Here is a 71,215-nt window from a genome sequence, read left to right on the forward strand (position 1 = left end):
AGCGCTTAAGCTCTGCGCGTGTAAGCGTACATACAGGAACAGCGCCTCCCCCACACTGCGCATGCGCCAGCCGGCTGCTGCCGACATAACCTCCGCCCCTCCCGCAGCCTGTTCACGCGCCGCCTAGTCACGTGCCTCCGCGCCGGCGTCAGGCGGCAGCGCGCGGCTGCGGCAGGTCTCGGGCTCCCTCCGCTGGCTGACTGGCGGGCGGGCGGGGAGGGGGTGTGGCCGACCCCTCGGGCGCTCTTCCTGCCGTTAGGAGACGTCCTTGAGCGAAGGGTAAAGGCAGCCGCCCCTCCTCTTCCTTCACCTCCTCTATTGCTGGCGCTCGCCGCGCCCCCCCTCGGGCTGTGCGTTGCTGTGCAGGAGGGGGAAGGGCGGGCGGCGGCGGGGACCAGGTGAGGCGGGGAATGACGGGCAGCGGGGGCGCTGCGGGTAGCCTCCCCCGCCCCACATAGCAGCCTGGGGAAGGGAGGGGTGCCCAGTGCCCAGGTCTTCGCCTGCCCGTCGCTGCTTTCTTCAGCCCCCGTGTGCCGCGTGTCCTTAGGGCGCTGGCCCCTTTCCGGAGCCCGAGGGCGTCCTTGTTCCCACAGCTCACGCGAGGCGGCGGTTGGGGGGCGGCCGTTCTGGTGCGGCGGTTGGGGAGCCGGTTGTGGGGAAGGCTGTCTGGTGCGCCAGGCTCGGTGGCGGAGGGGGGCGGGACTCTGCCGCCGGCAGCGGCCTTACGCGGGGGGCTCGGTCCTGTCCCCCTTTCCCTCGCCCCAGAGGGGAGAGTCGAATTCGGACGGCGGGGGAATAAAAATCCCCCCAGCCGGCACCCTGGGTGAATGCTATCTGTGCTGTTTTGTATAGTTTTTGAGCACAAATACATCGCAATCAAGGCCACAGAGTTAGGAGGAAGCCTGGTTCTGATCAGCATGTTGAATTTCAAGATTGCATTAATTGATATTTCCATTAAAGTAGTAATTATGCGTATTTTTATGGCCATATGGAACTAAATTGTTATCTTTGCCAACCACCTAGGGGAAATAAATCACTAATCTATATCATAAATGAAAACAAACAAAACCCCCAACATATTAATGAGGTCCATTATAGTAACCGCAAGCTGATGACTTAATACATTACCTGCATCAAAATCAACTGAAAACATTCAGGATTGATCCAGTCTCAAGTGCATCACCTTTCCCATCTCTTTTCAGGTAGATTAGTGCAGGAGGGCAGTTTGCTATATGCAGAACATATAAACAATGTTTATTCCTTAAACTTGATTTAACCTAGTTTGGAGAGGAAGTCAGCAAAAGATATGTTGGATCATATGTTGGATTACTGATGGATCTGTGAAAGGAGACTCTTCAGCACCATGTGTGCAGCAGGCGTCCTGGGATTTTCATTAATAAATAGAAGTTAGCCAGTGTGCAAATTATGTGTGCAGTTTATATGATAATTTTCTGCTTTTGATTTTATGTGAAGACTTATTGATATTGTCATTTGCTAAACATGTTCCTTTTGCTCTTTCCCAAAATAATTCAGAAGCACTGTTTTTCCTGACAGAGTGAGATTTTGTCTGCTATTGATCCATTCTGAGTTCCAGATTTATAACATTACCTGGCACAAATGAAGGAGATTGGCCACTAGGATGTGAGAGCCCCGCTGGGTTACAAGAGTTAATCTAAATGAATCTATAGTCTGAATGCTGTTTCAGTTGTTGCTCTGAAATACCAAAAGGGTACTATAATCCTTCAAGAATGTATCAGGCAGTAGATCTTGAGGCATTGGTGTATGTAAATAGAAAATTCAGTTGATGGCTGAATGTAGGTGTATAGAGGAAAAGGGAAAGATTGTTTCAGCAGGGTTGCCGTTCAACGTAAAGCGTATTTCCAGTTTATGTTGTGCTGAGTTTGCAGAAAGGTGATAAAGCTGCGGCCTTTTGGGAATTCAACAGTGCTGAGCAAACCTGTGCTACTGTTGGTATACCAGGACAAAACTAGCCTGTAAATTAACTTTCATTTCCATTGTAATACTACTACCTCAATAGTAATTTATAAGAAATACAGATTTCAATATTAGTCTGTAAAAGGGAAGAACATTGTATACTGTTCTGAATCATTCTGTGATTGTGTGAAATTTTGTAGGGATTTCTTTAAATAATATAACAAGTTAAAGACTTAAATCATACAAGTTGTTTTAAAAATCATATTTAATACAATTTTTGTAAAAATGTGTTTATAGGTCATTATTTATAATGTAGCTGCATCTGAAGAAATACAAAGTGGCTTTGTGTCATGCTGACTAACAACACAGCACATCATTTAATGGTACGTCAAGCAATGATTCCAAGAAAGCTTAAGGTGTTTCCCTATGTTTGTGGCAACAGAATGTTGTCGGGTTACAAACCTAAAAGCAACATCAAGGACTCTTACAAAATTCTTGAGCTTGAGGAAGGGTGTTCTCTTGATGATATCAGAAACTCCTATCGAAGTCTTGCCAAAAAATACCATCCAGACAGCAGCTCTGCCACAGCTGATTCAGAAGCATTTATGAAAGTAGAAGAAGCATACAGAGTTGTGCTCAGTGATGTGGCAACCAAAAAGAAATCAAAAGAGAATAATGAAGAGGAGGAAGACCAGTTCAAACCAAAAGCACCACAGCATAGACACTACTTGAGCTTTGAAGGTGTTGGTTTTGGAACACCAAGCCAAAGAGAAAAGCAATACATGCAGTTTCGAGTAGACCGTGCTACTGAACAAGTGTTGGAATACCGGAAGCAGAGACTTGAAAGCCAGTATGCTGCCACTGACCTAATGAAAGCCAAAGATGTGAAGCAGAGCAAAAAGGTGAAAATAACTCAGGCAGTTGAACGGTTGGTTGAGGACCTCATCCAGGAATCGATGGCAAAAGGAGACTTTGACAACCTCAGTGGCAAAGGGAAACCTTTGCAGAAGTTTTCCGACTGTCCACATATTGACCCCATGACTCACAACTTGAACAGGATTCTGATAGACAACGGATACCAGCCAGAGTGGATCCTGATGCAGAAAGAAATACGGGAAACTATTGAGCGGTTAAGGAAGAGTATTGTGGCATCTAGAAGTAAGCTTGGAGGGCCAATGACACCATATACGCAAAAGCAATGGAATGGTATTTGTGAGCAATTTATAGAAGATATCAGGAAATTAAACAAAAGAATTGACAACTTCAATTTAGTTGTCCCTATTCTGAGCAGACAAATGGTGCACTTCAGTGCAGACAAAGAAATTGTTCGAGCACAAGAGACTTATGAAGCGTTGATGGAAAACAGAGAGGCTTCTAATTCAGACACAAAGGAAAATGAAGAGGAAAATGTTAAAAGGTTTGGATGGAAGTCTTCTCTATTTAAGTGGTTAAACCTTCCCTTGAAATAAGATAATACTAATTCATCTGTCTTGTCAAGTTTTGAATGCACTTTATTGATGAAACTTGTAGCACTGGAGAAATTTCAGGTACACTGAAAATCTAAAATCCTGCTGTCCACTGTTACACCAGTTAAAAGGAATTGGTTTGTCTTTTGCCTTTGCAAGTTCTCGATTTGTGAATATTGTTAAGGAACAAATAAATTCAGTTATACTCTTGCAGCTCATTTTACTTCTGTTTAAATTAACATTAATGCTTCACTTTAGCATAGAGTATAATCATTCACCTTCTGAAGAGATAAGACTAAAACTGAGGCCTTATGAAACACCTTAAGGAAGAAGTGGAGTTAGAGATCTTGCTGTGCCTTGTTAATTTGACCTTTATCCTTTCGTATTTAAATGCTTACAGCTCATAAACTGTTGACAGGTTTCATGCATTTTTCAAGAGTATATTCATCTCTTCAAATTTAATTTAAATGGGAATGAAGAGAGAGTTCTGGATGTCTGGACTCAGACTGTACATTCTGCAAAAGTCTGGTTTTGTATCTGCCTTTTAACACAGAGGAGGGCTCGGGAAGCATCCAAGCAAATAAGGAAGACTGGCCAAAACCGTACCCTAGTCACACCTTTTTTGGGGGGCAAGAGTAGAAGGGAATCTTAATTTTCAAAAGTTATTGCACTGTTTGAATATTTTTGAATATTGGCATCAAAGAACTTCCTGTGAAATATTGCAGTACTATTAATGTTTCTGGGCAATGGCTTGAAGGGTGGGAAAATCTCCATTATGCCAAAGATTTATTTGCCTTTGGTAACTTGTTGGCTCCCCAGACAATCTGTTTTTCCTGGAGATCTTAGCCTTTGAAAAGATGTTGCTGGGTATATTAGTATCTGTGTAGGCCCCTTACCTCACTCATGCCCCTTTGACTCTGACATTGTCTCCACCTGTGCAGGAGTTGTGCTGTCCCCTGCCAGTGTGTGGAAAGGTGTCCCTTAGGCTGTGGCATGCCAGGGAGTGGGAATTTCCACTCCCAGAGTTTCAGAAATGAAAGCAGGAGGATGATCACAACCATCCTTTTGTAGATGTCCCAGCACAAGCAGAGTCTGGGTTAATGTGTTTACTTTTGGGCAGATACCACTGCACACATTCCTTTTGGTCTTTCTCCTCTTGCTTGTAAAGATGATGTCTTAACATGCAGGTTGAACATCAATTAATCCATTCTACCGACAAATATAAATAAAGTATTGTTTGTCAGAGGTTATTATATAATCCAGTAATCTAATTGAATATAATGTATTTAATGGTAAATATCATAGGTCTTTCAAGCCTTTGTGTTAAAACACTGAAGTAATAATGACAATATGTTTGTCGTGTCTTAGAAAACAGGGCTAATCTCAGCTTCATTTGACATTAAGGTAGGAATTAAGGTTGCAGAAGTAAAAAGAATGGCATTGTGTGCAGACTCATCTGTTGCCCCTAGGCCATGCTCTTCACTCATTTTAGCAACTGTATGAATGCTTATTCAATAACTTATCTGTGCATTCTTGATTTAATGAGAACTGTAAATTAGAACATACTTTTATGGAAGTCCTTTGACATAGTACTCTTAAAAAGATCAGTTTTTGATTCTTATGGTCTACAGGAATTGGATATGAATTGCTGTTCAAACAGATCCAGTGACAGATTTAAAAAGAGCTAATTGCAAATTGAATTCATTGCACAAGAGTAAATAGAAACCAGATTGCAATAAATCCAGCTTTGATGGAATCCACTTTGGCTCACAACAAAGATAAATATCAGCAGTTTAAATATTTAAGCTGCCATAATAGATGAGTCAGCATACCGAGTGATTTTTATGTTCCTTTTAAAATGACTTGGTTTTAAATGGAGTAGATGTGACCTGACTCTCAGCACTTTAAATCAGCCTTACATTGTTGTAATGAAAAATTGCCAGGCACAAAAATCCACTTCTTCAACATTTACAGCAATGATGATGAAAAAAGTAATTTAAATGTTTGTTTTCCCCAGGTGTGTGGAGGAGGATATTTTTGCAGGACTGGTCTATTTTTTGTTGCTCTGAGCTCACAAAATCTTAAAAGCAGTATTTAGTCAGTACTTCTGGAACAAGTAGTACCAAAAACCCAGGAAAGAATGGCCTTCAGAAGTAGTTTTTCTATCTGAGAGCAGATTGTTAATTTGAATTTGATAACTCTTGTCTTATTACTGACCTCAAAAGAATGAAATAATTGCTGGTTCCAGGTACAAATACATGTTGGTTATTCCCAGAACTCCATATGTGCTGGTCTAATTACCATAACAGTGTGTGGCTTCAAAGGCTTATCTAGCTGACATCTTAATACAAAGACAATGTATTATTTATATTTATTATTAGGATATATTAATTGAGGTATCAGTTTTTCTCAGGGTGAGGAATCTGTTTCTTTCCTGACAATCTGATGGCTCTTTCAAGCACCATTAGGAAGCTGTGCACTTATACCTGTTGGTTCTTTCCAGTAAAAGAAGAAGACACACAGCTGTAGATTCTCTGAAATAAGGTTCTCAGGCTGTCCTATAAACAGAAGAGTTTCTATATACACTGTAAATGTTGAGGCATGCTGAATATCTTTCTGTTCCAGAGAAATAATGGCTCTTAGGGTGCACATGGAGTTACGGAGAAGGCTTTGAAGAAAAGGAGTAAAAGTCATGAGAAGCAAAAGCAGGGCAAGCTGTAAGGGACAGATGAGTGGCAAATCTTTATTGTGAGAGGGAGAAACCTGCCACTATGGGGGAGAAGGGGATGTGTGTTGTCTTCCTTGATGTTGTTTCCATACCAGCTGTGTTTCCCTGAATGTGGCAACCACACAGTTTACCTGCCCACAGCTGAGATTGGCTGTTAAGAAAACAGAAATTGTGTGTGTGTGTGTGCATGCGTGAGGGTGGCAGGGGTCATAGGAAGGGTCTGGAAAGGAGAGAGAAGATTAGGGGCAAAGGAAACAGCATGTGATGCTTCTGGATGAGGGTGAGGAGGTGGTGGCACATCTATTCACTGGAATAAAGGTTGGAGAGTAGGCATGTGTGAATTTAAAAAAAAAAAAAAAGGCTATGATCTAAGGAAGAGCAAGGCAAGAGTTTTGTTAAGAAGTTTTTATTCATGGGACCGTGCTGAGCATCACGAGTAGGAGACAACTGTTGATACTAATAATCTCTGCAGTGGGTAGCGTCTTCTCTGGGCCAGGAAAAGAGAGAACTTCTTCAAAACAAGACTGTGGCTTTGCTCCAGACCTGTGGAACACAGCAAGCGCATGCAACTGAAGGAAAAAAGGAAGGGAGATGAGCAGTAGAGGGGTCCGAGTACAACTTTTAACTTCGAGTGGGATTTCATGGGTCCACAGCTTAGCTGTCTTTTGAGGAGTAACTGAATATTCTGTTGCCATTTGTTTGTGTATTTATAGGCCTTTCTCACACGCTCCTCTCCCTACTTAGTGCCCTGTACTGCTCTTGATTGTTCTTGAGCAATATCCTTGAAATGCCTTCCTCTTTTTTTTTGGTCTAAATTTCTACTTCTCACTTTTTTGGGTTGATTCTGCACTTTTTTATCTTAACAGAGCATGGCTTTTCAAGACCAATCCCTCTCCTAACTTAAATACTTAATTCAATTGAACATTTTTCTTTTAGTATCTCTCAAATTTTTACATCAATTCTTTTGTAGTAGGCAACAGTCTGCATTTTATAAGAAGATTATTCTTTCTTAAGGTGCTGGTATGGCTTCCTTTCCAATACTTTGGCAAGGAATAGGCCAGAAAATGAGAACTGAATCCTGTGCGTGGGAAGCATGAAGGAAGTTCACTGAGCGTCAAAAATTTGGGGTCAGTTGGTATGATTTGGGCACATTCAAAGCCAAGTTGCAAGCAGATGTCTATTCATGTCTATTGTGCAACCCAAATGTGTAGGAACACTCTCAGCTCTCCCTGGCCAAGGCAGGTATGGAGGGATCCTGGGGTGAGTAGTCATAGAATGTCCTGAGTTGGAAAGGATCCACAAGGGTCATCGAGTCCAACTTCTGTCCCTGCATATGACAACCCCACAGTTCACACCATGTGTCTGAGGGCATTGTCCAGGCTCTGCTTGAACACTGTCAGGTTTGGGGCTGTGACACCTCCCTGGGGAGCCTGTTCCAGTGCTCCACCACCCTCTGGGGGAAGAACCTTTTCCTAATATCCAACCTGAACCCTTAATGCTGGGCAGGGCTCCCTGCTGGCCCAGCCCCAGCCCCTGTTCGCTTTGGGCTTTCAGGAAATGGGATTGTGACATCACCTGGCTGCTAATGAGGGTGGTGTACAGGTGGGTCAATTACCACTTAAGACTGTTGAAGCCAGCTGGGAAATGTGGTGAAGCCAGAAATAAATAATTCAGATGCTTCTTCCTGGACAGTGAAGAACACAGAATTAGTTGTTAATTCTGTTTATTAAATCAGGCACAGGGCTAAGGTGTAGCTGCATTTTGTCATGGAGTGTGCGTATTCTGATAGGGGAGCTACTTGGAAAGCGTTAAGGTTGATGCATTGCACTACACTCGTGGGACAGTGTACGGCGACCTGGGTCATACGCGGTTTGCGAGGTGACTGGCGGGCCTGATGCGGCACCCAGGTCCGCAGGCTTTGGTAGGGGCAAGGGGGGCGGGGCGAGCAGGCCCCGCCCCGCCCGACAGCCCCCTCCCCCACACAGCAAGAAAAGGGGCGGGGATTGCGCCGGCCTCTCCTGCCGTCTGTAGTTCCATTCGCTAGCGTGGGCTGCCGCGTCGCCCAATCGTGGCTCCCTGTCCTCACCCAGCCTCCGGTGACGCGCAGCGCTAGCTTGCCATTGGCGGGCGGCCGCGTCGCTCGCGGGTCTCTGCCCCCTCACCCCTGCAGGCGGAAGAGTCTCGCCCAGGACTGGGGGGTACGTGCGGGCGTTGTTTTCCTGCCGCTCCGCTGGCGGCGGGGTAGGGGGTGGGGGTGGGGGCGGGAGGAGGCGGGGCGGGGGGCTCGTTGGCGGGAGAGGAGCCGGGGCACCCATGTCCGGCGGCAGCGCGCGCCCCCTCGCCTCCTCCGGCCAACGGCCGTCGCGCGCCCCGGTGCCCAGAGCCGCCTCGCTGGGCCGCGACGGACCCCCCGCTGCCGCCTCCGCCGCGGACAGCAGCGGCTCCTTCCCCCGACCTGCGCTCGGAGCCCCGGGCGGCTCCGTCGGTCCCGGACCCGTTGCTCAGGGCTCCCTCCCGCGCACCCCTCGGTGCTGGCCAGGGGCAGCGCGAAGGGGCTCTGCGCGCCTCGGGCTTGGGGCGAGGGGTGTCCGGCCGCGCTTCGTTGTCCCCCTCACGCAGAGGCCGTGACCTTCTGCCGTAGCGCGGCCTCAGGCATGGGAAGCCGCAGCCCGGGCTCTGGGTGCTGGAGGGGCCGGGGGGCAGCGGGGTCCGGCCCTCCCCGCCGCAAGGCCACAGTCAGGTCTTGCTGACATGGTCATTGTCTGCATCTGGGAAAGGAGACGGTGGTACTGAGCAGAAAGTTTGAAATCCATAGACGGAATTTTTTAAAAAATTACTTCATTTTTATAAGTAGCACTGCCTTCAGTGTAACAATTACTGTCTGGACTTTGAGTGCAGCTTGGGATTCTGCCTTATATTGCCCTGTCATGGCTTGAGCTCATTAAGTAAATATTGATGCACATGGTATACTCCTATGAGCTAAAATAAGCCTGTGGATAATTGCAGAATCGATCATTTTTTCTGCCTCTCTGAAGTCTTCAAACTTTAGTAGCGCTGTTAAAGAATACTTGCCATAGACAGCAGTCATTACTCTGGGGCTGAGCATCACGCAGATTTGTTTAAGGTGATTACATGTTTAATAATTTTGTCACACAGCCTTATTTTTGTATAGTTCATTTAGAAGTTCCTTTCTTTTCTCCTCCTGTCTTTCTGTAATACTTAAAAACTAGACACTATAGCATTGTGCTATGGTGTATGGGAAACTGAAAGTGAAACTGCATGTAATTAGTGCAATGAGTGGTCGAAAGACCCCCCCTTTAAAAATTGTGGTGGACTTCACAGAAATGTTCACAGAAGCTCCTTACAGTGACTCTGCCAAATACCTTTTCATAGTATTTGCACATGGGGAAAGTATGTGGCTTAAAGCATATTCTTATTGGTTGCTTGTGGAAGGTGCTGTCATCTTTGAGGAAAATAGGATTTTCTTCTTGGCTTGAAATTTCTTCTCTTCCTCCTATCTTTTGCTTTCTTCCTTGGAGATGGAAAAGTCCATTCTTTTTAACTTGACTGTGTACTACTAGGGCCCTTGTGCAGCTTTTATTTTGTGCAGGATTTTTGTATTTTTGAGCATCTGCTTTAATATTTTGTTCAAATGAAGTTTATTCATTTTGAGAGACACTGATGTTCAGATGAAAATTTTGAACTCGGATTCTTTCTCGTGTTTTCATTTCACTTCATTTGTCTGAGTAATATACTAGTTGTTTTAACTGACATGCTAGCATCTACCAAATATTTTTACAGTGAGTGTAAGTGCCCTTGTTAGTTCTTCAGTCACCAGTTTGTTCTTGTAAGTGTTCTTGTGTTTCTGTTTACTGGACATGAGTGAAAAATGTTTCCTGAGAGCAGTGGGAGAGTCTGTCTGCCCTTGGAAAAGGGGAGGAGACAGATTGTAGGAAGGGCAATGAAGGGCAGCTAGTGCAAGGGGTTTTACCTGTTGCGTTGCTGTGAAGTATGTGACTGTAAAAGTTTAAACCAAGAGAGTGAGTTTTGTACCTTTATTTAGCTAAGAAAGTCAGCTAAAAGCATCTGCCTTCATCAGAGCTTTCCATCTGTGTAGTAGGATACATTTGGGCTAAAACTTCTGCATGCGTACTTAATGCTTATGAGGAAAAAACTTAGCCTAGCTCTTGTGGTCCTGTTGAAGACTCAGCTTCACAATGTCAGTGGTCTTTCACAGTTGAAATATAGCTTATTATTTTCTTCCTTCTTTGCTAGGGGTTTTGAGAACTGCATACATATGGAGCTTTAAGATAGAAGCACAGAATGGTTTAGGTAAGAAGGGACCTTAAAGATCATCTAGTCCAACCCCTCTGCCATGGGCAGGGATGCCTTCCACTAGACCAGGTTGCTCAAAGCCCCATCCAGCCTGGCCTTAGACACTTCCAGGGATGGGACATCCACAGCTTCTCTGGGCAGCCTGTTCCAGTGTCTCACCACCATTATAGTGAAGAATTTCTTCCTAATATCTAATCTAAATCTCCCCTTTTTCAGTTACAAACAATTGCCTCTTGTCCTGTCACAACAGGCTTTGGTAAAAAGTCTATCTCCCATCTTTCTTATAATCCCCTTATATATATTGAAAGGCTGCAATGAGGTCTCCCCCGAGCCTTCTTTTGTCCAGACTGAACAACCCCAACTCTCTCAGCCTGTCTTGTAGAAGAGGTGTTGCAGCCTTCCCAAATGGGACACCTCTGTTTTTGTGGCCCTCCCCTCTGGACCCACTCTAATAGCTCCATGTCTGTCTTGTGCTGGGGACCCCAGAGCTGGACACAGTACTGCAGGTGGGCAGAGCAGCAGAATCGCCTCCCTCAACCTGCTTGTTATGCAGCTCAGGATATGGTTTGCTTTCTGGGCTCGTGTCGGCTCATGTCCTTTTTTCCACAGGGCCGTTCCCAATCCATTCATCTTCCACTCTGTATTCATACTGAGGGTTGCCCCAGCCCAGGTGAAGGTCCTTGCACTTGGCTGTGTTGAACTTCCTGAGGTTTGTGTGGGCCTACTCCTCAAGCCTGTCAAGGTCCCTTTGGATGGTGTCCTTTCCCTCTAGGGTGTCAGTGCACCCCTTCCCTCTAGCATATTTAAACCAGTATTGTATGATAGCTAAGTGTGCATTTAACAGCATGTCAGAGGGTGGCCAGCCTGTAGCATTGGGGTTGGCTCTGTACTGTCAGTCCTTCCAGCAAGTCCAATAGGCACAGGGTTGTTCCTTCCCAGGTGCAAGACTGGGCAATTCCCCTTGTTGTACTTCATGAGGTTTCAGTCAGTGTATTTCTCCATCCTGTCAAGGTACCTCTGGATGGCATCCAGGTAGAGGGTGAAAAATAATTTCTGTTGTTGTTGACATATCTGAAATTGTTTTATTCAGTGGCTTTTCTTGACTTGGTTTCTGAATTGTAATAGAACTTTACATTGTATTTGAAGGAGGTGATTTTATTTAGATATGTTTATTCTATTTAAATGGCCCCTTGTGGGAAAAATTCCAAAGGAAAGTTTAGCTTCGAAGGAGTACAGCTTCAGTCATTCTGAAAATGACTGAGAATGTATTTACAAGCAAGGTAATAAATTTGGTAGATTTGACATAACCACTGTTGTGTTCAGTGGAGAGAAGAAATAGCATGTTTGTCTATTTGCTTTTCAGGGTGAGAACCATGTAGTCTGTAGTAATGAGAGCAGTGGGAACTGTGAGCTGTGTTCCAGTGTGTGTGGGCGAGGAGCTGGGAGGGGAAAGGAAGGGTTGCTGCTGGATGAGGAAGAGACACATTCAGGACTTGAAGAGGAACAAATGAAGTACAGATGGAGACATTTTAAGAGTGGAAAAGAAGGAAGGGCTATAAGAGCAGTCATAAATCTGTAATAGCACAGTGTGTGTGGCAGTCTTGTGTAGAAGTTGTAGAAACAATAGGGATCTGAAAATTGCTAAGTAAAAGTGTGCTCTAGGAAAATAACTCTGAGCCCAAATACTGTACAAAAGAAAAATACTTTTGGAATTGAGTGATTGACTTTAGTCTTTTAAGGCAGTGTCATAAGTATGGATTCCTGAAACTAGATTTGGGAGGACAAACTTTTTTATCTTACTGATAGGAGGTGGCCTGTCTTTGTAGTGTGAGTAAACTCTATTTATTTATTTTTCTTTCACTTAATGTAGACTTCTAATTAACATTATTAACCAGGAAAATGTTCTACATCAGTCTGTTCTGTAACATAACCGTAAAGAACATTTGTCTGTCGTTAGCCTTTAAGAACTGTCTGGAAATTATATCAGGTTGGGAAAATACAGAAGTTGACAATATTGAAAGAAAATAGAATGTTATTAAAAGTGGCTGTGAGTCACTGCTAAATAGAAAAACTATAAATCTTCTAACTTCTGATGTTCAAACTGTAGATGCTAATCGCCTTACAGTGTGAGAATAGATACTCGTCCAGAATCTTCTATAGCTACTGTCTTACCAAATTGTTTGAGAACTGTGTTGTTTTAGTAGTCACTTTGTAACACTAATTAACTTTGCTTTCTTCTTCCTATATTTAAAGTTTTGTGTGATCCTCTCTCTGTGGATTAGGACATTCTTTACTCTTGGTATTAGTTGATTCACTGTCTTGATTCCTTTTCTCCCTATGTTAGAAAGGCATTATATTATCTCATTTGGAGACTGGAAATATGTGTATCTTACGCAAGGTTCCTTGGCCTGACTCGAAGACCAAGTTCTGGTATGCGTGTGGAGCCCTGTTGTATGTATCTTACTATTTTTAACTGCTAATTCCAGAGAGAGGGTTATGTTTTGAAGATGAAACTGAAGTTGAAAGATTTGCTTTTTCGCTCCTGCTTTTTTTTCTTTTATTTTTGTGGTTTGTACCTTTGAATAAACAATACATTCTATTTAATTTCTTTTCTGTTTCAGATACAATAATATATATGTAGTGCATAAGTTTTGGGTTCATGTGATGATTTTATTTTTTAATTGTGTTTGGAAGGTAGGTGGTTTGAATGTAGCTCAATATAGAATCCACAGAGTATATGGAATACCTAATTCTGTTCAAAAACAAAGCAAAAAACAAACCACAACAGCCAAACCAAAACACCACACATTGGAAAGATTGCTTGTGATGGTTGTTGAGCATCCCAAGTTTTTACTACTTTGTGTTAAATGAATCTTTGGCTGTGTTTCAGGTATTCAGGACACAGTTGTTAATGGAAGAATTCATGTATAAGTACAAAATAAGAAGGGCAATCTAATCTTTGAGGAAATGGCAGGATTCCTAGACAACTTCCGGTGGCCAGAATGTGAGTGTATTGACTGGAGTGAACGAAGAAATGCCATTGCTTCAATAGTTGCAGGCGTATTGGTAAGTTTTGAAAGGATGTGAGTCGTAAGTATGTTGAAAAATTTGGAAGTACAACAAAGTTATAGTTTTGTTTCATATGTTGTGAAGGTTCACTCCTTAGGTGCACCTTAATCCAGTATATTTCTTTATACTTTTTAAAAATATAATTGTTAGGCAACTTTTTTACAGGTCACATAGCATTGCATTTAATTTAGTAATGATGTATCAGTTCTGCTATCTCATCTTTAAAACAGATTGAAATTCCCAGTGGATTTTTAGCATGATTAGTTGCATTACAACACCTATGTTATACTACGGTTCATGTCTTGAATACATTTAGAATCTGGATTCTTGTTCTTAAAGCTGTACAGGGAATTAACCCATACACTGGTATCTAATTTGAATAGAAAATGTGATTGATTCCCAAATGCTTTTCTGAAAACGTCAACGTTAAGGTTTATGCAGAGCTTGCATATCAAACAGATATGCAACTTAAAGCTGACTCAAAGCTAATACCTTTCTAGAGTAGTTTGTACTTGTTAAAGGACAATTAAACCAATGGTATGCATGAACATCTGCTGTGTTTTGTCTGCCTGTCTCTATACCCTTCCAGCCTCATAATACCGGTCTGTTTTATTTGTAGTTTTTCACAGGTTGGTGGATAATGATAGATGCTGCTGTAGTTTACCCCAAGCCAGAACAAATGAACCACGCGTTCCATACCTGTGGGGTGTTTTCAACACTAGCTTTTTTCATGTAAGTGTATATAAAGGGATTTATAAAATAAATGTAAGCTGTTAAACATGGTTGTTACTAGACAATGTGGTATATGATAAAACTTTTAATCACTTGGTTATAAATTACTTACAAATAATCTTGTGCTTCTCTGCATGGTAATGTAAAGGTCTTTTTTCTTCTAGCTGTGAACTTTGTTTCTGATCCTAGTCTGTTCATTTATTGTTCTGTCTGTCCCCCCCCATCTGTTTAGGGTAAATTGTGTTTCATGTATACTTTGACTGAATGTAAGAAAGCAGATCTTCCTTTATGCAAGTGGCTTTCTATAATAAGTGTTTCGATTCTTAGATCAAAATTCATGTAATGATGCCTGGTTGCTTATCGCAATATAAAACACTTCATTGCATTTTCCTCCGTTTTAAAATAAGGTAGTAGTATTATAGCTATTGTTATAAAGATGTAAACGTGGCAAGCTTGAAGGAGAAATAATAGCTTTTATTGAACTGTACAATATCAGTGAAGACAAAAAGATGCATTTGGTTACGCAAGACTTTCTTAACACTTAGTATCTGAAAGTTTCTGGGTTCTTTTCCTCAGCAGTGTAACTCATTTTAAGAAATTGTATTGTCCATCCTTACAGGGTGTCTCTTACTTGAATATTTGTGGGTTTTGTTGTAAAGGAAGACAATGTGTATCATAACCATGAGAGCACTGTGTTATTGGCTGTTGTTATTCCTGTGAAGTGCCTTTAGATATTTTAAAAACTTAAATAGCCAGAAAATGACCAGGAATATTTCAGTCGCTGAAAAGGGCAATTTTTTCATCTTACAGGTCTGTTAATGTAAAAATTTAAGTAAAAACTTAAGAACAAATTTGGGGTTGGCTTGAAACCCAGCTGGAATCATTCCATTAAGTGGCATGTAATAGTATGTGACTGTACAGAATGCCAAATAGTTTTCCCAGAATTTGTTGCATCTTAAAAAAGCTAGCTTTTTACTTTTAACTTCAAATTGATTTTCTAATAATCTGAAGTGTATACACTCTTTTGTTCCTAGGATAAATGCTGTATCAAATGCACAGGTGAGAGGAGACAGCTACAGTGATGGATGCTTAGGAAGAACAGGTAAATTAATTCTAAAAATCATGTTGAGTTGAAAGACTGATTATTTAGGTGGTGGTAAGTTTTTTCAAACTGGTGGTTAAATTATAATCAGTAGTTAAGGAGTAGAAGAGAAATTCTGTGAAGTTAATTTATTTACAAAAATAACAGTTGGAGGTAAGTAATATCTTCGTTTAAAAAAGTGAACTTGAAAAATTGACTTCTGTGTATCTTGAATACCTAAACTTTCCCCTGCAAATCCTGTACAGCTGCTGAGAGAAATAAACTTTGGCCTTGTGGTAGGCCATGGAACAGACATTCCTTAACAAAGTCTTATTTTAACATCCTTTTTCCTCTGTATGTCACCTACTGTGTGATGTCTGCAGCCCTGCTGTCCTCTCTGTGCTTTCATTCATAATTTCCTTACTGTTTCCCATGTGGACCCCAGCATCTGTTTTCATGTGATTTGTAGAACACCTCACTAGAAATCTGGTAGGATTTACTGAGGGTTTTTTTTGTTTTTTTTTTTTAACTAGCATATGTTGGGGGTTTTGTGTGTGTGTCATAAAGCAGCTCAAGAGAATCTTTGCACAGAAATATTTTTTCTTTGCCATGAGTGAGGTTGATTGTTTTCAATGGCATCATCTTCCTTTTTCAGTAGGTAATGTCTAGCTATGGTAAATATTGCCCACCTGAAAATATCTTTCTGAAGTCAACACAGGAAGTATCTATTATACGTACCCTAATAGAATGGCATCTTTACCTCAGCAACACTGTAGCTTGGGCAAAGTAGCTCATCATTGGTCCAAGTTGTGTTGAGCAGTGTTACAGACATTCCCTACAGGTGAGGGGAAATTGTGTCTGCTCACTAAAATATGAGGAATTCAGCTACTCTGTGTTTTACTAGAGAATACAAATTTTGGTTTATCTTGCCTTTGCCACAGAGTTTTAACCCTTTGCCTTTGTGCCTTCAGTAAAATAGCATATCGTATAATAATAGAGCAGTAGCTTGGATCATCTGTCTGTATAGATAATAGTCTACATCATTCTCAGAGGTCTTAATATTTCCTGCAGGTGCTCGTGTCTGGCTCTTCATTGGCTTTATGTTGATGTTTGGTTCACTTATTGCTTCAATGTGGATTCTTTTTGGAGCATATGTTACACAGAGTAAGTTAATTTATTTTCATATCTAGAAAGTACTGTTGCTGTCAGCCAAAAGGCAGAAAATCCAGAAGAATGAAAGTGTGTGGTCTGTTCTTGTCAGAGCCATACCATCTAGTTTTGTAGCCAGGGAATAATACTATAAATTGCTTTTTAAATTTACCTGCCGATAAAAAGAACTTAATATTTCCTTTGTTACTTACTTTGCAGACACTAACGTTTACCCTGGATTAGCAGTGTTTTTCCAAAATGCATTGATATTTTTCAGGTAAGTTGTCTGGGCAAATTTCTCTTCTTCCAAAAGGGTGTCTGACTTACCTGCTTCCATGCACATCGATGCTCCTGGAAAATAAGTTCTGAAAGCTGGGGGCTGACTCCAGGCTTGGATCTTCCACAAAGTATAATTCACTGATCTCAATGCAGGACCCTCCATATTTCAATTTATTACCCACCCTGACCTTTACTTGAGGAGGGTGGCATGTAAGCCAAAGGGACCTCTTGGGCTACTGAGTAAAGTGACATTGTACAGACAAATGATGTGTTAGTATTCAATGCGTAAACTGATCACACTTTTGCTAAACAACTACTTTTTTTTTTTTCACTCTGCTACTTTTTTCTACTCCTTTTGCTTCAGTGCTTAGAAACTGTGTTTTATTTGCCCATTCTCAGCCCGTGAGAGGCTCCTTATTCCCCTCATGTTCCTGTTAGTCTAGCCCTTTCTGGTCTCACTGAATTTAGAGCTCTGGAATGTGGATAACCAAGGATACGGACAGTATTCTGGATGAGATATTGTCAGTGTCTTTGGAAAATGGCAAGAATGCCTTGTCTCTGTACTACACATACCTTGGCATATATCCTTACAGCAGTTGGTGGGAGATCCTGTTGTCCTTTTCCTGACTATTTCACACCAATGGCTTGATTATCTGATAATTGATACACCTGGATTTGTTTTGACTGGATGAGCACTCAGTTATCAAGACTGATTTTTTTTTTTTCCCCAAAGAGCCTGATGGTATATTTTGTAATGTTACACTTAATGATATTCAGCAAAATAAAATAAGTGTATCATATGACATTTAGAAACTATCCATATCTGTAAGAAGTCTTTTTATATCTATAATGTCTATTTTAATATCTATAATATGTATAATTTTATTAATTAATAAAATACAATGGAAGTATAAATCGTGTAAGTAAGCTCCAAGATCTGTCACTGAAAAAGTTCACATAACCTCCTGTTTTGCAAGTTCTTACCCACTTAAATTACTGTGCTAACAATTTGCCTTCTAGTACCATATCAAGTACTTTGCAGCCAGCTAGATCGGCAGGCTTCACTGTGCTTACTTGATTGGAAAATCAGCCGTGTTCTTGCAGAAAATAGCAGTTCCTAAATCTCTTCTGTAGCCTTGCAGATAATTGAAATGGGATACTGATGCAGGCAGACATCTGAGAATAGTTTAACCATGCCTGAAATTTTTAGTCTTATTTCAGCAGTTTGATGAACTTATTTCTGAAGCTGCTTTTTTTTCTGAAAGTGCCATTCCTTAGTTTCTATTGTATTCTGTTTGTAGATAAATTTTAGATTTATTTGTTTTCTTTTGTTGTCTAAAATTTGTTTTATAGGTATGAATTGTGAGATAAATTCTAGCCTTATTATTTTAAAAAGTATCTGTATCTTTGTGTTTTAGCCCACTGCACACTTTAGGCAGAAACATTTGAGAAGTCCATCTATTGCCGTAGACTCTTTTCCTTAGCACTCCTCAATGTCGTTATAGAAAACTTTTGTTCTGTTTGAATCAGATTCTCTTCCATCGGTGTTGCTCCGTAATGTCTCTATTCCCTCAACCGTGTGTCTCCTTCAGAATTTGTGCTTCAGCCCTGGTTGTGACTCCATCACTTTTTTTACTTGGTTTAACGTGCTGTATTCGTGGTTCTCTTCTCTAGTTAAACCCAGGTGTCTAGCTTGTTACTGTTGTTCTCAGTGTCAATATTTCTCATTTCCCTCCCTCTTCATTCTCTTATGATTTATTATGACTGTGCCCTTCTTTACCACCTATACAAAAAATACTTATCCACCACAGGATCTTCTTTCTGATTAGCTCATAAGAATGTAATTGCTAAGATTGCTAGGATGATGCGTTATGTTCAGCTGATTGCCAGGTGCCCAGGTGAGACTTGCTGCTCTGTAACTCTGTGGATTGGTCCTAGAATGTCTTAAATACCAGGGTTTTTTTCTTTCAGAAGGGCAGCTGCTTGTACTGTGAGACTGGCTATTTTTTTATTGGAGCTGTTGCTTCAGCTGGATATTGTAGTTTTAGCAATGCATAGTAAGTTAAATATAAGTACAAAAAGTAGATACTGACTTGAGTAAGAATTACAGTTACTGGGGGGATGTTGATTGGCAGTACAGATTGTATTAAATTATAAGGATATAATTAAAATCACCTTTTCTACCTTATATATGGTCTGATTTATTTTTTTTCCCCTTTAGTACTCTGATCTACAAGTTTGGAAGAACAGAAGAGTTATGGGGATGAGACATCACATACAGCATTGTCTATTCCATGGTTGCTATGTCATACTATGTATCTGGATATATATCTGGATATATTTACATTTATTTGTTTTTGCTTTCTAAATTGTATGAACAGAGACAAACTACAGTTTCTGTAATAAGCTCCCTCTTTTCCCAGGACAGATTTGTGAATATGTACATATGACTGTATATATCTTAAAAAGGGAATGTCAGCCTGTCTTTCTGAAATCTTCAGGTTTAGTTCTCCAAATACGTGGGTTTCCATCAACTCCTAAGACTTGATCTTCCAAACCTCCACATGTGTCGGAGACCTCAGTGGAACTGTTGGTGAACAAGCAGGATAAATCCCCCATACCCTGTAAAAGGGGTTGCTGCTTTTATGCGTAGCTGAGCTAGAGCCAGTTTTGCCAGGGCTGACAGCAAGGGCTGCCCATTTACCTGAGAGCTGTCAGTGCGTGGATGTGACCCAGCTAAGCCTGTATTTAATGAGGGTAAATTCTATTGTATGCTTAGGTAAGAGCTGATTTTAAGATTTTTGTATAACTGTTCAGAAGAATATAAAGTAGCTATTTTTTTGTAAAAGGTTATGAGTTTTTAAACAAGGCCCAATATTAAGCAGGTTCTGCATGGCAAAATTGTTCTTGAATTCTGATTGCTATAGCACAAATGACATTTGGTAGCACCACAGTCCATAGAATTAGTTTGATAGCTTTAGTGTGATAGATACCAATTATTACTCCAAGTATTTACTGATGTTAGAATTAAAAAAAAACCAAAACAATTGAACCCAGTCAGACTCAATTTTCTTCAGGGGAAGCTTTTTGCTGATAAACAGTTATCCTGCTGCCTATGACCTTTTCTATCTAAAAGGCAAGCATTTCTGGTGGGGATATAGCAGATATATTTATTGCTAACAATCTTTCTTTGAAATAATTGCCGGTTTTGGGACTGCTGTTTGCCCCAGTTAAAATGTATTTATTTCCTAAATTTCACGGGCACTTTATGGGAATGCTTCCATTACTGAAATCCAGTTTCTTCTAGCTGGGCTGTACAGAAAGGGAGAATAATGATGTTTTACAGTTTTAGGCTGGTCTTGTGTATTGATCTTACTGTTGGTGACTTCCTTCTCCTAGGAGTTCTATGCGGTTTTTAAAGCTTTTGAATCTACCTTGTGTCTAAAAGCTTTTATAACTTTCCCATGTATTGAGATTGCTGACCAAATGGTATTAAACTTCAGAATGTAAGTGCTGTGCATGGTCACTGCATACTGTTAGTCATTTAATTGCTCCCTTGTGGGAATCTCTCCAGTGGACAGAATATGAAGCGAATACTGCAGCTGAAATTGTGCTACTGGCTAGACTAACTTCGTCCTGATTTCACCATCCTGCAGTGAGTTACACTATATTCACTGGTGTTAATCATAGCTTTGTACAGAACTTGTCTGTTGGGTTGTAATTTCAGAAAACTGCAATAAACTTTATCTTATTCTCAAAATAGTGAACATCACAAGGTAATTGTACAGTAGTACTCCTTAGCTCACATAGTAGTGACCTTTGAGCAAGTCTTATACCAGCTATTAAGTAAAATCAAGGTTTTGTTTTCAGGACTGTCAGTTTCTTGCTTGGAACTGTTTTTTTTTTACTAAGTGAGAAAACTAAGTGTAGCTTTTAACTACTCTTGCACTTGTGTCTTGCATGTGACATTTGAGCAGCATGAGCTGTGACTCTGGAAGATCTCTTCCTGCCCACTTTAATGCAAGTGCCCAGTTAAAAAACAGTTTTCTTAAGAACAGGGCAAGAGTTACCTGCATTTTCTACCAGAACTTCCAAGTATTTCTTGCCCATCCCTTGGGTTTGAGAGCAGGGGAGTGATCATGCTCTCTATACAGCTGCTAAGAGAAGAGACAGCTCAGAGGATGTGTCTTTTCTAGTATCCTACACTGACAACAGGTGTAATGTGAGAACCATGTACACATCATTCAAAATATCCTGAGGTCCACTTTTACACTACAGGTAGCTGAAGCACAGGCCAAGGTGGATTTTAGGTAACGCATTGGCTTACTACAGTTGGCAGTTGTGAAGATAAACCTCGAGTTACTCCTACTAAAAGGTTTATAACTTTGGCCTATTTGTGTACCTGTAAGAAATGCATAGTAACTACTCTCTGTAACAGAAGTTGAGGGTAGGGCTTTCTCACCCAGTTGTATGCTGCATTGCTAAATGATCACAGGAGATGTTTTATTGCCCTCTTATTGATGTCCTGTTATGCATTTAGCTTGTTCCTTTAGAGAGCATGTGGTTCCTCATTTGTTAACAGCACAATATATAAAAAGAATGTGGGTGAACCTAAAGCAAGTATGATGTAGCTGACATGAAAATTCTTACCAGACTTGAAGTATGACTAAGTCTTCTGATAACTACATTGTTTTGGCATGTTGCCTAATTACAAGTGTCCTATGAGGAAATAATCTCATGAAGTTTTGGAAAAAACGTTACAGATTTTTCATGCTAGTCTTGATCTTTCCTGGAAGGGGGGGAACAGCATTACCTCAGGTAACCCACAGTTCTGACAGTGACCAGGTTCATTCATTTCCTAAGTAACTTGAACAAGTCATTTGCAAATAAACAAGCATATTTATTTATTTTTTTAATAACAAAATATATCAAACCCAGGAAAAAGTCAAACAAATAAAAGCCATTTTTTCTACTGCAGAAGTGGTTCACTGTTCTCTGTGCCACCTTTTGCCCCCCCCCACCCCCAAGGATTGTGATGTGAGGCTTAACTTACAGTCTTCTGCTTTCAGGGACACAAACCACAACTCTTGGTCAACTTTTTATTTGCAGGACTAATCTGACAGTCAGCATGAGATTTTTTAGTGTCTGATAATTACTGATACATGTTATATAAATTCTCAGCAAAATTATTTTAAAGTTTGTTTTGCTGGGAAGAACAACTGTCTCACTGCAGGAGCAGATTAATGCTTCTCATGACTGTGTTAGGAGGCAAGATATTAGGAGGCCTTTCTTGGAGCAGTTCTTTGCACAGATTCACATGGAGGACAATGAAGAACTACAAAAGTTATTTTTAGACTGCTGTTTTTATCTGAAATGGCACATACTTAAAATAATTCAGAAAAGCATACTGGGGTGGAGATAATGCACATAGAGTACTAACACAGACTTCACAAATAAGGCAACAAACCGAAAGCCACCATAAAAGAAATTCATGATGCAATTATTCAGTCACTGAAAAATTACAGGTTGTACTACATTGTAGCATAAAGTGCCATTATTTCTCAAAGCTTTATTTCAATTCGGGGTGGGAAATAAAATGATGTTAATATAACCATCTGTCTTTCTTTAGGCAATTTAGTGTTCATTTCCTTTTCATGTTCCACCTTTTAAGTCTCTTCAGCAGAACACAGTTGCTGTTGTAGCAGAACAAAGGCTCAGGGTCCACGCTATTCTCAAGAAGCACCCTCTCATTCAGGATTTGTCAGGGGCCACTTTTTGTCCAGACCTCTTTGTCTGTCCTGCCAGTAGCCACCCAGAACTGCTCACTTTGCTCTGCAAACACTCGGTACAGGCACTCGCACTAGGGTGCTGCTTAAGTTATTTCACTGTCACTGGAGATGCTGCGTGAACGAGCTTGACCATCTGAACTGCTGCCACAGGCTTGGCTTCCTTCTCCGTGAGATATAACAGATAAGGAATCTTGGGGATCGTCCTCAGGATGATTGTCCAACCCTTCTAAAGCAGGCATGCTCGGGTCCCTCAAATACTGGAGAAAGCCAGAAACAACAGTTTAGATATCCACAAAACAAATGTATTAGAAATGACAGAGACATAGCAGGTACCACCACCTATAGGCAAGTTGATTTAGACCAGAATTCATAGTGAGAGCTACTAAATATATTAACATATTCTATTCTAAATTTCTTTGAAACTACATTGAACAAGGAAGAAGTGAAGAAGTGAAAACCATTTTATTTCTGTGGGAAAAAAAAAAAATCAGTCATGTAAACCATCCAACATGTATTTCCTATTTTTTTAAAAATTCTGGCTACTATTCTTTTCCTATAAGTTCAAGCAAATTCCTACAAGTTAAGAAAAAAAACACAGCAGAAAACATTTCTTTATTACACCAACTGCAGGAATCCAGCAACCGACAGCTTGTCTAAAGCGCTGGTGGAACAAACGAGATACAAGATCGTGCTTTGTTCAGTGTCAGATCTGTATCTTGTTGACAGAAAACTCTAATGGCATTCTTCTCTTGTAGTTACCTTTTGCTTTGACTTCCCCTATGCCCTGTGTTGATCCAAAATTAAGTCATCAGCATTACAATGAATGCATAATCAAAGAAAGGAACACTAGAAAGAAAGCGTAGGCCAGAGAAAATGCTTTCTGTTCCACCTGCCACCCCTGCGTAGTCTCCTTATGACTAAGATGATCTTGTGTTTCACAGGGAATTGGAGCCACCTACCATTTCATGTACTGAACCAAACCAAAAATTCTGCATATTTACTGATCTTCCTTTGTTTCTTATCAGTGTTTTGCCTAAAACCGGCTCACTATTGTTCAAGAGTATCTACTTTTGCTGCATATTTTCCAGATTAATACAATTACTCCTGAACACATGACAAGAGACTCTATTCTTGCAAGTCCTTTGCATGAAATGCTGGACTATTTTAGTACGCTGTACAAGGATTTTTTTTCCTGCATGCCAGATGCTTTGCTGGATATGTGATACAGCTGTCTCCACTGAGCCTCCATGAAATGACAGCTGAGGTACGATGAAAAGTTCATTCACTCATACTGCCATAAAAATTTGGAAAACCAGCTCCACAATCACGGAACTGCCATAGTACAACAGACTGACATGCAAATACATACAAAAAGATACACCTCAAAGAACCACAAACAAATGAAAAGCTTTTAAAAATATGGATTGTATGCTGAAGAAGAACTTTTAAATCAAGAACTTTGCTTAGAAGACTACTTCCTGTTTAAATACAAAAAAGAGGAAGATGAACAGGACTGAAACAACGTCATTTAGTACAAATATGTGTGAGCTGCAAGGAGAAAAAAGTCCCAGGATAACTTTTTCATCTGAGTATTGCTAAATCTACAGGAATAAACAGAAAAAGCCCAAGAACATTCCCCTAGGTAGTCCTTAGTCTTCAAGTCAATCCTTGCTCTTAGAATGATCAGTGTTGTCTCTTCCATGCGCCATATATTGCATATATTTCTAATCAGAGACTTAGGTCTCAAGTAGATGTTGTACAGCACACAAAAGCTTTTTGCTTCAAGTGAGCAACTGTTTCAGGCCCGATGACTTAGAGAAGCAAAGAAAGCGGTGGGCAAGGGGTAATCAAGGAACAGAGAACATTACTTCAGTTTCCCAGCAGGATTATAACACCATTTGTATCTTAATGCAGAGGAAAAAATACTTCAGTTGAGTAAAAGAGGAATAAAGCGGGAGATCATATATGAGAAAACTAAGCTTACACTAAGTCAACAATTATTTTTATCTGTTATGCAACAACTAGCTTCTTTCATATTCACTCCAACATCATCACTGTCTTTTAGGGGAGGAGAGGGGGGGAAAAACCAAAAATGTCTACACATACCTCTTCAAAGTGTGATGGGATTTCTAAAGGTGGCTGAATACAATATTTAATTGCTTTGCGGTGTCTCCACAGATGAAACAAACCAACTGTTGCCAGAGTTACAAAAAGTAACACCAAAATTAATATTAGTATAAGATGTCCAATTTTCGTTGCCTCTGAAAAAGAAAAAAGAAAAAACATCAAAAAAACCAACCCACTATATACATACAGGAGGTTCGCATTTAAACATCATCAAACGTAAACCAATATACAGCAAGCTGAAATTTACTATACTTGGTAATCAAAGGATAATTTCCAAGGCTACGATCACAGCTCTACTACGGAGGAACCCTAAACAGAACAACACCTGCGTTGCGTTCAGAACAACACCTGCGTTTTGCGATTCCACATGAAAGTCACCAGCTCGCAGGAGCATTTTCCCCTCCCCGTGCAGCCTAAGCCAAGCTCCTACTGGACATGCCAGCAGAGAAAACGTGGAGCTGAAGGAATCCCTGCGGTGGTCAGAGGGCAGGCCAGAAATGCAATCTGTCTGTCCTTCCACCCTCAAGTTGTCAGCAAGGGGCATTAATGTAGCAGCTTCTCTTTCAGAACAGGCACCTCCTTCCAGCAAAGGGAGCAGCACAGACTCTGACATCCCAGGCTCAGGGGCCTGCGATCAAGTGCAGGGGGGACTGGACTAGATGATCTTTTGAGGTCCCTTCCAATCCCAAACATACTGTGATACTGTGAACTATAGGTCAATGCTACCCCAGGGTTCAGCTCCTGCAGGGTCTCAGAAACTGCACAAGCAGGTGTCATCTACACGTCTTGCAGTGTGCTCAAAGCGTGCCTGTGTGTCGGTGATCGCACCGAGAGACTCAAGAGAGGGACAAACTCTTATCTTGCACATGGCCTCTCCTCCCCTCGCCCTCTCTTATCTCATACAAAAACATGGAGCTCAAAATGTCAGAGACGGAAGCAGGTCGAAGACGAGCTGTGGGAGCTGAGGGAGAGGATTTCCAAGAGTAACACCATCTCCTTCATCGATGACTTCCTCTAAAGATCAAGTATTTGCATTTATTTTCTTTGCATGTTTCTAGATAGTAATACCCATAGCAGTATTTATGAAGGAAAAAGACGAGAGGAACAGTACAACACAGACCCTCAGTTACTGACTGAAAAAATCCTTATTATTTTGCCATTAATGACAATTGCGAACTACTATCAGTGGTGCTCTCTTGGTACTCCTGACAAATACAGGTACATAAGTGACCACTTACACAACGATCCAAGACTTGCATTCTACACTCATTCCACTATATACAAAAAATAACAAAATTCAATTTATACCACTGACTGTAGTTCTGTAACACTCTGGGACACTTGGCAGTCCAAGTAACTGGAGATCCGGATATACCTTCAATACTACTTGAATTCTAAAACAATAAAGCGTCAATTCCTTCAGATTTTCAATTTTGAATAGTGTATTGCTCAGCTTTATCTCCTGTTTAAAAGACAAAAAAATATAATTGTTAGTGAAATAAACAGACCTGTCCCCAACACAAATCCCCTCCCCATGTTTAAGTTCCTCATACAAAAAGCACAGATTCTATTTTTCATAATTCAGCTTTTCCAAACAAGAGAAGCAGCGAAACATATTCCACCTTCCCTACTTGAATGCATTTGAAATGTCATTATTTTTAAAAGAAACAAAGCCTGCGTGTTTAAAACCATCTATAAGGGCACAAACAGCAGAGGCATGAAAACTGATGCAAGGTCTCATTTTGTCCACAATACGCTGCTGGACACTTTGAGGCAGCGTCTGTACCAGCTCAGGCAGTGAGCACTATATAGGAAGGAGGAGGGAAAACCAGCCATAACCAGTGTCCCCACCATCGGGGGAGACCGAGGGACGTGTCATTCAGTAAAGAGCTTCCACCATCTCGGGTCCTTCTACTGAAGAGCAAAACAGCTGACGGGCAGTGCAAAACCTCCACGTGGCCACCACAGTCTGTTGGGAATTCTTGACCTGTAAAGGGGGCTCTAGGATAAGGCCCTCAGTGAAGCCAACAGAAGCACACAAGAGTGACTTCTTGGCTGAATCTCAAGCATGAACGTGTTTTATGTGTGTCAGAAAAGTACACTTTAGTGCAACAGAGGAAGGAAATGGAGACGTTTCAGATTTAGGAAGGTCTTTGAAACACACTTTTTTTTTTTTTAAATATATTTTTTTTCTGCTTCTGTTTTTTAAGCATTTGACTTTAGAACGACGTTCTTTTGAATCGTCTTCCCGTTTGTTTTTTGTTTTGTTTTGTTTCTAATGTAACTTAATCCCTCCCCTACAACGCTGGTCAGTCAAGAGCATAATTACCAGGGCCCCAGAGAGCAGCATAAGCACACAATCAAGATGGACACCTCTAAGTCTCCATTTGAACAGGGCCAGCTCATCCCAGCTGCGTCCGGCATGTTTGTAATAACTCTGCCTTTCTCTGCCATAGGAACAGGCGACATCCGCCCAGCGCAGCCTGTTACTGAAGCTGCCGACACAGGAAAGGAGGAAAGATATTTCCAGAATTTTCAAATTGCCTAGACAAACTTCAGAATCTAAACACCATTTTAAAGCTTCTTTTGACACTTTGTGGATTCTCTCCCTTGATCTGCAATGTGATTTAACCATTTCACACAGAGCAATAAGAGATGTTTTTGAAAGTTTCGTAATACATGCAATACTTCTGCCAAGACCAAATTAACTTTTTTTCGAAGACAACAAATGGTGACCTTCACTGCTAGAGAAAAAGTTACATTCGTTTTCTTCCTCCATTTCTGCTGTTTTGCCAAGAGACACTGACTCATATCTCTCAGTCACAAAGGCATTATGAATGAAATAATCAGAGAAAATCTTACTCTTTTAATAGTACTTGTCGCATTCTCCCAGTAAGACACATAATACTCAGGAAAGTAACCCGCTTCAGGTACAAAAGGAGGCGTCACTCTAACGAGAAGCGAGTCAGAGCTTTCAGTCACACTGTTCACTTTAGGGGGACCTATAGTAGCTGAAAATAAACACAGAAAGAGCAGTGAACCTCCAGGATGCAGAGCAGCCCACCATGCTGTCTCCAGCTTTACTTAGATACTCTCAGCAAACATGCTAAATGTCAACAGCTTTTTCCCAAGAAAGGGAACACAACATTTTCACACCTACTTAACACATTTAAGATTACAAATCTGAGGAAGAAGACCTGAAATCATAAGAGAAATTAGCTAATTTAAAAAAAAAAAAAAAGTTTCCTGTTAACTTTCCCTGGAAATGTGGTAAATATTCACTGGAATGTATCTGAATTTATCTGCAGTTTCTGCAGTTCATGGTGGATTGGATGGATACAATTTTTTTTTTTCTTCAGATAGCCTGCTACATATTCCATGTTCTTTAAAAACACAATGTTTGAGTCAACAGATTAGAAAAGGAATAACTAGTTTCCCCCTTCTTGCTTTGATGTCTCCATCTGTCTTGCTGGGTAAAGATGATGACTTCCTTTTGTGAAATACTATGAGGTCTAAATAATGAAAAATATTATAGAAAGTACTGTCAGTCCTAATACAAAAGACTTGTGTGATGACAGGTCATTAGTCCCTCACCCATTGCATGTCTACTTCTTTCACCAGTTAAGCTTACCAGCATTTGTAAAGCACTCCAGGATCTCAAAAAACCCACTCATGCAAATATTAGAATAGTTAACAGATGCTTGCATACTAAAGAGGGGTAACTATTAATGGTAAGAATAAATCCTTGCATGCTTATTGTACCTCAAGAAAAAACAGCAGAACCTGCTCTGTCCACTGCTACTTTAGAGACAATTGATCCCTACGATCTTTACATTGGCAGAGAAATCTCAGTTTCTTTCTACTTCCTGCTGCTGTACAACTGCAAATGCCTTGTTGTGCGTCCTGGCAAATTCCCGAAGCTCCCCTCTTGAGTGGGACTGATCCAAACATTAAAGGAAAAGAACAACCCGACAGAGTAGCCCATGGTCTTGGTGTCTAGGAACTGACCTCGAGGGCAGTCACTCAGGAACGATCACATGATGTTCCTCTTGCTTTCCCAAGGAACAGACACACAAACATCTCTTCCACACCAAGCGTCTCCTTTCTCTTGTATTCCTAGTGAAGTCTCTGTCCTGAAAGCCCAGTGCTTTCCTAACCCTCAAAGGATCCTACTCCCCAACAATCCTGCATCACAAGCTACACATACATCAGTCGTAACCTTCAACTCAGGATTCAGGTAATTCCTCATCCCCACACTCTTTACCACTATAGAAAATTCAAGATTTAGAACTGAAGTCACCAAGAAAAATATATTCTTTGCAGCATGGACCACCACTGCTCCTCACAAGGTTTTGGAAAGCTTGAATTAAAGAGTTAATAAACCAAATTTTCTGCTTTATTAGAGGCATTCTTAAACTCAACATTTACTTTCTTCTAATATTGACCCAAATCACAGCAAGGCAAAGAGCAGATCTTATGAGGAAAAACAATATGCTGTTCACACACTTAACAAGATTTAAACTGTGCCCTTGACCCTTCTACACTGTAGTCAGGGCAGTTTATATTTATTAGAAGAGGGATCTGTTCAACAGAAACAGGTAGTTCATACTCAGACTACCACAAATCATGGGGGTGTATGTGCGCATGTGTGGCAGTGCTAAGTGGGGAAATAAGAAAATGGAAAACTCTCTAACAAAATATATGTTGTAGTTCTTAAAAGGTTTAACCACCCAAGGAAACTCCTCTGTTTCTCTTTCAATACCTGTTTAAAGAGCATACACTACAGAGGAACTAAGCAGTATCAAATTCCTAGTGACACACCAAGGCCTTGCAGTCTGTCTTAATGAAACATCTACACATCTCTCACTTGGCTTTTGTACACAATAGAGCCAAAAAGGCCTATAACAGACAACAAACACCCTTGTCAAAGAAATGTCCATCGAGAGAGAGACGCTGACATCATGAACAGCACTTACTGTTTCTCTCTGCCACAAACGGATCTGTTTCCACCCAGTCGGAAGTCGCTTGCCCCAACTCAGCCCTCACGCGCAAAACAACCGTCCATCTGTACTTCCTTGGTGACCAGGGGAAGCTGCATTCAGTCTGGGCGATACGCGTGCAGTTCATCTCATCCCACTTGTTTAAGAACCCTCTGCAACGCAAAACACAGGGCAAATAAAGCATCAGCACGTCAGTGCAACCACCTAAAACACAATCCTTCCCGCTCTCACATTTTTTTTAACCAAAAAATGTGCTGCAAAACTACTACTTTGATGGGAGTTTATTCCAAAGCCCTTTCAGCACTTGCATCTCCTCAGTATCTGGGAGAAATTAAAATTAGCGAGAGAGGTTGCTAAAAATAAAATTATACAGGAAACAATGCAACATTTCTGGGTGCTCTTCAGATATCTGATCTTCTCTCAGTTTGGTGGATATATCACAGGCTACAAGATTGTCAGTCTTCAGAAGCTGCTTTTGGATGTACATCTGTAACAGACAACTCATTCTTTCATCTCCATGCTTTTTTTTTTTTTTTAACTGGATTAGAACAAAATCAGTTTGGTTGTTTTTAGAACTATGAACTTACGTTTTAAAATGGACTGTATATAACACCAAGCCTGTATCCACTTCAACAGGAGACCACCTCAGCAAACTATGAAAGTTATAGGAATAAACCATCACATTCTTCGGTGCCGGTAAACGGGGAGAAGATTCTAAAATGATAATAAGAATAAAGATAATTATATTGACACATTCAGGTACACAGTAACTAACTTTTGGTCTCCAAATTCCATCACCATATATTACTTTTTCACTGCTTTGCAGGCAAAACCATTCAACCTCCTCATTCCTTTTCTAAGTGCATTACTAGTGGTACATTTAAGTCCCTGCTAACCACAAAGCACTGAACTGCAACTTACCGCTTTTATTTATTCCATACAGAACATAACACTGAAAGCAGAGAATCCAGCAGGAATCAATAAACCCCACCCAGCTCCCCCATGAAGCCATAAATTAAGTTCCACAGCCACTTGTCAATACAAAGCTCATCTATTTCCAACCGTCTGCATCTCATACATCTCATATTTTACTGCATTAACAACTCAGCACACCTTTTCCCATACCACCTGCCTCCTGCTAACTTGTTTGAAAATGCTGAGGTCACTTCACTGAAATTTTCCAGACAACAGTTTAAAAAAAAAAGCACCTTCTCATACTTAAACATTAACAAACACATACTAGCGCACCCTTCCACTTGTTGCAAGCCTGAAGTTTTGTCAGCTTTGAAACCAATTTCACAATGTGAAAAAGGGTAGAAACCTCTGTTGGAGGCGTGCCTTCTGCTAGTAGGAACACATCCATCCAAATTTGGTGACGTTACAAACTCCTGGAGGTGAACAAAGACTGCAAGCAGTTTTGGGCGGCTTGTCAGGAGGCAAGCAACATGGAAGAGGAGAGCAAAGGGTTGTGTCTCTGTAACAGTAGAGGAGAACCACCACTTCCCTGCTGGCTCACGCAGCGGGGAGGAGGAAGCCGCCTATGGGGACTGGAGCACTGCCAAGGGTCAGATAGCGAGCTGGGGACAGAGAGGGAGAAAAAACAAGTGGGGGTAGGGAGGGCAGCTGAGCAAAAGGCAGAGAGAAAATCAGATGAGAAGTGGGGGAGCAGCTGGTGGGAGATGTCAGCTGGCAAACAAAACAGCAGGCTAGAGAACCAAAAACCACTGAAAAACAAGGAGACCAGTGGCGAGGAATTGTCAAAAGAATGAGACTAAGACTACCACAAGTAGGCTGAAGCGAAAACAACGGGAAAACGCACTTACCGAATGCCTTTAAAACCAGAAAGGCTTCCCACTTTTAACCCCAGCACTGCAGTCGCTCAGGCGGGAAGGGCCCTCGGGAGCCCCCCAGTCCAGCCCCTCACCCCAGGCAGGCCCAGCTCTGGCATCAGACCAGGCTGCTCAGGGCTTTCTCCAGGCAGGCCCAGAAGCCCCAAGGATGGAGCCTGCACAACCTTGCTGGGAAATGGCTGCACTGTCTGCCAGTCCTGAGAGGGCAAAAGGTTTTCCTTCTACACTTCTTGGTCTTTGTGGTGACCCCCTTACACCATTGAACATACTGGGTCAACAGGCCCCAAGCTCAAAGACAGCCCTGACATGACATGATATCCCGAGTGATAAGATTCTCTTTTTTTTTTAATTCTTAAAACAATAGTCTCCCAAGATACAGTTTGTTTATTTTTACATAATTAAGATCAGAAGATCAAACACTTAAGCTAAATTCTGACCCCAACTTTCTCTGGGAATATGAGGATAATGTTGAAAAAGTTTTTTTCTTTTTGATTTCTATATCCGATTTTGTTACACAGCACCTGACAGCACACTGATGCTGACAGTGCTCTTTCAGGACAGGCTCTTAACATCCTTCACATACAGGAAAGAGACAACACATCTTCATAAAGTTCCATTAAACCCTAAGTCCAAAATACAAAATAACTAGTTAAGCTCTCAAAGTAGCTACATTACTAGTTTGTTAGCCTCCACTTCTGAGTAGTGCTCCTAAGTAAACACACATTTCCTCAGGCTACAGATGGATCACTCTGCACTGCAAACCTGTTTGAGATTCCTTACAGTTACAAATGATGCCTAAACTATTAATCTCTCCAATATCTTAAAGACCACCAAGTAACCTTTTCTTCATTCAAGAAGAGTTTTCACTTTCCAGTCACACGTATTCTGTCATGCACTCTCACTATTGGTCTGGCACGTGGCAACATATCTCACACCATCAGTAATCTGTGTACTCAGATGTTGGATACAAACTATTTTACAAAATAAAGAAGTCGGAATGAAACACAAGCACCACCATTTTTTTTTCTCCTCTCCCTCTTAAAAAAAATAAAAAAGAAAAAGCAAAAGCAATGAAGGATGAAAGCAGCTCATTCATCTCCTCAATCAAGACTGCACACGGATTATTTTGGTTTATATTAGCATTCAGAAACATCATTTCCCCTTCCAGTTCAAAAACACTGGAAAAAAAAAATCTATGGCTCTACAGTTGAGCATCAAAGTGCTGTGCATCACCAGGCACTTACTACTGTTCTGAGGAACTGTTTCCATTGCACACCAAAAGAACACCTTTGTATTTTGGTAAGATACCTCAGCTTGACAAGGGAGGTTACTTAAATTTATGAAATCACACACTGAACTCTGTAACAATAGTTAGTTTGTATGACCCAAAGTAACAAAATGTGCACTTCAGAAAAAAGCACCTACACAAACAACTGTCCTAGAAAAACCCAAACTGCCTCAGACAGTGAAAAGGCAGAAACACCCTGTACTTTCTCCCTCTCTGGAAGGTGGTGTCGCTGAACCAGTTCTTTTCAAGCATCTGTCAATCGGACACTCTCAGATTGTTTTTTCCTGGTGCAGAGACTTCCTGAGTCTTCAAGCCACAAGTCAAAGCTTTCACACAGCAGAGTGTGAAGCCGCAAGTTACAGCGAGTGAAAGCAGCTCAGCCTGGCCTAGCCATTGGTTCCGCAGCCTCTGTTACTGTGTGGTTTCTGATCCCCTCCCCTGCATCAGCCTGAGAACACATCATTTTGCCAAATGGCAAAAAAGAAGTTTGGGGGGGGGGGGCTGGCATTAGATGGACTTTTGCTGTTCTAGTGTACCAAAGGACTGCTGCTGATGGGATGGAACTGGGCAACACTGAACTGCAGCAGCTCCTCTGGCTCACTTCAACCCACCCACGGGCATTTGGACTCCTGATTCCAGCCACAGACTGCAGGCCTGGAATGGCAGCTGCCCCCAAAGAGCCAGAGAGCCCCATGGGGCTCACCAGTCACAGGCTGGCCTTGGTGAACACGAGGAAATGTGACGGTGGAGGTAGCGTGTGCCTGAGTAAGGGCCATGCAGACTGTGCCCAAGACATCACAGCAGCTCTTCCACACCTGCTGGGATTCATACTGAAGCCAGCATTATACTCATGTGCTAGAGCTCAGAGCCAACCTGAAGAGCCAACCTCTCCCATTATGGCAAGGTGTTTAGATTGAAGTCTAAACCCAATCCCACCTAAACCTAAAATTAAACAGAGAAGGCTCAAGGACATTTGATGAATGGGTGCCACATCACAAAGTACAGACATATCAGAAACTTATACTGTCTCAATCCCCCTCAAGGCAGAACCCATGAAAGTTTTATATGCTGCCTGACAGGCACAACTGGTTTGGGCTGCACTGCCCGGTGCCTGGCAGCTGGCTGCAGAACCAGCCTCGGCCCGGGATGCAGCTGGTGGCAGCCCAGATGACAGCAGATGTTTTGGGAGACACCACCCCGGGCTCTGCATGAGAATCACAGAATGTTAGGGACTGGAAGGGACCTCGACAGATCTAGTCCAATCTCCCTGCCGGAGATGAGGTTACACAGGAAGGCATCCAGGCGGGTTTTGAATGTCTCCAGGGAAGGAGACTCCACAACCCCCCTGCGCAGCCTGTTCCAGTGCTCTGTCACCCCCAATGAGAAGTTTCTTCTCAAATTTAAATGGAACCTCCTGTGTTCCAGTTTGTACCCACTACCCCTTGTCCTATCCTTGGTTGTCACCGAGAAGAGCCTGGCTCCATCCTCGTGACACTCACCCTTCATATATTTATAAACATTATATTAATACCTATTAACAAACATTTATGAGAAACCAGGACTTGTCCTCCGGGTGAAATCCGCCCCAGCCCCGCTCTCCCCGCTGCCACCCCCCGCCCGCAGCTGCGGCTCCGGCACCCGCCGGGGCTGCTCCCGGGAACGGGCCGAGCGGCGCAGCCACGCTGTCCCCCGCCAGCCCCCTCCCAGCCCGCGCCCCACAGGCTTCCGCTGCCTCCCGGGCCGGAAGCCGCCGGGGAAGCGGCGCGCAGGGAGGCGCAGGCCGGGCACAAGCCGCCGGGCACAAGCCGTCGGGCACAAACCGTCGGGCACAAGCCGCCGGGCACAAGCCTCCAGCCCCGCGCCGCCGGGCGCGACCGCACCCACCTGTGCCTGAGGCCCGGACTGAGCCGAGGAGGAGGAAGACGAGAAGGGAGAGAAGGACGAGGGAGAGGAGCGGCGCCCGACACGGCATGGCATGGCCCGGCTGGCAGCGCCCCGCCGCCCAGCCCCGCTCGCCGCAGAGGTTGCTCGCCGATCCCTGAGGAGCGGGGCCGGCGGCGGGCGAGCCTAGCGGGGCCGCGTCACACGGCAGCCCTACCCCCGCTGTGGCTGCCGGCGGGGAGCGGGGCGGCTGCCGCGTCCCGGCCCCGCCTGCGCCCCCGCCCCCGCCTACAGGGAGGCAGAGCCCGCCCGCGGCCCCGCCTGCAGCGCTGCCAGCGGTAACAGCGTTCAGCCGGGCGCACCGGGAGGCCCCGGGCGCGGCGGCCCCGCAGCCACCGGCGCTGCGGTGCGGCCGCGCTGGCAGGCGCGCAGGGCGGCGTGTGCGTTCATGGCGTGCGGTCGTTGTGGGAAAAATCCTGCCGCTGAGTGGTTAAAGCTGCCCGGCTTTCTCGAGCTGCATCTCAGCCCCACACCAACCCGTGGTTACGCCTGACCGCACACCTTCAGCTGATGCTATTGATGGCACAGTATTGCGATTAGAAAATCTGGAGGCGATGCTGGGGGGGGGGGGGGCGCATTCCTCCCAAATTATTACTGTTCTAATAGACCAATGATTTTTAAATAATTCACTAGGCAAGGCCTGTTGTTTTTAAGAGCTTCAATGCTGCTTTAGTTAAAAGCACTGTAGGAAACGATCATCTTGCCAATAGACTCAGTCAGGATCTCTCAGCAAAGCATATTTTATTAACGATTTTGTAAAACCGGGTGTCCTACCTAATGGTAAGCACACAGAGTAGGGCAAAAAGCCCCTGTTTATATCTCACCCCGAATCCCGGCCACAAATTCCCTCCCTTGTTCCCCACTGGCTGGTACTGCAGGGTTTACAGACGACCTGACACCTACTTCAGTTTGCATATCTCATTCATCTAATTTTAACAATGCCCTTCCCCTTATCGATTTAAAGTATGGATTCCCGGCTCTCTGGCTACCCTTCCCCCTAGCCTAGCTTTTTAAATACAGGAATCAGTTTGCATTCGGGATTAGTTTGAAGAGACTTTGTTTTACATTAAGGAGTCATAGTCTGATATCTCTCAGTCCTTCCCCCCTTGCTGGGGTCAGGCGCCAGATCTCCAGTTTGTAAAAACAAATCCCTCCTTCAATGGCCCCTTACAGCACCATAAAGCAGAGTATTTCATGTGTCTCCTGAACAAAGTAAAAATTCTCTCTCTTAATCACTCCAGAGAAAAAATGTGTTTTATTAGTGGAAGATTGGGCAGTCAGCAGAACTATGACTGGCAGGACTGCCAACACAGGAACCATACAGTTAGGGTACTTAAAACGTGTTTAATTAATATTAGTAAAGACGATATTTGGCTGCCTGAAGGCTTGCTGAGCAAAGTTCACACACTGCTATCAGATGTCAGCCAAAAGGAAAGCAGGCAAGTACAGCAAGAGTATCTTGCATTCAGAGCACTACATAAGGGCTGGGCAACTTTGGTTTCCAAGTAAGCTTGGATGAATCACTTTATTTTGCTGTAGATCTCTTCCTCAATCAAAAGAGAGATTCCTCCCTTTCTCCTGGATGGCCTGCTCTTATCACTCGCAAGCTTTCAGGGCAAAGATGTTCCTTTTGCGGGGAGGTACAGTAATAAAACGGGCCAGAATCTCAGTCAAAGTCTTAATGCTGACACAAATGATAATAGCTGGAAAGGGGTATAAACGAAGGAGGAAAAAAAAAAAAAAAAGCAAATGCTGAAAAGCCAGCTGGTTGATTGGTTAGTTGACTGTTAAAATAAGATAGGCTAGAAGGGGATTGTAGAGGTTAAAGTCAATCAACTATAGATTGAGCCCATTTTCTCTGCATTTAGCATGTCTGGCCTCTTTTTGAACACTTCTGGGAAGAGTGACTCAACTCGCTCAGTCAGGCAGGGCTGTTCTACTGAACCTCTCTACTCCACAAGCTTTGCTTTGGGATTTCCCCAGTGCTAGGCCGGTGCCGGGACAGAGATCCTTTAATAATGATGTCTGAAGCCAGTGGAGGAATTCTGGGCAGACACTGTTAGCATGACTAGTTGAGCGTTTCAGGTGGCAGGTAGCCAAGCTGGTAGCAGGGAAAGCCATTGGTGATTTCTAACTTAGAAACTTAAATAACAAAGCAGCATGTTCAGAAGGCAAATTAATTTTGGTGGCGGCTCTAATTAATGCATTAATGAAATTTTGATTGGTAGAGAGGAAACTTAGGTATATTAAAGAACAACTCAAAGCATGAATTCTGAAGTGGGGTTTCACTCTACCCTTGCACTGAAAAACACTTATTTACTGTAATTGTTAGAGAAATCCCATAACTGATCTTCTTCCACGTCTTCCATGTCTTCCCTTTGCCAAACCAGACAGAGAACTTTGCTCCAGCTGATTGCTCTCTTACGTTGAGCCTCTTGCTAAGTCACACCCCAAGAAATCACTCAGAGTCTAACAGGCTGTTAGGCGGAAAGTAAAAATGACTGGTAGTGCCTTCACGAAAAAAGAAAAGTTAATGAAATATGTGTTTTTCACTATCAGTGGTTGAGAGGTGACTTCTTAGAAGTGGCAGCTTAAGGAGACCTGAAGAGAGAAATGAGAAAACTGAGAATAAATAGTGCTTTAATGAAGATGGGGAGAAGAGAGAACCGGAGTCAGTGCAATGTCTGATCCTATCAATCAGCTCCAAAAGAAAAAAATATTAACCCAAGAAATCTATAAAATCTGCAGGAGTTGAGAGATAATTAGGTATATTGGTTTGTTTTCTTTGAGCTTAGGGAGAAAAAAGCAAAGTTAATGTCAAATCAGAAAGTAAGGGATAAGTTAATTTTTCTTGCTGGTGCCCTTCCCTCACTAAAAGCTGTCAACATGAGGAAGTGAAAGGTAGCAAGTGAAGGTAGAGGGAAATACATTTCAGATGAGAAACAGCTCCATCTATCCCTGCAAGTTACAGGCTCTTAAAGGAAAAATCACTTAGAAGTCTTATGTGTAGAAAAAAAAGGATATTCTTACAGCACAAACCAGCAGTAAGTTGACATAGTAAGTAGTTTTAGGTGTATTTCACAAATGCAAACAATTTACTACTCTAAAATCCCAGCCTTGACAGTTATTGTATGTGGATGCTTGTATTCACCCTTGTAAAACTGAAACCAACTCACCAATAAGTAGATAGCTAATGAATATCAAGGCAATAATTTTCCTGCAGCAAATTTTCCAGCACAGCATCTTGGGACAAAAAAATCCACAAGAGAGAAGGAATTTCTCCAAAAATAACACTTAGACAGAGGTGAAATGTATCCATTGTAAGACTCAGGGATACCTCACGCATCAGGCGGTGATCGGTAGGTGAACAATTTCAAGACCACAGTGGTCCAAGAAGGAAGTCAACCACCACCTTCTCTGTGTTCCTCCATTACTCTCCTAGGCATCTTGCGTAAACCATGGCTAACTCAGTTAAGAAACCAAAAAAAAAGTAAGAAGATAAAAAAGAAGAATCTCCCTTCTCCCCCCAGTTTGTAAATGACCAAAAATTTTTAACAGGCACTGGAATTTGTTTATGGTATTTTCTCTGTCAAAATTTTGAGTAGTATGAACTTATCAGACACTTGCAAGATACGTCATTAATGTGCATGAAACAACACAAATGTACTGAGAACAGGAAAAAGAAAACCTAAACACACACAAGAAAGCCTGCTCCTATATGAACTGTACTTCAGCAAGCCGTAAATTAATTAAAGCTTTACTTTGGTGAAAGTTAGCTCTTCAAACTCTTACGTTTTTACTTCCAACTCATGGTGGTTGCTGCTATGATTTTTAATCTTCTTCCTGGAAGAGAAATTTATTATAATAGAGTTGTTTGATATTGGCTTAACACACACACAATTTTATAGGGAAACTGTACTGGCCTGTTCAGTCACAAAGCACACCCCTCCCTGCCCTCCCACCTTGCAAACTTTGCTGTGGTAGCTTTACTAACTGTGGGAGAAAGCTGGAAACATCTGGACCGTCGTCTGCAAACTTGGTCCTTTTGGAGGTAGATGGAAGGGTGTTTAGACACATAAAGGTGCATCTCCAGTTCAGCAAGACATCTCAGTTCTTTTAAAAGTTCCACTCTCACTGGGACTTTCAGTAACTAAGAGGTTCTGAACCCCAGCAGCTGATGGACTAAGCAGCTCCCTTCTATCCACAATGTGTTTGGAAACATCATTGCATAACAAACGTCAAGATCTTTATCTTCCCATGCTCTTACTCCCAACATGCAAAGGCAGGGGTGCAACCATCAAATAGTTCTGGAAATAATTATGTTAAATGCACTAGCTAAGCAGTAGAAACAAATTAATATGCAATAGGTGTATGTAATAAATACCAAGAAGTGCGAATCACGAACACGCTCAATTAGAGGAGCAATGCTCCAAGCATCCGGCACGCTGTAATAAAAGTGCCTGCTTTTTAACACTTTCAAAACAATGTTAAAGAGTCTTTTTGCTGACTTTTTGGTATCAGTTCAAAAGCTAAAAACAAATCACAAGATTGAAAAAACGCTCCTAATATTTTCATATTGCCTCTGCTGCTGACTGAACGGGATTCCCATGGTATGACACAACCAGAAAATGCCTGAGTCATGAGAAATGAGGTTTTAAAGATCAGCCCTCTCCTCAAGGGAAAAGACATTTACTTTATTTCTCTGAGCTGTTCTGAGGTAAGTTTATAAAGTGAAAAAGAGAGATTTGCTTTGTGCTTCAGGTAGTTTTTAATTGGAAAGTCAGTGCTGTCATGCTTTACATTTCAATCTTGTAGCACAGGGAAGTTATTTTTAATTGCAGGACATAGTTAGCAGTTAATATCAAGGCAAAAAGTAGGAAATATTTTTATTTGTTGTTGTTACAAATGTATTACAGTAGTAGGTTGGTCCTGATAAACTCTCCGCAGGTTGTCTTCTCACATTCACGGGCACAGGAGCAAGCTGTAGTCATATGAGGCTCAGGTGCTACTGCTTGTGACTGTCAAAAGAAAAAAGAAAAAGAAAAAGAAAAAGAAAAAGAAAAAGAAAAAGAAAAAGAAAAAGAAAAAGAAAAAGAAAAAGAAAAAGAAAAAAAAGAAAAAAAGAAAGAAAAGAAAAGAAAAGAAAAGAAAAGAAAAGAAAAGAAAAGAAAAGAAAAGAAAAGAAAAGAAAAGAAAAGAAAAGAAAAGAAAAGAAAAGAAAAGAAAAGAAAAGAAAAGAAAAGAAAAGAAAAGAAAAGAAAAGAAAAGAAAAGAAGAAAAGAAGAAAAGAAAAGAAACATCTCCCTCCCACAAAGAAAAAAAGAAACATCTCCCTCCCTTGATCATGTTTGCATATTCTGAATTAGAACATTATTTAGGATGTTTACTGGTGAACTGAGCAATTAGAGTAGGCTTTCCTAGAAGCCAGTGGATTTGAGCCCATGGTGCGTGCATTTCAGCACACTGTAGTGCTTATATTGAAAAAAAAAAAAAAAAAAAAAAAAAAAAACAAAAAAACCAAAAAAGTTTTAGTGATTCATTTACAGTAAGTGTCTGATGAAATGAAGTCTCCTAGAAACAGAGAGGAAGTATGATCAGTTAGTCATGGCATGCCTACTTAGAGCAGATTACATAACCAGCAGAACCAGAGATGTGCTTATGTGGATAGATAAACACCCCATACCTGCTGTAGATGAACTTGTCTTCCAGATCATTATTTCTAAGACAAGGCATGTCTTGATGTCTGAAATTGATCATTAATTTAAGGTGCCTGTGAATGTTGTTGATGATAGTTGTAAATGGCTGCATTAACAAAAAGACCACAGTGACAGTAAAAACCCAAGTTCCTCAAATGTTGACATTTAGCTACAGAATTGTTCGGAAGATGCAATTTTTGTTGTGGGAATTTTGAAGGGGACAGGGTAGGAGGTTGAAACAGATTAATTCCGTAAGTCATTCTTCTTTGAAGAGCACACCCTGAGGCACATTACCTGATCAAATATTATTTCTGGTAATAGAAGGCTTGCAGCATGGGGAAATGACTTAAAAAGCACCTCCAGAAAACACGAGTGGCCCTAAGCTGTTCCAAAAAAGGTTTTTCTTCTTTGAGTTCTATCTAACATATACATTTACATTGTGGGCAAATACAGGCAGTGACCACATTAAAATGCCTGGAGAGAAACTTGGGCTCTGTAGCTGAACAAAAGCCAAGCCTATCGCACAGTCAGCTGCATGGTGAAGAGGTGGCTGCGTCCCATCTCTGGCTGGTGGTGTTGATCTCGCCGGCCGGCCTGGCTGATTTGTCACAACTCTTCTTGGGATTAGTTGAACCCCTGCATCCCAGCATTGTGTAGTTACTAAATTCAACACGAGGGAGTGAGGAAGGAGTTGGGAGACAAAGGCTTGAAGCTGGGGTAGAAGAGAAGCAACGCTCATCCAGTCTGGCAACTGTAAAATCAGCTCATCTGTAAGGTCAAATCTCAACCTGCAGGACTGTCTCACCCTTTGCAACATCCCGCTTTGATGCCTGCACTAGATCATAATGCTTACTCAGAAGAACAAGTAGAGATGTGACACAACCTTCTGAATCTCGCCTATTACTGGAATTTCAAGTGAACATTGCCAACACCACTAATCCTCTTGACAAAAGCCTCATCAGACTTTGATGCCTTGTCTTGGCTTCCTCAAAAGTTTTCAAAGGCAGCTTTCCACTGAGACATCCTCCTCTGGGCACAGACTGGGATGATTAAATCACCTTGTCTTCAGGCTATGAAAAAGCATGACTGAAGTATGAGAAGGCTCAAAAGGAGAGCTTTGAATTTCATAAGAGTTCAGAAGAAAACATACAGATTCACTCAAACCAGGATGATTAAATTCTGACACCACCTTAGGTTCTGTGTGAAATTCAATCTCAGATAATTAATCCTAAAAATAAATAAATAAATAAATACAAGGTTTGTCATTAAGGCCTGATTTTGTCCTACCTATCTAACAGAAATTAACTGCTAACAAAAAGTCAGGCACCATAAATAAACAAAGGTGGAAACAAGCTGCTCAAAGTGTTTCCTCTTCGAGTGAGACTAAGGCCATGCAGTTGCTGGCTGTTATTGCATTGCTTCTCTTTCCTTAAGTATTTTGATTGGTTTTAGCTTTGTATTAAGTATCAGGAAACTATTTGCTTTAGTCAGGTTTGGGGGTTTTGTTTGTTTGAATTTCTTTTTCCTACCCTGCCAGCTTACTAAGGCCTGGTGAAACTAGTTCTGGCAGAAGACAAAGGGTGAAACTGTGGTCCAGGAAATGTGAAGGCAGCAGATAAGTTACCTCAAGTTGGTGCCACGAAATGACAGTCTGTGTTTAAACCCTGTTAAGAAACTGGATCCTTCATAGGAAGAGTCTAGATTTGCCTTGCAAAAGCTACCTTGTAGTTGAATAGAGCTAAATAGAATGGGGAATGAAAAGTCAAAGAAGCTGCCAAAGGACTTCTTTTTACTTTATACAGAAAAATTAGTGTTTTCCAGATTCCAAACCAAAGGGAAGAGACACAAGCGTTGCAGCTAGGGACATAATTGGACCCCAGTCTGTGAATGTCAGCTATTTTGCTTCAGAGGCTTTTCTGGGGGACAGTTGCTTGCTGTAAAGCAAATTTTTTTTTTTTTTGAGGAAGAGGAGGAGAACTGCATGATTGTATTTGTCTAAGCCTTCCAAGTGATGATGTACAAGCTAAAATTCAGACATATAATTTGGTTTGGCAAATTGACAGAAGATCTAGAAATAAAGACAGAGACACAGTTTTTCACTTGGGAAGCCTTATGAGATCCTGACACCAAAACTCTGTGGGCCCTATGGGCACCCACAGAACCCACTCCTGCCCTGACTTAACCTCAAGTGCTGACAAAGACCTGGAGATTGTTCACATCTCAGCCTTTCCCAATCAGAACGGCTGAACACAGGCAGAGACCAGTTTGCAATTTTTATTGCAAAGATCTTGGTCTTTAGTTGTCCATAGCTGTGAAATGTGCTTTAAAACAGACAAATGTTTTCTGAATGTTCAATTTGCCAGGGAAAAACTCTCACAAAGTCCATCAGTGAAACTCAGTCTCTGGGTGCTAAATAGATCCAAGAGGTGACTACTGCTGTACTACTTTGCATGGTTAAGGGGATCACGCTCCACTTTGTGTAACGTGGTGATATTATGTGCCATTCCCTGAATAGGATGTCCTGTGATACGGGGAAGAAATATTTGGCATGCTCTAACTGCAGGAATGCTGGTTGCAGCATAAGTGTCTTCCAAAGCATGGAGGGCGGAAGCACTCAGTCTCTCAGGACGCATTCCCAAGGAAACAAGGCATCTCTGCAGGGGGCAAACTGAGGAGTGGGAGGGGAGTGAAACAGGAATTCAGGACTTTCAAGATAACATTGAGTTTATAGTTGCCTGAGGTGGGAAATCTCTGTGAATCACGCATCCCATTCAGCTGTTCCCCTTTTGACTGAACTGAGCACTTAATGTTCAGTTCTCCCAAAGTCTCTGCATTAGTCAAAAGATAAAGAGAGGGCTGTGACTCTAAATTAGGAAATGTTTGGGACCACTATGAAGCAAAGATACTTCTGATACAAGCCTTGCATACAATGTCAAAATACACAGCTTGCAGACTGAGAAATGTGAAGTAATCCCTTTACTGAAAGGGATTACAGATGCTAGAATAACAGTGCCTAATTTTAAAATATGTAGATAAAAGCACTTAGGTTCCTGAGATCTAAAAGAAGCCTCGAAATACCTCTCTTTCAGGAAGTAACCAGCAAATGTTAATTATTACACCTCTTTCTCTGAAGGTGAATAGGAACTGGATCCATCACTTTCAGACTGAGCAATATTACTTAAGAGAAAATCCTCCAACAGGAGAAGTGAGTGAGATCCTCAAAAAATAACTAGGCAATCTGAGTTTGGAAATGGTAATGCTGTAAGTTAGACATAAAAAACAAATACCATCTATTTGTCCAATATCATAGTCTGCCAAGTGTGATTAGACTTTTACTGCAACATCCTTTGGGGATGATAGTTTTGGGGACTCTGAAGAGGAACTGATGACAAAAGCTGGGAAAACTGTATTGACTTGTGTCCTTTAGGTTACTTGCAATAGTTCTCTAGAGCCAAGGGCTACAGTGCAAATATGACTGAACTAATTTTGGGCATTAATGGAAACTCTGCTTATATCTCAGAGGCTTCTGTATAAGAAAGTTTTTGTAAAGAGCAGATACACAGTATGGGCAGAAAGTGGTTTTCTAGAGGTAGGATTCAAGATCTTAAAAGTTTTCAGGAAAACCCATGGTTGAACAAAACACCTAATTGCAATTGCTAGGTATTTTTTTTTCTGCAAATAGTATGTCCTCAGGACTTAAGCCCAAAAATTTGTGGCTGAGAATCTCTCTGAAGGACAACTGATATGGCAAGTGATGTAGCAGGAAAGCAAAAGGCACCGGGAGAACCCAGCTTTCTGCCAAAGATGCATCCAGACCTCTAATGTCCAGTTTAAACTTCATAGAGTTCCTCTGCAATATGAACACATTGATCCTACAAGTAGAGAAAGGACATTGTATGATGTATAGGCAATGGCATTCCTTCCTGGCTTCTGACACAAGGACAAGGACACAAGGACATCACTTGAGCCATTTGCCTTTGATTATGCATGAGCAGACAGGAAATTGTGGCTGTAGATATAACAAAAGGATCCAGAGCTCTGGTGACCCTCTCTTGTAGTCATTGTAGGCAGAGAGATAATGGAGCAAAGGAGAGATGACTATCAGAGATCTCATGCTGCTTCTGGGGTAGGTGAGATCTGATGAAGAATACTCTGAGGCAACTCCAGAGAATGAAGACAGTCTCCTGGCTCTTTTCTGGAGAGATCACCACAGAAACCTTAGTCTTGACTGTTAATTGCTACCATCATTACTTGCATGCCCTGCCAGGCTGGTAATACCAACACGTGCTCTGTGTACTTTGTCAAAGCAGTAAAAGTAGTGGCTCTGCAGGAGAGGAGACTCTTCCAGTACAAGAAACGTGTATACAGGCAACCATGCAGAAGAATCGGTATGAAGAGAAAGTGGGGAATGAGGGAAAACTGGTTATACCAGAGAAATGAATAAGCTTTTAGGAGGTCAACAAAGGCCTTACAAAAAAATAAAGCCGTTTTCTAGGAAGGCGTGAAAGCAAATTTGCTATGACTCAGTCAAGAAATTCAAAAGAGCTGAGAGAAAGTGCATGCTGCTCCTTTTACAAACACACAGGCCACGTATGGACAGGAATGACTGATGCAGCCAGGCTAAAGCATAGTCTAGCCAGTACAACATGTAGATACAGGCTGCTTCTGGTGGCTGCAAATCTAGGTTTGTGTTTGAAGGAGAATTTAGATTGTATCCTGTTTATACTTTTACAACCTTAATGCCAGCACAAGTTAAAAAACAAAAAGGCAAGCTGGGCCCCATCCTGCAGACTGAGGTACAGTGAAAAAACACACATGTTTTCTGGGGCTTCATTTGCAGGAATAGGGCCTTTCAACTCAAAGGAAGAAATAAACACTAAAAAGTTTCAGTGGAAAATGTAACCAAGAGGAAGGCAGATGCACCAGTGTATGTATGCATGTACATATGTCACAAACATTTATTCAGAAGTGGTGATTTAAGAAAAATGTTTCTGAGCCTCTCATGGAAAGATTTAAAAGTTTTGAGGCACCATCATTCCCATAGGGGAAAGATGCAAACCTGCTATAATATTTTAAGATTTTTTCAGCTTTCCAACTTGAACTTTCTTGTGTGTGTTTTACTTCAACACAAAGAGTAAGGAACGGTGTGCTCACTATGATCTTTATCAGACACAGGAAGGAGATATGCTATCATACAAAGTTATGAAGTCCCACCCCTCCTTTTCTCTTTTCTTGCCTTCTGGACTTTCAAAAAACTCTCAAGTTGTTGCATAAGAACACAGGGCCAGGGACACACAGGTTTGACAGTGGAGGCAACTGAAGGGTAACACCTTAGATCCTACCAGGACACAAACAAAAGTAGTTCACCTAGCAGAAACTTTTCTGGCGAGTTCATGCATATATTTTACAGACAACGTACAAGACTTTTTGGCTCAAAATGCCAACAGGCACCTTTCTCGGGATGTCAAGCAGAGTCTCATGGCTAGACCTTTTCCAGGATTGCTTATATGACAACCTCTCTCAAATATCTAGATGTTCGTGAGCTCAGTATGTGTTTGTTTGTTTTGTATATGAATCATCTTCTCAGTGTAAGGTTATGTGAAAAAAAAGCATCTGCTTCTTTAAGGGTATCTGATCCAGGAGCTATTCCAGCAAGGTTATCTGATCAGGGACCTTATCAACTAAGAAACTAAGGGAAAAGAAGAAAAGCAGAAAGAAAGTACACAGAGACACAGCCCTGACAAAAAAAACCTCACCACTCACAGTAGCAGGTGGGCTCTCCAGAAACTACAAGCACCACTGCAAGGACTGGAAAGTCCTGACCTGGAATTTGCAGCTGATTAAGATTGTGAACCAGGGGGATGCCCCGCACCCAGCTGAGAGGTGTTCAGGAATCAACAGAGCTGTAGAAACACATGAGAGGATGTGCAGAGGGAAGAGGAAGCAGGCAGGAACAAAGAGGGGAGTAGACAGAAAAGGGGGCTGGTTGTACATGAAGCAGGGCCAGTCTGTAAGCTTGTCTGTCTGGGCCCTCTGCCTAATCACTTAACTATTTATTTCTCTGTGTAATCTCATTCTCTATCCCACGTCTGTGCGTACAGCAAGGACTAAGTGCCAGCTACTGGTGAGAGCTCTGTGTGTGAGTAGATTTGGTGCCAGCTCCTAGAGTTACTCCAGGGGTGTGGTGTCAGATGCTGAAATAGGGGTCTTCAGCCTCCAGGCACAGTGGTGGGAATGGTGTGTGTCCCAAACACCAGCTCCTTGGGGCCTCTCATGAGAGTGAGAAGCTCAGCACTGGCAGCTGGAGCAGGACTGCAGGTCACAGCCTGTGTGCCTGGTGCTGGGGAAATGATCCAGTGATTCTGTGTGATTCTGTGACATGTGCCTGCACGTCCCCTCATCCTGGTGTGCGTGGACTGTACGTGTGGATTCGCCAGCAAACTCCAAGCTGGACTAGCCAGCAAGGGGGTGGGCAAGGGTTCATGTTGGTATCCAGGGGAACTTGCAAACATGGAGTGCCAGTGGGAGAAGTGTGTGAGTGCAGGCATTTGTTGGTGAACATGAGGCTGGATGAGCTGGGGAGCAGGAGGCCATGAAGCAGATAAGGGTCTGGGACCAGGGCAGGGGTTACCAAGAAGGTAGAGGGGCTGTGCTGGTACCTGGGGGATCAATGAATGTGTGTGTGCTTTTGCTAGGGAGCTTCTATCTCTACCAGCTGAAGAGGAGGAAGGGGACTTGGCTGTTTACATTTTGTGTCCTATGTGTAGATGCACCTTGTTCCTGACAGCCTGTATAGCCAGCCATGACGGTGTCCTCGGGGTGTGCGCCCCTGCAACACGTGCTCAGCTTCACTACTGGTTGAACCTGCAAATAGGAAGATAGTAGCCACATCCCTCAGCCTGGGCAGAGACCTCGAGGTCCCTGGTCTGGGCTTCAGTGGCTGGGCAGGAGGGAGTCCTGGGACAAAACTGCTGGAAAAGGGTGAAAAAAAGAGACAGAAATTGGCAAAGATAACAGTTATCTACACACACGAAACACAGTATTAATTAATACAGAAATTTCGCTTCTATTGTCATATACCTTGAAGCACACTGCAAATCATTTCACAAACAATACCTGAAGGCTTTTTTGGAAAAGGACCTCTTTCTCAAGTTTTATTGTGTTACTAGAACATGCTACTCTGGTAGAAAAGCCAATTGGCCCCTCCCAAGAAAATAACAAAGCTGCAACAAAAGGGTTGAGAAGAGTTTATAAGTATCAGCTAATACGGATATACATATACATCAGTCTAACCGAGTTTAAATGTGCAAGACTCAAAGATTCTGTGCTAGAGGGAATGGATTTTGGACATGTATTTCAAGAAGAGTTAATATCAGAGTCCTCAGTGGATATCCTCAAAGAAACAATGCTGGAGGGTCCATTAATGAGCCAAAAGTCTTATGAGTCAGTATTCAAACTGGCAACGCACGCCTAAGCAGCCACGTGATGTTCAAATAATTGACTAACAGCTGTGGCCTTCTCCCCATTTGATGTTACAGAATAATAATAACCTCTTTGTTGTTGATATGTGCAGAGCACAGAGCCGACTGCCATACATAAAGTGCAGGTTTCTTTCAGAAGTCATTAGCCAAAAAGCAGTGGTTTTAAACAAAATTATACATTTATATACTCACCTTTCATCTCATTTGAAAATAGAGAGACAAAAAAAATCAGTATTCTGATATACTTTAAATCAACAGCTTTGCAATACTACATAGTCAGTTACAAATACATATGTGGATTATGGGCAAGGATCAAAGAATAAGGTCATTGTGGCAGAAAATTACTGGCTAAATAGTTGGGATATTTTAATTTGAAATCGGTTTCCTTTTAAGAAACTGTTTAATGAATCTGGGAAAAAAAAAAAAAGTATTTTTACAAGGCTGTTTCAATATTGCCCCTGTCCTTGTCCCATCTTAACTCTTGGGCAAGGATTTTTAATTTGCTGTTAGAAGACCAGTAGAGAGAGCTCAAAACATTAGGTATCAACACTGCTTCTAGAAAGGTATGTCAGGGGGAAAAAAAAATCTCACTTTTCATGTGACTGGATAACAATACCTGGCAGGTTTAGTAAATAAATGACACTCAATGAAGGAAAGGGAGTGTAGTTACTGGAAGTCAAGCAAAGCTGCCACTGACACGTTTTTCTTTTTGAATACGCTTTGCCTTTGCTGCCTTAGGAAAAAAAAAAAAAAAGCCTCAGCAAGGCAACAGAACTTGATTTGGTACTAATTACAAGATTATTTCTGGCATGCCAGAAAATGCACAAAAATTGAAAACTAGTTAAAACTATAGGATTTTTCAAATCGGGTGTCTCTATGACAAAATGTTTGTACATGGTCAAGCAGAAGTTTCTTTGATTCTATGCCATTCCCTGTCAGATGAACTAGATCATGTATTGCTGATAAGGTGGTAGCTTCCATGAATTACAATAATTTTGCACTTAATAACAGGTCATGAGATGGTAACTTTGGCACCATAAATTCAACATCGGTGAATAAATTCCAAGAGTCTGTACCTATCTATATTAAAAAAAGGATAGCCTGGTATCACAGTTGTTTCCTGTGCAAAGAGAACAAGACAATAGCTGCTGTTCAGTGACTTCAAGATCTTTTGGATTCTGTTGTGAAATGAAGATACTTTGACCATACAAATCTTTGGAGTGTAAAGTTTTCCAAAATATTTTCCAAGTACCTAAAAAAATGTTTTGTCCTGACTGCCTACAGTGTCATGTTGTTTTTTTAAAACGGGATATTAGAGGACAGTGACAGTTTAAAGGGTTGAGGGGTGAACTTTTTTGCTTCAGTGGGAAAGAAGATATCTAGGAAATATCATCTGTCATGAAAAGAAGAATTTACTAAGGCCACCACCACTCTAATATAATTGGAAAGCCTTTCTCATCAAGATGTGTGTGACATTCACTTGCCAGCTAGCTGCAGTATCAGACATGTGGGTAACATCAAGAAGAGTTGATGGTCTAAGAAAAGATCTCTTGCTAGAATACTTACAGGCAATCTTGCCTACATTTATAGAAATTTATTTAATATACTCAGTACATGATCAATCGCTTAAGCAAGCCTTCGAAAGTTTGGATTATCTGGCACAGACAGCAACAGCAAATAATCAATTTGTCAAAAAGTGGCACTTCTGATGCCTTGAAATTCTTCCAGCGTAACACTGCACTTCTTAGTAAGGGTGCTATGGATAGGGAAATTTGGGGGAAGGATAAGTGGACAGTTAAGAAATGCAGGTTAAGTGTCACAGAATATTTGAGTTTTTTTCCTGATGACTATCAAACTGCAACAAGAGTATATTTTTCCTTAAAAAATTACCAAATGGTAGCTCTCATTGCGACACAAGTGTGTCTGTCAGAAATTTTCCAGGCTTACCTGCAACACTTAAAAACTGTAATTTTCAGGAGGATTATGCCAAGCCTGGTACTTCTCTAACTTAACTGCTCAGCAGCACTGAGACTGATTATTTTCATGTGGCTGTTTGCCATCTACCTGACGGTTTGAAGTTTTCTACAATTATACTTTTAATGGGGCCTTGACAATGCATCTGAAAACAAAACACAAAAACCAACAACAACAACCAGAACAAAGAGTGGTTTAGTTCCTACCTTAAATGTTTTGCAATACTGTCCAAAAAGAGAGAATCACAGAAATGTTGAGGTTGGAAGGCACCTCTGGAGGGCATCTGGTCCAACCCCCCTGCTCAAGCAGGGTCACCCAGAGCCAGTTGCACAGGACTGTGTCCAGAGTATCTCCAAGGATGGAGACTCCACAACCTCCCTGGGCAGCCTCTGCCAGTGTTCAGCTATCCTCACTGTGAGAAAGTGTTTTCTGATGTTCAGAGGGAACCTCCTGTGTTTCAGTTGTTGCCTGTTGCCTCTGGTCCTGTCACTGGGCATGTCTCTCTTGTACTGGGGAGCCCAGAACGGACACAACACTGTGTGTGTGGCCTCCCCAGTGCTGAATAAAGATAGATGATTAAAGTAATCAGTCCCTAAGAAAGGCATATATGCCCCCAGACTTACCTACAGTTCTTCATTTACATCAAATTATCCATTAGCAGGTACTACTGTACCTATGAATTGCACCTTAAGTGAAAATCATCACTGGCATGCATTCAGAAAAACCTTGTAGCGATAGGAAGAACAGAACATAGCTATCTACCACAATTCCTCCTTCTGCAGATCTCCTCTGCTTCCCCCTACCCGAAAGACATTGAAATTCCCAGTACAGTGAGAAATAATTCTACTGTCACGCATATTCAGATTTTTCTTTGAAATAAAGCCCCAATGTCAAACAGCAGTGAATAACACCTATAAATATGCCAGCTACTTCAATGCCAACTAGCACAGTCAAGTGCTAACAGCATTGCATGAATATCACTCAGTAAAGCATCCCTACAAGAATGATCTAATATCCCACATTTACCAAAGGGGTTCTCTACTATGTTTTTATCTGTATGTTCTTACCCAGGTTGCAACATCAAGCACATGCTTATATAAAAACAATTCTAATAACAATACCCATTCCAAAAGCAGAAGTCATGGGAAAGTCACAGACCCAAAATGCAAAAACATTACCAGATGCTGCTTCCCTTTCAAGCAATAGTCCCATGACAGGAAACTTCTGCTTCGTCACCCCTCCCCACAGTGTGTCTTAAAGCTGATTATATTACACATATTCCACAATATCGACACTGGTTGAGTGCTTCTAGTTTCAAAAACATGGTGTTTGATTAACTTGGTTGTGATTTTTACCATCAATACCGACAAGTCAAACTCTATATGGTCCAGTTGAAAGTATTCAATTATTAATGGGGCTGTATCTGATCCCAATGAATAATTTCAGTGAAGAGAGTCAAATACAGTTCTTCCTCAGACTTCCTCCATACCACATAATAAAGATTAGCTTTCTACTGTTAGAAGTATTTTGAACAAAAAAAAGGAAAAACACGTCAAGGGTCTTATTCTTTAGAAACTGACTAAAATCCCTTCATTTAAACAAAGTTCCTTTATGCACTGTAATAAACTGCTCTTAGAAGGTGAACCGTGAAAGTTCTGTCAAATTATTTTTTCTAGTATTTCTGGATACAGCTGAAACATATCAGAATGAGACTGCCTCAGGTATTTGCAAACTTATTTTCCCAGTTTAAATATTAGATATTGAGTAAATAGAATTAATATTTCCATCTTAAAGCTCTGGTTTTGCTCTTTCTGGCAACATTGAAAAGAACCAATACAAGATTGTCTGTAGCCCTTCTTATAACCAAGCTTCAAGCAACACATAGATTAATTAATGCTCATTTGGTTCTACATTCTGAAGAAAATTGTGGATTGCCTGCAAATTATGAATTTTACCTATTTCGGAAACATTCACTATTCCAGAGTGCTGAAACTCCAGGAGGGAAATAAAATCTTGTGTCACAGAAAACAGTTATCAAAATAATAGCCCACAGTTAGTTGTTGAAATATCAGATGAAAATTTTCCCTAGATAAGCAAGGAAAAAGACAAAACAAAACCCCCAAACCACCACACCTTACTTCAGTAAACATGTCTAGAATAGCTTCACTTTTAAAAATCCCCAAAATGAAAATATGTCCCCACAAACTCTACCGTAGAAGTAGGTCACAAATAAGTAAAACAGGCTGCAACTGAAGTTGTCTGGGAGAAAAAAACATCCAGGAAGGCCAGCTACAGCATGAATCACAAAGACAAATAGTTGCATCGAATAATTACATCCTCACAGTAAGCTTAGATTCTACCGCAGAGACCACGCAAAACCAGCTTCACACTTTCTTTAAGTATCTCACAAGAATTTAGAGATGGAAGCCATTTACCAATGACCATGAGTGGAAGTAGCTCATGTTCAGTGTTCTCATTTTAAGCCCCAATTCAGAAAATGATTCAGCACCTTCTTTCTGATTTGTCTAAATCATGCAACACTCCCAACGTAAGTCTCAGTTAAATTTATATATGATATTCTTCACATCGTGTTTTTTTAGGAACGACAATAACTGAGAACTCATGGGAACTTCCTCAGTATCCACGGTGTAGCTTCAATGTCACTACGTCAAAAATCCATGGAACTGAGAAACTGATAAAAGAGTAAATGTGCAAAATTTATTATGTTCTTCAATGAACAAAGATATAAAATTTATAAAATTAGATCACATCTTCAAAATCAAATAAAAAAAATATATAAACACCAACAGTTGCTTGTTACAATAAACAACAGGAAGCTCAAAATAAGTTTACTCTAAATCAATTTCTTAATAAAAAAAAAAATAAGGTACTTTAAAAAGCTACTCCAGAAGTGGCATGCGAATTGAAACATTATTGCAGCATATCCGTATAATTTCTACACAGAAAAGTCTGTTGGCAAAATGGGCCTAAGGTGAAAAAGCTTTGAATGACAAGCATTCTCACCAATTGTTAAAAGGTATTTTCTAAGTTCAACCTGAGTTCTTCTAATTACAAAAGTGGATTTCTTCCTTTTTAAGAGATTCATACTTCTAAATACAACTCAATTCTGATTAAGTATTCTACACTTCTGGTTATGTAGTCATGAGGGAAAAAAATAATCAAGAATATACCCCTTAACATTCTTTGTCATGAAATATTAGTTTCATGCAAAAGGAATTGCAGTTTTTGCACTGTTGAAATTAGTTGTTTGATATTGGAATACATTCTTAAATAAATGTGGTTATGTTATACATCATTTTAATGTGCTTTTCTCGCTTTATAGGGTTTTTTTTGCTACTGACTTATTACTTGCTGTTTATTTTATATTTATTTTAGACTATGGAAAGGATGTTAGACAAAAAGCAAATTCCAGTGATTTTCTTATTCAAGTTCAAGATGGGTCGTAAAGCAGCGGCAACAACTTGCAACATCAATAACACATTTGGCCCAGGAATTGCTAACAAATGTACAAGGCAACAGTGGTTCAAGGAGTTTTCCAAAGGAGACGAAAGCTTTGAAGACAAGGAACATAGTGGCTGGCCATTGGAAGTGGACAATGACCAGTTGAGAGCAATCATCAAAGCCCATCCTCTTACAAACACATGAGAAGTTGCCAAAGAACTCAATGTCAACCACTCTACGGCCGTTTGGCATTTGAAGCAAATTGGAAAGGTGAAAAAGCTTGATAAATGGGTGCCTTGTGAGCTGACTGAAAAAAAATTTAAAAATAGTAGTTCTGAAGTGTTGTCTTATACTGTGCAACAACAATGAACAATTTTTCCTGATTGGATTGTGATGTGTGACAAAAAGTGGATTTGATATGACAACCAGCTCAGTGGTTGTACCGAGAAGAACCTCTAAAGCACTTCCCAAAGCCAAACTTGCACCTAAAAAAGGTCATGGTCATGGTTTGGTGGCCTGCTGCTGGTCTGATCCACTACAGCTTTCTGAATCCTGGAAGAACCATTACATCTGAAAAGGATGCTCAGCAAATCAATGAGATGCACCGAAAAGTGCAACACCTGCAGCCGGTATTGGTCAACAGAAAGGGCCCAATTCTTCTCCACAACAACACCCGACGGCACGTCACACAACCAACACTTCAAAAGTTGAACGAATTGGGCTACGAAGTTTTGCCTCATCCGCCATATTCACTTGACCTCTTGCCAACCATTTCTTCAAGCATCTTGACAGCTTTTTGCAGGGAAAATGCTTCCACAACCAGCAGGATGCAGAAAATGCTTTCCAAGAGTTTGTCAAATCCCAAAGCATGGATTTTTATGCTACAGGAACAAACAAACTTATTTCTTCTTGGCCAAAATGTGTTGATTGTAACAGCTCCTATTTTGATTAATAAAGATGTGTTTGAGGCTAGTTTTGATGATTTAAAATTCACAGTCCAAAACTGCAATTACTGTTGCACCAACCTAATAACAGTATTATTTAGCTTTTTCTTGCAGAGTACATCAAGTTGGATATTTGTTGCTTTTTATCCTAAATACAGTGCAAAACAATTTGAGCCAATGTCTAATTTACAAAGAGCTTCCACTATGAAATTTTTCCTTATAGGAAAGTGAAGTGAACCTCCTTCCCGCCTTTTCCCCTTGCCACACTTGCCCAGATTACCATGTGCTGAGGGAGAAGAGCACCCTGATACAGGGACGCAGGTACATGAATGCGCAAGTGGGGCTGGGATCATCCCACAGTCATGGCCACAAGGAATTCTACAAAGAGGCTCAGAGAAGCCACCTCACTGAGGCTACTGTTGGTGTCTTTGCATCTTTTGCTCTGGACCTGCTGAGCCAAAGAGCACTGCCCCTGAGGGGGCTGGAACAGAATGTCAGAAAAGTTCTTAAAATTGTATCCGGCATCAATTTCCTTCTGCATGTGTAAACACTGTAAGATTCAATACTGGAATTTAAGGCTTCTGTCACAGTACACACTGGCATTCAACACAAACGTCTAAGATAGCGAGAAACTCTTCTGGTAGAACAGAGTAGGCTTTTGTTGAGGTTATCAGGTTCAAGTATATAAAGCTTAAAGATCTCCTCTTGACACAGATGGTATTCTTTTTATCGTATGATGAAAAGTCAGTCTAAATGGTGTAGGGTACGAGGAGTCGATTGTGTTTTAACTTCAGTCAGTTTGCAGCAGAGAGGGTCTGTAACTTTCCACTAAGAAAGTGCAGATTTGGAAACCTGAAGACCAAGATCCCAAAGTCATACTGTCTTCCTTAGGTTGCAACTTTCACAGTGAAAAAGTGTTTATTATGCTGCCAATCCCATATACGAATTTGATTTTCTTAAAAGTTATACTATTTCCTTTTCTAGTGTTTCTTCTGATGCTTTACTCCCTGAAGTATCGCTGTCGTTTGAGTAAGTTCCTGAATCTCGACTGCTCTGTTTAGAATGTTTGTAGTCTTTAAAATCAATCTGATTTACTTCTTCTGTGATAGACTCAATTATAGAACAATTTTCTATTGGTTCATCTGTAGTTGACAGATAAAGACTGCTAAAAACCTGTCCTCCAAAACCCTGCAAAAAGAGAAGCAGAAGAGAGAGATGAACATTCATACATAATACCTAAATAATAATTCCGCTTAACACCACAGCTGTATGAATCTGGTTTACCATATTCAGAAGCTCAATGCGGCTTTTTACCTCTATTATGCCATTTGTATACCTAAGTTCACAAATTAAAATTTACGATGAAGTTTTGTTGCATTCATTTAATTGAACATCAAAGAATGGCTCTAAGCTTAACTCTTTTGCTATGCTCACAGTTGTCAATCGTCCATATAATTGCAATATTTAATTGGTTATAGTCTTACGAGGCCACACAAGAACTAAAGGAAAATCCTAATTTGGAACACTTTCAAAGATCATGTGGTAGCACGGAAATGACAGGTGTGCATTTCCAAAGTGTACAAATCATTATCATTTATAAAACAAAGTTTGAAAGAAGAGAAAGTATGATGCTGTAGCAGAACACCAAGCCTTACACAGCTCTCAACAGTGCACTGCTGTTTATTCTACGTTTTAAATTCATTCTCTGAAGTCAACATTTATACCAAATCCATCACAAAAGGTTCTAAATATGCATTGCATTAATTATGTTACCAGCATTCTACTGAACAAAGCAGCTAAAATGCTGCCTTACAAATGCTATTAATTAAATTCAGATTAGCCTTTGTAAACTATAACACTGGCTTTAAATGACAGCTTTATTCAGAAAGCTTCATATACTACATATCCTAGAGACCTTCAGTGAGAAGAGGACATATGTTAGGAAGGCCATACACTGTGCAGTGTTCTGAGAGACACAGAAGAAAGCACAGTGAACAGCAGTTCTCGCTACATTTCAAAATACACCTACACTTAGTGTTGCCCCGTTCATTCCAGAAAAGGATCCCTCCTAAGTATTACCAAGCTGAGCTGGAAATTGGGCAACATCTGCCTTTGTAGAGACCATCCAGGCTGCTAGGTCAAGAGATGGTAGAAGCATTTGCTGCCTGTTACACTATAATTTCCTCTAAAGACTGGGCTTGCATTTTTACCTCCTCTTTACATCCTTTAAAGGATGCCAAAAAGGCTAGAGCATGTTCTTCCAGATAACACAATGGGAAAACATTTCTGGTTTCATGTAGCAGGGACAAAGTACATTATCACATTGGGTAGACATGCACACTCTCTGGAATGAAGGATGATTAGCAAGACTTTTGCACAAATAGAAGAAGAAAAAACATAAAACTTTAAATATTTGCTAATTGCAGAATTCTAGAAATTACTCCTACCCATTTTTTCCATAGAAATTCCTGCACTTTGTTAAATCCTATACAATTAATCTTGGTAAACCCATAAGACTACAGGAGAACTGATAAACATTTTTTCATAATATTTTCTGTTAATTTTTCTAAAAAAACATCTGCTTACTGAATAAGAAAAATAATTCTCATCTTACCTCTATATTCAAAGGAGGCTGGCATGATGGAAAGAAAACGTATTTGATTTTATTGTAGATTTGATACAGGCCAAAAACAAGCGGCGTCGCCACAAGCAAGACAGCAATCAGGGCAGTTACAAATGTTGCTAGAATGATCAGAGGTAAAGATTTATCTAAAAAAGTGAATAAAAACCATTCAGCTTAAGTATTCATAAACTACAAAGATTAAGGAACAGATTATCTTCAAATCTGCTACAGTACTTATCATAAAATTTCACATTTCTACAGTACTATAGCCAGCTATGATGATCATTATAAAAATGATGCCATTCCAGTATCTTAGATAATTCTATTGAAAGCAGAGCACAGAATATTTATCCAGTGTAAGAACACAGACATTTGCAGACAGGATCAGAACCAAGATCCAGTTATTCCCAGTTATATTCCAGTTATATGTCACTATTTGACAGTAAGACAAAAAGGCTGCACATAAACAGCTACCACGAAGCACTTGATGCATGTAAATCGATGTACATGAGCTATGGCTTGTGTACAGGGTCTATCCCCAAAGAACACTATATGTAATTGATTGAGCGCTCTCCTTCAAAAAGGCAGAGATACAGGAGTAAGAATTCCCATGGGCTATGGAGTAAGAATGGGCAATTACTTCAGTGAGGTTTCACAGAATCACAGAATCGACTGGGTTGGAAAAGACCTCAGAGATCATCGAGTTCAACCCTTGGTCCAACTCTAGTCCGTTTATTAGATCATGGCACTAAGTGCCATGTCCAATCTCAGTTTAAAAACCTCCAGGGACGGCGAGTCCACCACCTCCCTGGGCAGGCCATTCCAATGCCTGACCACTCTCTCTGTAAAGAATTTCTTTCTAATATCCAGCCTAAATTTCCCCTGGCAGAGTTTAAGCCCATGCCCCCTTGTCCTATTGCTAACTGCCTGGGAGAAGAGACCAATCCCCACCTGGCTATAACTTCCCTTCAGGTAGTTATAGAGAGTGATGAGGTCACCTCTAAGCCTCCTCTTCTCTAGACTAAACAACCCCAGCTCCCTCAGCCTCTCCCCATAGGTCTTATGCTCAAGTCCCTTCACCAGTCTTGTTGCTCTTCTCTGGACTCGCTCCAGCACTTCAATGTCTTTCCTGAACTGAGGGGCCCAGAACTGAACACAATACTCCAGGTGTGGCCTCACCAATGCAGAGTACAGGGGAAGGTTCACTTCCCTTGTCCTGCTGACCACGCTATTTTTGATACAGGACAGGATACCATTGGCCTTCTTGGCCACCTGGGCACACTGATGGCTCATGTTGAGCTTCCTGTCAATTAGTACCCCCAGGTCCCTTTCTGTCTGACTGCTCTCCAGCCACTCTGCGCCCAGCCTGTAGCGCTGCAGGGGGTTGTTGTGGCCAAAGTGCAGCACCCGGCACTTGGCCTTATTGAACTTCATCCCATTGGAATCAGCCCATTTTTCCAGTCTGTCCAGATCCCTCTGCAGAGCCCTCCTGCCTTCCAGCAGGTCGACACTCCCTCCCAACTTGGTGTCATCAGCAAATTTGCTGATGATGGTCTCAATCCCTTCATCTAAATCGTCAATAAAGATGTTAAATAGGACTGGACCCAACACTGACCCCTGGGGAACACCACTAGTGACTGGCCGCCAGCTAGATGCAGCCCCATTCACCAGCACTCTCTGGGCCTGGCCCTCCAGCCAGTTCTTAACCCAGCGTAGAGTACACTTGTCCAAGCCATGGGCTACCAGCTTTTGCAGGAGTATATTATGGGAGACAGTGTCAAAGGCCTTGCTGAAGTCCAGATAGACCAGATCCACGGCTTTCCCCTCATCCACCAGGTGAGTTACCTGATCATAAAAGGAGATCAGGTTGGTCAGACAGGACCTGCCTCTCCTAAACCCATGCTGGCTGGGTCTGATACCTTGTCCATCCTGAAGGTGCTGTGTGATTCCATTCAGGATGATCTGCTCCATAACCCTGCCAGGCACTGAGGTCAGGCTGACAGGCCTGTAGTTGCCTGGGTCAGCTTTGCAGCCCTTTTTGTGGACTGGGGTAACATTGGCCAATTTCCAATCATATGGGACCTCCCCAGTGAGCCAGGACTGTTTGCCCATGGTTCTTTAGCCAGGAAATGATTCGAGTGCCTAGACTTGCAGGACCTTCAGGGGCCCAAAAGCATTCAAAGTGCTTTCTTGGACAGGGGAAGAACTCCTATGAACCTTATGAAATTGAACAAGGCCAAGTACAAGGTCCTGGACCTGGCTCAGTGCCATTTTTAGTATCAATACAGAGCGGGGAAGCAGCCCTGAGGAGAGGGATTTAGGGCTGTTGGTAAATGCACAAGTTGACGTGAGCTGGCAATGTGATTGCAATTGCAGCCCAGAAGGGCAATAGTATCGTGGGTTGCATCAAAAGAAGTGTGGTCAGTAGGTCACGGGGGGTGACTCGGCCCCTTTGCTCTGGTGAGACCCCACCTGCAGTACTGTGCTCAGCTCTGAGGCCTCCAGCACAAGACAGACATGGACCTGCTACAGAAGGTCCAGAGGAGGCCACAAAAATAGAGGGTTTGCACATCTTGCCCACAAATAAAGGCTGAGAGAGCTGGGGTTGTTCAGCTTAGAGAAAAGAAGGCTCTGGGGAGACCTTACTGCATCCTTTCAATATTTAAAAGGAGCCTATAAGAAAGATAGACACTTTTTACCAAAGCCTGTGGTGACAGGACAAGGGGCCACAGTTTTTAACTGAAAGAGAGATTTAGATTGGATATAAAGAAGAAATTTTTTTACAATGAGGGTGACGAGACACTGGAACAGGTTGCTCTGAGAAGTTTTGGATGCCCCATCCCTGGAAGTGTTCAAGGTCAGGTTGGACGGGGCTCTGAGTAACCTGATCTAGTTGAAGATGTCCCTGCTCATGACAGAAGGCTTGGAATAGACGATCTTTAAAGGTCCCTTCCAATCCAAACCGTTCTATGGGTTTATGGTCCTGCATTCCTGTATTAACCCAGGAACTGTGGAAAACCTAACAGGCTAGGCTCAATTCCAGGACTTAAGGCTGGAACCTTTTGGTAGAAGGAGCGTACATGGCAGAATTTGATTTTAAAATATTATAGTCAAAGAAAGCTTTTATCTGTATAGTCTTAAACTATTCAGTGCTTAAGTTCAAGAGTCTTGCAAGGTTCCTTCTCCACTCCATGCTTCTCTTTGGCAACATGTTCTCTGGCACTATCTCAAACAAACAAACTGAAGGGAGTTTGAACTTCATAAAATAAGTACATACTAGGAGACCTTTCACAAATATGAGACACTTTACAAGATGAGACAATCAGGTCTTTTGATTTCTATTTCCAGTTAGTACGAATAATCAAAGAATGAAAGATTTCCACACTGGGATATAAGAATGTATGTAAAGTACAGGGCATGATCTGTATGACTCTGTCTCTCCATATATAGTCTTGAATGTACTGCTTGGTCTTAAATAGGCTCATTATAATAAAAGAGTATGGGGAAGACTAATAACTACCTAGTAAAGTAGATTAAAGAATTTATCTTATGATGGTAAAAAAAGTAACATTTGGGGTTTTTTATGCTTGATAAAAACAAAACAGCAAGGACTACAATATAAATGAATCCTAACACTTAGGATGTGAGACTGTAGCATTACTATTATTACACTTTCTTAGATTTAAGTCAGTTGGGGTATTTAGTTATTTTTCTAGTGTTACAGTCTGTTAATAGAAAATAACTGGCCAAATTAAATTCAACAGATAACTTGCTCCTATGTTCTGAGTGTAATCCATCTATAAATGCATTCTCATTTTGCACAAAGGTGAGTTTTCAGCTATAATGAGTCTGATGATTTGTCTCCTCATACTTCAGCACAAATTTTTTAAAAAATTAATTTATTCACACAATAATTAAGGCAATTTCAAGAATAAAATATTATTGAAAACATACCATCTAGTGATTCCTTAAACCCTCCTAAAAATATCTTAAAATACTAGAAATTAAAGCTGGCCTATTAGCAAGTCATTGCACAGAACTAAGTTTAATTAACAATCACTACAGTTATTAATCTGAGATAATTTCTAAACAGAGTTGTGTTGTGGAATAACCAGAATGTAATTTTGATCCAGTCAGAACAGAAGCAGTTTCTTAGTTTAGAAGTAGGAGAGAACACAGAGCAGACAAGTGACTGACTGCTGATGCAGATCTCTGCCCAACTAGGTGCTAACTCTGAGATGCCATTAAGTCATGCTGTAAATATATTTTAACTAGCAAGACCTGCAAAGGCCTATCAAGGGCTAACAATTTTACTTCCAGAGATGTAACAATTCCCAAGCTCTTCCTACCTCCAGGTGTTTTGATGCATTCCTCTTTGCTGTAATCACTGCTTTTGTTGTAGGTTTCTGAGAATGCTTGTACTTTTACACAGTACAAAGTCGATGGTGTCAGATCAGAGACTGTTGCTATTGTCTGTTTTATCTCTTTCATTTTGACATCCTCCTGAAAAAGAAAAATTGGAAGAATAAGATGCACATATATAACATGAGAATCACTCAGATAGATTAGAATTTTGGTGTCTGCTGAAGAAGTAATTCTGTAACAAGTCAGACACTGTTCTGCACTTGATTAAATAAAATAAAATAAGCCACATAACTCCCTCCTAAGCAAACACATGCAGGAAACAGCAGCAGGAACGAACTGCTTTCATCATACTGAAATTTTACAGTTGAAAGCTGTGTGCAAAGTGAAATATCTTCGTGTTGCACCTTGTTCTCTTCTTCCATGCATCTACACATACAATTTTACTAATTACTGTAAAATATTTTACTATAAGAAGCATTTAAAGAATATAGAAATATTCATTAAAACATGAGCTAAAAGCATGCAAGACTTCATTGTTTTATGATATATATAGCTATACAACTGCAAATACAGAAAGAAAAACATTTGAGGTTCTGGAAGTTGCATAATTAAGACAGTGCACAGAGTTGTGCCGTAAGAAAGACTGCATCACAAGAATCCTACAACTTCTATTCAAAAGTGAGCCATCTAGCAGCTTCTACAAAACTTAGTGCAATTCTACAAGTCATTACATATAGCCATATCAGTGGAAAAAGATTAAAATCTCAATTACTTCGTGATAAAAGTCATCTTGACCAGATTGTTAAAAGAATCTTTCAGAAAAAAAACCAAATTGATTGCATGACTGATACACCATATATGTGCCTCTTTTGAAAATAAGTTTCTTGAGGAGAACTCAAATTCAGTATCTAAGTCATAACAAATTTTATATACTGTTTTAAGTATTCAACTAGTTCATACCTCATTATTCGATGAATTCTTCCAATACAGAATCCGGTAAGACAAATCATAATGGTCCCTCATGACTTCACACTCAGATCCTCCTGGAGGAGAAATCTGGATATGGAGCGAAACATCGCTGATGTCCACCTTTACATCAGGAGGGCCAATTTCATCTTCAGATATTTTTTTTAAAAGTTAAAAATAAGAATGAAAGAATAAAAACATCGTATAAAATACTGTAATTTAAATCTATGACAAGTTTTAAGAAACATATACTTAAAAGTCAAACTTGACTAACAGGTTTATTCAGAATCTCGAGTCCTCACAAATATGTCAGTTATTTTCTCCTCCATACTCACGAGTTGCTTCTGCAAGTTTCAGTGACATGAAATACAGAGACTGTGGAATTAAGTCTCTGCAAGTCAACCTGAAACAACTGAACAGTTCTTCATCTCATCAGGACATGGGCTCTCTTTTTCACGTATACCCTGTTCCACAGTTACAGTATAGTTGAAAAGTGAGAAGCATCACAGTTTTTGTTTTCTTTTGTTGAATTATTTATCTAGGTCACTGTTATCTCATTAAAGAATTATCTAACTACCAAGAGCTTGGGCAAGGGAAAGCTGACATATAGAATAGCTATTGATTTCATCTTCAATACAGAAGGCAACGGAATATTACCCTACATATTAGATAAACATTTACTGATATTTATGATAATGTTTTTGAAGTCAAACATTTTAGCAAGGTCACATTTCTCACAGAATCAAAAAAGGGCAATGAAGATAAAAGTTACTGTAATTTCACTCTGGAGAGTTTTACATGGTTTTGACTTAGATGGCACTATCATTTAAGGCTACTTTTTCATGGAGCTCTTTAGGTTCATATATCAATGTAATACTGCTTCAGCACAAAATTCAGGGGTGTATTGCGCAGAGGTAGAGAGAAGGAGGACATGAGAGTAAATGCACAAGAAAATAGAGGCAGTGGATTCCAAAATTCTTTGATTTTGGCATTTTTCTCCCAAGATACCAAGAAATGCTCCCCATCGATGGCAAAAGCCTGTACTAGAAATATCCCTAGTGTATATCACACAGTGATTAATGTAATATACAGTGAGATTATAAAATGGCATATAATGGTTTATGGTTTAATTTTGTAAAGCAAATGATATTATTCTAAATATAGTGAAATACTGGCTGTGCTGAAGAACATGGAAAAACTCCTGTTTACCTTGATGAAGCCAGGATTCCCAACACAGTTTCTGTAGGTGAACTACATATTCAGCTTTGTTTAACTGGTAAGTTTCTTTTTGCAAATAATAGCATTAGGTACAAGTTTGTTGAGAAATGAACACTTAAGAAAATACAATTGCTTACTTGTTATCAGAGGATCTACTTTCACTTCATTAGATAAACACGATTTATTATATTCACTCATGGCCTGCACACGGAGATAATAAAATCCAGTAGTACTGATGATAGATGAGAAATTGCATTGTGTATCAGTGATGTTTTCACATCCGGGTACGCTCAGCCACTTGGTGGAGTAATCACCATGAAGCTTCTTTTGATACCCACTGCAAGAAATATTTTAATAGGTATTGATGCAAGATCCTTAAACTCAAAAAGAACAAATTTTAAAAAAGCACATTTGTTCATGCTATACAGCTTTTTTATATTTTTGGAAGAACTGGCCTCAGAAATTTCTCATATTTAGATTTTTTTAAAATTTATAACTGAAACAACGAAGTTAACTGGATCAGGAAATCCAAACTAGTGCTTTAATCAAGCCTCAATAGAAAAATTTTATGTCGGTGTTAGAAATTTTTTAAATCCAGATTAAGATTTTTTGTAAAGTTCTAATTAAGTTGATTATTTTTCTGTCATGCCAAAGGGATTCCAAAAGAACACTAGAGGTATCTCTCCTCTTCATTTAGATGCTAGCCACAATATTTGTTTGACAACTGGATATTAAAATACAGGTTTACAAACTTGATTTTTTTTTTTTCCATGTTGGGATCTGACCAGAAATAATCAAATATGTTGACAATTGAAACCTTGAACACCTGCATTTTTGTTCACTTCTACTCATCTAATTTGTTCATATTCAAAAGGATACAAAACAACAAAAACTTTACATCTTCTAAAAGTGTCGCTCACTCCATTCCATCAGGTGTTTAATGTTCATAAAAGAAGGTTAGTACCTGAAATTCTAGGCTATGATGTTATATGCAATCCTTTTAAAAGCCACAGTATCCAGATGAGCTACACAATGTTTCAATGAATACATTAAGCCACTTTTGCTAAGTGTTTTGCTTTAACTTCTAATAACTATTTGCAAAATACAATGGATAGCATTTGGAATGACATGACCTGTTTAAACAGAGATACGGAAATTGTTTAACTCACATGAGATACTGTACATTGTAGCTCACATGTTGTTTATACTGATTATTCCAATGCAGATGAAATTTCATATTCAAAGCAAGAATTCTCACATTTGTTGCACAGAGTAGGTCATTCACTGCTCAAAACAAAAAGAAAAGGAAGGCTGCAGTTACTGAAAAGATTTATATTATGTACAATAACTTGATGAGAAAAATGTGTAAAATACATACACATAAAGTAATTTTTATGTACCATCCATTCAATCTAATGTTTGACTTTCTACATTCCCACACTGTTTCTTTTTCTGAAATAAACCTTTAAAAGTACTCAAACTGACACTTGAACAGCACACAAAAGAATATAAATTTAGACATGCAAAACAAGCCAACTGGTGGCAAACTGCCACTAAGCCATTCTTCAGAGTCTGTAATACTAAATTTACCAAGGCCTGCATAAAAAAAAGTTTTTAAGCTTCATTCACCTTTATATGCATTCATTTGGTGCCAAATATACAAGAGGCTTTTGTTTTTCCTACATCCACATCCCTTTCCTCCTGATTTAAAGTGAAAAATTCAAAAATATCAATTTTTCCAAAATACAGAAAGTAGTTAATTTTCAATTGAAATTAACAGACAGAATTTGCCTCAGAGCAAAAACCTTCTTGTACTATTAAAACTCTACTACTGATAGGTGACATATTTTATATAGATTTAAAAAAGAAAAAGTACATTACTGTCAAGATTGCTGTTACACCAAAATGAGTAGGAACTTGGTATTTCTACATATCTCCATTGCTTTAGAACAAATTACGTTCCAACAGTTTAAATTCGAGTAATCATTTTAAGATCGAACAATTTTACTCTGTACCTTTACGGGTAGTTTTTACACAACGAATGGGACTGAATAAGCCTTCTTGGACCTCTAAAGGAAGAGTTGCTTGAACTTTCAAGCAATAGGTAGTGTCTGGTGCAAGATCATCAATTGTGTCAGTAGGAAAAATACTTTGACTTCTGACCTGTAAGAAGCAATTGCAAACAGCACATGAATATAACTTTTCTTCCCAGTGAGCTGATTTTTTAAAGTGTCTTTTCCATGCCTCCCCACCCCCAGGTTTCAGTCCATTTATACAATGTGCCATCCAAAATGCTAGAATAAGGAACGCAGGACAATATACAAGCTGAATAAACGCAAAAGGGAACTTTCCAACTTAGCCACATGATTGAGAGGAAGGAACATGTTGTGCTCCTTTAACACATGAAAGTTGGGAGGGATTCCGGCACTGCTCTACATGACACATAACTCACCACACAAATATTCAGGCACATACACAGAAGAGAAACAGTAAATTTCCATCCCTTAATTCATTGAACAAACACTCCCCCGCTGCTGCCTCCTGGTTTACCAGATGTTTCAGTGACTGATCTTTGTACACAGCTTGTACTTCACTTAAAGCTTTTTTCCCCCCCCCCTTTTGGTTTGTAATGCTTATGACTAGGTCTTCCAAATGAACACAGATATCTCTTCAATTCCTATCCTAATCTAGCTGGCACTCATTCCCCTTAAAGGATAAAAAAAACCCCCAAACTGTTTCTACCTTGGTCTTTACCAAATAGCTATATGTGCTGTGCAAGACACACATTATGGCTTAGATACTAGTTCACAATTACAAGACCTCAAAAGAATCCCTAAAACCCCCCCAAACTACAGTATAAAGAACTTAGTTAATGATACAGCCAACTGACAGCTGTAGTCAAGCTATATGGTCTGAGAAAGATTGTGTTAGCCTCTTACCTCTCCCCTCCACTATATCTATGCCTTACTGTAAATGCTTTTTCCCACTGCCTTGAACTCTTTCTCCTCCCTGTTCCTGCTGGCTGAGGGTGGATCCTGCTCTAACACATCTGAGATGGTTTCACCTTCTTCCTCACACTTTGGAAAGTGGTTCCAGCATTTAACAGAAATAAACTCTTATCACAAAATATCTAATACAATCCTCTAGTAAAAACAAAACCAAAAAACTCCAAGAAAACACCCCCTCTCAACTTTTAAACAGCATAGCAACAGTTATACAGTTACATAATTAAATAATTCCATTTGAGAGCATGAAGCAGTTACAGTACATCTCTGACAGTTATGTTAAGCTTAAAAAGTAAACCAAAACAAAACGATACCTCTGGATTTGATGAATTTTCCCAGATAACTAGAATATATTTAAAACGTAGATCAGCTATCCACATTTTTCGGACCTGATTTGCTTCTGGAGGAGAAACCTTAATTTTTATCACTCCATTTGTGGACTGCAACTCTACTCCTGGGGGACCAATCTGAGCTGCAAATATTAAAAGAGAAAAAAAGTCAAGCATGCTCATTTAAAGACAAACACACCAAAAAAGTCATCTATATTAATAAACCCATGGTAACTGCCTATAGTATCTTATTTTTAATTATTTTGAGACAGTAACAAGATCACAGTAATTGCCTATAAGATCTTAGTTTTCATGAATCTTGGGCAGTATCTAATAGAAATTCAACCTAATGAACCCCGTTACCTGGTTCTAAAAGCATGAGACTTAAAATGCAATATTACTAGTGCATGTTTTTCAGAATCTGCAGTGAAAATCAGTACAAATTATTCTGAAACATGCAAGGCAAGAAACCTAGTTCAAACAAATCAATCCAACATTGAGGGAAGGCTTCAGTACCATACTATACTGTAACTACTGAAAAATAGTCAGAAGGTCAGAAGAAAACTTCCAGAAAAACCCACTGTCAAAAAGGTTTTTTCCAAAATCTAGAAAAATAGAGTGGCAGAAAATTCTGTCAGAAAAACAGTATCACTTAGAATACTTCCCTCTTTCCAGAAAAAGAGAGAACCATAACATTCTATGACCTGCCAATACCCTGTATTACATTACAGTTGAGAAAAACACCAGCTCTTGTTGTTCTCAGCAATGGAAACCACACACATTTTTCCACAATTATGTGCTGAAGGCAATTTAACTAAAAATGTTGCAGTATATACAGAGATCATACCTATAGCATATGGAGTCATTTCAAAAATGCTAGACCATGGAGACAATTCTTCCCCTCTTTTGGCTCTTATACGCACGTTATGTTCATCATAGTATTTGGTTACTGCTGAGGAAAAGTCACATTCTGTGCGAGTAACATTTTGACAACCAGGCAACTCCTTCCATTCTGTTTCCCATTCTTTTTCATTTGTATTAGAAGATTCAAACCTGTAAGAAAGCAAAAACCCCCAAAATAAAGCCAAGACACAATTTAAGTCTTAAGATTCTTCTTCCTTTTCTTCTCAATGCTAATAAACGCCACAGCATTTAATGCTGTTGTATCACCAGCACCACTCTAATCAGTGCTATCTACTTAGTTACCCTGGAATTCATATCACCATTTAATTCATTAATTTACTCCATTAATTTATTAATTTAGCCTTATTACCAAAGGTTAACTATCAGTCAGCGAAGTCTGATACCAAAGTCTGAAATCATCCAGTTTGCTTTATTCACCATGTAAACAAACAGTGTCAGAAAACAGCATCAAAGAATAATTGTCAAAATCCAGACTTATATCTTTAATACACAATCTTAGTCAGGCAATGATTTTATGATTCTTTGGAAGAAATTTAAAAGTCTTGATGACAAGAAGTGCTTAAAAGAGCATAAAAGCAGAAAAAAAAAAAAAAACAATTCTAACATTAGCAAGGAACATAGATCAGGGGAAAAGAAAAACACAAGGGACAAAAGTAGAGTTCAGCAATAAGTGTTGGAATAATCAGCTTTACAGAAGCTATTTTGCTTGTGAGTTAACAGACATCCATACCTTGTTTGAGGAAGAGACACTTCATATAGAGATTAAAAATGTCCTCACCAAAAAAAGGCACGGACTTGAAGTAATAATTGTTCATCCTCAATTCCTATCTTATCCTTTAGACCGGTATTATGTTTTTAAAGTAAAGCTATTTTCAAAGCAGCTGTTTCTCATTTACACATTTAAGAACGCAAGATATTTTTTTTTATCCAAAATTATACACTAGAAAAATCCTAAAAATAAAGAACTTTTTACATGATTTTATATTAGAAGTGGTTTTTAGTATTTATTTGTCAGGAAAGTGCCACAAAGTATGAAATACATATATGCATGCATATATGCATATGTATATGCATGCCTAACTATTGGTATATGAAATGATTGAAGAAAACTATGGAAACGTTTAAGAAAAAAAAAATTAAATTGTCTCATCTGGTGATTAAAATTTGCAGATAAGAAATCTGGATCCATAAACACTGACAAATTATTCGAAAGCTACACTGAAAATTCTCTCAAATTCTGTGTGTGTGGCCACAATGTAGCTTAAAAAACCCAAACAAACCAAACCCAACCAAACAAAAAATCACAACAGAGAATGAACAAATCTAAATGAAACATTTCTAAGTGTACCAGTTAATCTTCTCAAAGAACCACTCTAGTACTAAGCATTACTACCAAGTGTGTTCTGCATTTTTAACACGTTGCTACTGGTGAACAAGCTAATTTTACATATGAATTAGATAAACGAAGGAGGATACTAGGATTCCGCTTCATTTCAAGACTCAGTCTTCCTGGCCTCTACTTTCTGGATTTCAAAAAGTCTCTCGAAGTTTTACGTGGCAGTATCAAGAACCATAGTAATTAATTAATATGCTCCTCTACACAAATAAGCATCAGCCATTTCTAGCTCAGAATAAAATTACTACTTACCACCGGTATTCTGCTGAAAATGTCACGTTGGTATCATTCCCAGTGTAGTTCCACCTTAGTGTGAAATTTGTATTTACAATGTAGACCTGAATATCCTGTGGACTCTTCAGATCAGTTTGGCCTAAAAGAAAGTAACATAAAGGTATATAAAGATTGGGATAAATAATCAGGACATATGAATAACTTGATTTTGTTAAAAAAGAAGCAGAGAGTTATAGTGAAATGAAATACCAATAAACATAAGAGTTAAGAAAACCCCATGCTACTCAAACGGCACTTTGGTATCTCTCTCAGGAGCTGTACATCAGAGACGTCCTTCACCTATTTGACCATGCAACTCTTTCCTCTGCGCTTAAGGTCCTTCTCCCCACCCACCTTTAAAAAAAGTCTACACAGCTGTAACGTTCAAGGCCTGTGTTCACTGTCATGTGTTGATTATAAACAGTCTGAATGCATTTAAATGAGTATTTTATTGGTTGGATCCAACATCTGGATCTCAGCTGCAAAGTGCTGGGGATTCATCTAAAGGTGTCATTTCACAGTTGCAGACAGACAGAGCATGGCATAAAACAAGTCTGCTATGTGTTACTGCCATAAATTCAATGTATTGAACATAAATCCCTTTCAGTGAGGCTTCATCACATAGCAGATCTTATGTCTTGGTCATGGCAATCCTGTGTTTTCTTTTACACAAAGAATAGCACATAAAATGGGTCATAGAGGGCAAGGGCTAAGTCTCATGACACGCCTAAGAACATCCATAACATCAAGCAAAGGACCAGACCACGAGAAGAGAAGGCTTAACAGGCAGATTGCAAACAGGAGGGAGGCATGCATGCTAGAATCATCTGCAGGATAGCTCTCTCTCCTCTTTATTTTCCACCGTGCAAAGAGAATTATTGAAAATACAAAAAACCAAACAAATAAAAAACAAAGACCAAAACAACAACAAAGCAACTGCCTGATAATTACCTTATATCCCACTTCCTAAGAAAGACTTCTTTACCAGTATCTTTGAGATACGCAGAATGCTAGCTGCCCCATTTGTATATAGTTCATGTATCAGAGGACAGATGAAAGTAACAATGCTGTGGGAGAATGAATTATTCTGATACTTATGAAAACTGAAATTTATCTAGTTATTTACAAAGCACGTTTTGCTTGAGTTATTTCATACCAGTCTATGGCACTGATTCAAAGCAGTGGGGCTAAGTAGTTACAATCAAGGCTGAAAGTTTGAACTGAAAGATTTCTAGTACTAGAAACTAAGACTGCGGCATACAGAGCAAAGGGCAACAGTGTGAAGGCCCAGGCAATACACGTGAATTGAGGAAACCACAGGCCAAAGTGACTACAATTATACCAAACCTACCAACTAAGCAGCCATATCCAGATTTACAGAGCTGAAACTCCATCTAAGTCCTTCTGCCTGGTAATGTGTAGTAGGCATCTCTGACAACCACACTATGTACAATTTAGGCAGCATGTACCTCTGTCCTCTGACTAAGAATGCCCTTTCAACTTCTAACACGTCAGGGAAAAAAAATGAAACCATAGAGTAACAATAATAATAAAAAAATCACCACACACCTCTATGACTTGACTTTCTATTTTAACCAGTTGTGTGTTACACTATTAATCACTTGCCAATGGCTACAACTTCTAAAAACTTGTTAGTGACCATCACTCTGAAATTGCTTTTTGATGTCAGTCTAATATTTTATTGTATTAGGAAGAATTCAGAACAAATATGTCCTATTTCACCTGGGCAATCCATATGTGTTTGCATATCTAAAGGGTTATTCTGAATT

General features: G+C 40.5%; 4 protein-coding genes across 7 annotated transcripts in view; 2 read left to right on the forward strand and 2 right to left on the reverse strand.

The window, feature by feature from the left end:
• Window positions 1–264: 264 nt before the first annotated feature.
• Window positions 265–3,614, forward strand: DNAJC28 (DnaJ heat shock protein family (Hsp40) member C28). The gene is made up of 2 exons (XM_082072151.1): window positions 265–398; window positions 2,233–3,614. Exon 2 carries the CDS (start codon window positions 2,286–2,288, stop codon window positions 3,402–3,404), a length of 1,119 nt encoding a protein of 372 aa, XP_081928277.1. The 5' UTR covers window positions 265–398; window positions 2,233–2,285; the 3' UTR covers window positions 3,405–3,614.
• A 4,589-nt stretch (window positions 3,615–8,203) lies between these two features.
• TMEM50B (transmembrane protein 50B) lies at window positions 8,204–20,284 on the forward strand (the record flags this gene model as incomplete). Of its 3 annotated transcripts, none has more annotated exons than XM_082043660.1 (7): window positions 8,205–8,327; window positions 13,355–13,530; window positions 14,153–14,265; window positions 15,300–15,367; window positions 16,418–16,510; window positions 16,715–16,772; window positions 18,996–20,284. In XM_082043660.1, the coding sequence occupies exons 2-7, from the start codon at window positions 13,432–13,434 to the stop codon at window positions 19,039–19,041; spliced, it is 477 nt and encodes a 158-aa protein (XP_081899786.1). In that variant the 5' UTR covers window positions 8,205–8,327; window positions 13,355–13,431. The 3 variants fall into 3 exon arrangements, with proteins under 3 accessions (XP_081899788.1, XP_081899786.1, XP_081899787.1); XM_082043661.1 differs by lacking the exon at window positions 8,205–8,327 and adding an exon at window positions 10,405–10,461; XM_082043662.1 differs by lacking the exon at window positions 18,996–20,284 and having other exon boundaries at window positions 8,204–8,327; window positions 16,715–16,776.
• A 1,369-nt stretch (window positions 20,285–21,653) lies between these two features.
• Window positions 21,654–34,953, reverse strand: IFNGR2 (interferon gamma receptor 2). Its single transcript, XM_082043659.1, has 7 exons — window positions 34,713–34,953; window positions 30,278–30,404; window positions 29,667–29,842; window positions 27,553–27,701; window positions 25,999–26,152; window positions 24,670–24,824; window positions 21,654–22,820 (listed from the first exon to the last, which is right to left on the reverse strand). Exons 1-7 carry the CDS (start codon window positions 34,798–34,800, stop codon window positions 22,647–22,649), a joined length of 1,023 nt encoding a protein of 340 aa, XP_081899785.1. The 5' UTR covers window positions 34,801–34,953; the 3' UTR covers window positions 21,654–22,646.
• Window positions 34,954–52,616: 17,663 nt separating this feature from the next.
• The window catches only part of IFNAR1 (interferon alpha and beta receptor subunit 1), a 25,668-nt gene continuing 7,069 nt past the window's right edge, over window positions 52,617–71,215 (reverse strand). Inside the window, exons 2-11 of one of the 2 annotated variants that reach the window (XM_082048077.1) lie at window positions 69,405–69,525; window positions 67,680–67,885; window positions 66,818–66,975; window positions 65,514–65,661; window positions 64,668–64,782; window positions 63,636–63,835; window positions 62,275–62,429; window positions 61,299–61,452; window positions 56,941–57,068; window positions 52,617–55,514 (exon numbers count right to left, since the gene is read on the reverse strand). In XM_082048077.1, coding sequence (XP_081904203.1) covers window positions 55,290–55,514; window positions 56,941–57,068; window positions 61,299–61,452; window positions 62,275–62,429; window positions 63,636–63,835; window positions 64,668–64,782; window positions 65,514–65,661; window positions 66,818–66,975; window positions 67,680–67,885; window positions 69,405–69,525 — 1,610 coding nt within the window. In that variant the 3' untranslated portion in view covers window positions 52,617–55,289. Of the gene's footprint in view, window positions 55,515–56,940; window positions 57,096–61,298; window positions 61,453–62,274; window positions 62,430–63,635; window positions 63,836–64,667; window positions 64,783–65,513; window positions 65,662–66,817; window positions 66,976–67,679; window positions 67,886–69,404; window positions 69,526–71,215 lie in introns of both variants that reach the window. The other variant, XM_082048076.1, reaches the window with a different exon arrangement.

The sequence above is a fragment of the Streptopelia decaocto genome (assembly GCF_964273445.1).
Source record: "Streptopelia decaocto genome assembly, chromosome: 1".
Lineage (NCBI taxonomy): Eukaryota > Metazoa > Chordata > Aves > Columbiformes > Columbidae > Streptopelia > Streptopelia decaocto.

What these genes read in the sequence shown, in the direction of transcription:
- DNAJC28 (XM_082072151.1), top strand. Translation starts at nt 2,286, where the DNA reads ATGCTGACTAACAACACAGCACATCATTTAATGGTACGTCAAGCAATG.
- IFNGR2 (XM_082043659.1), bottom strand. Translation starts at nt 34,800, where the DNA reads ATGCCGTGTCGGGCGCCGCTCCTCTCCCTCGTCCTTCTCTCCCTTCTC. An exon ending in TATACAGTCCATTTTAAAAC is followed by an intron (nt 29,843 to 30,277) that starts GTAAGTTCATAG and finishes TTTGCGTTGCAG; the next exon opens with AGGGTTCTTAAACAAGTGGG. An exon ending in TCCCATCACACTTTGAAGAG is followed by an intron (nt 22,821 to 24,669) that starts GTATGTGTAGAC and finishes GGCTTTCTCCAG; the next exon opens with TATTTGAGGGACCCGAGCAT.